Below are 61,465 nucleotides of genomic sequence, written 5' to 3' on the forward strand. Positions count from 1 at the left end.
AGCATCACAGGTTCCCACTGTGTTCAGGGTCAGTATCACAGGTTCCCACTGTGTTCAGGGTCAGCATCACAGGTTCCCACTGTGTTCAGGGTCAGTCTCACAGGTTCCCACTGTGTTCAGGGTCAGTATCACAGGTTCCCACTGTGTTCAGGGTCAGCATCACAGGTTCCCACTGTGTTCAGGGTCAGTATCACAGGTTCCCACTGTGTTCAGGGTCAGTATCACAGGTTCCCACTGTGTTCAGGGTCAGTATCACAGGTTCCCACTGTGTTCAGGGTCAGTATCACAGGTTCCCACTGTGTTCAGGGTCAGTATCACAGGTTCCCATTGTGTTCAGGGTCAGCATCACAGGTTCCCACTGTGTTCAGGGTCAGTATCACAGGTTCCCACTGTGTTCAGGGTCAGTATCACAGGTTCCCACTGTGTTCAGGGTCAGTATCACAGGTTTCCACTGTGTTCAGGGTCAGTATCACAGGTTCCCACTGTGTTCAGGGTCAGTATCACAGGTTCCCACTGTGTTCAGGGTCAGTATCACAGGTTTCCACTGTGTTCAGGGTCAGTATCACAGGTTCCCACTGTGTTCAGGGTCAGTATCACAGGTTCCCACTGTGTTCAGGGTCAGTATCACAGGTTCCCACTGTGTTCAGGGTCAGTATCACAGGTTCCCACTGTGTTCAGGGTCAGTATCACAGGTTCCCACTGTGTTCAGGGTCAGTATCACAAGTGTCCACTGTGTGTTCAGGGTCAGTATCACAGGTTTCCACTGTGTTCAGGGTCAGTATCACAGGTTCCCACTGTGTTCAGGGTCAGTATCACAGGTTCCCACTGTGTTCAGGGTCAGTATCACAAGTGTCCACTGTGTGTTCAGGGTCAGCATCACAGGTTCCCACTGTGTTCAGGGTCAGTCTCACAGGTTCCCACTGTGTTCAGGGTCAGTCTCACAGGTTCCCACTGTGTTCAGGGTCAGTATCACAGGTTCCCACTGTGTTCAGGGTCAGTCTCACAGGTTCCCACTGAGTTCAGGGACAGTATCACAGGTTCCCACTGTGTTCAGGGTCAGTATCACAGGTTCCCACTGTGTTCAGGGTCAGTATCACAGGTTCCCACTGTGTTCAGGGTCAGTCTCACAGGTTCCCACTGTGTTCAGGGTCAGTATCACAGGTTTCCACTGTGTTCAGGGTCAGTCTCACAGGTTCCCACTGTGTTCAGGGTCAGTATCACAGGTTCCCACTGTGTTCAGGGTCAGTATCACAGGTTCCCACTGTGTTCAGGGTCAGTATCACAGGTTCCCACTGTGTTCAGGGTCAGTATCACAGGTTTCCACTGTGTTCAGGGTCAGTATCACAGGTTTCCACTGTGTTCAGGGTCAGTATCACAGGTTTCCACTGTGTTCAGGGTCAGTCTCACAGGTTCCCACTGTGTTCAGGGTCAGTCTCACAGGTTCCCACTGTGTTCAGGGTCAGTATCACAGGTTCCCACTGTGTTCAGGGTCAGTATCACAGGTTTCCACTGTGTTCAGGGTCAGTCTCACAGGTTCCCACTGAGTTCAGGGACAGTATCACAGGTTCCCACTGTGTTCAGGGTCAGTATCACAGGTTCCCACTGTGTTCAGGGTCAGTATCACAGGTTCCCACTGTGTTCAGGGTCAGTCTCACAGGTTCCCACTGTGTTCAGGGTCAGTATCACAGGTTTCCACTGTGTTCAGGGTCAGTCTCACAGGTTCCCACTGTGTTCAGGGTCAGTATCACAGGTTCCCACTGTGTTCAGGGTCAGTATCACAGGTTCCCACTGTGTTCAGGGTCAGTATCACAGGTTCCCACTGTGTTCAGGGTCAGTATCACAGGTTTCCACTGTGTTCAGGGTCAGTATCACAGGTTTCCACTGTATTTTCAGGGTCAGTATCACAAGTGTCCACTGTGTGTTCAGGATCAGTATCACAGGTTTCCACTGTGTGTTCAGGGTCAGTATCACAAGTGTCCACTGTGTGTTCAGGGTCAGTATCACAGGTTTCCACTGTGTTCAGGGTCAGCATCACAGGTTCCCACTGTGTTCAGGGTCAGTATCACAGGTTCCCACTGTGTTCAGGGTCAGTCTCACAGGTTCCCACTGTGTTCAGGGTCAGCATCACAGGTTCCCACTGTGTTCAGGGTCAGTATCACAGGTTCCCACTGTGTTCAGGGTCAGCATCACAGGTTCCCACTGTGTTCAGGGTCAGTCTCACAGGTTCCCACTGTGTTCAGGGTCAGTCTCAAAGGTTCCCACTGTGTTCAGGGTCAGTATCACAGGTTCCCACTGTGTTCAGGGTCAGCATCACAGGTTCCCACTGTGTTCAGGGTCAGTATCACAGGTTCCCACTGTGTTCAGGGTCAGCATCACAGGTTCCCACTGTGTTCAGGGTCAGCATCACAGGTTCCCACTGTGTTCAGGGTCAGTATCACAGGTTCCCACTGTGTTCAGGGTCAGTCTCACAGGTTCCCACTGTGTTCAGGGTCAGCATCACAGGTTCCCACTGTGTTCAGGGTCAGTATCACAGGTTCCCACTGTGTTCAGGGTCAGCATCACAGGTTCCCACTGTGTTCAGGGTCAGTCTCACAGGTTCCCACTGTGTTCAGGGTCAGTCTCACAGGTTCCCACTGTGTTCAGGGTCAGTATCACAGGTTCCCACTGTGTTCAGGGTCAGCATCACAGGTTCCCACTGTGTTCAGGGTCAGTATCACAGGTTCCCACTGTGTTCAGGGTCAGCATCACAGGTTCCCACTGTGTTCAGGGTCAGTCTCACAGGTTCCCACTGTGTTCAGGGTCAGTATCACAGGTTCCCACTGTGTTCAGGGTCAGCATCACAGGTTCCCACTGTGTTCAGGGTCAGCATCACAGGTTCCCACTGTGTTCAGGGTCAGTATCACAGGTTCCCACTGTGTTCAGGGTCAGTATCACAGGTTCCCACTGTGTTCAGGGTCAGTATCACAGGTTCCCACTGTGTTCAGGGTCAGTATCACAGGTTCCCATTGTGTTCAGGGTCAGCATCACAGGTTCCCACTGTGTTCAGGGTCAGTATCACAGGTTCCCACTGTGTTCAGGGTCAGTATCACAGGTTCCCACTGTGTTCAGGGTCAGTATCACAGGTTTCCACTGTGTTCAGGGTCAGTATCACAGGTTCCCACTGTGTTCAGGGTCAGTATCACAGGTTCCCACTGTGTTCAGGGTCAGTATCACAGGTTTCCACTGTGTTCAGGGTCAGTATCACAGGTTCCCACTGTGTTCAGGGTCAGTATCACAGGTTCCCACTGTGTTCAGGGTCAGTATCACAGGTTCCCACTGTGTTCAGGGTCAGTATCACAGGTTCCCACTGTGTTCAGGGTCAGTATCACAGGTTCCCACTGTGTTCAGGGTCAGTATCACAAGTGTCCACTGTGTGTTCAGGGTCAGTATCACAGGTTTCCACTGTGTTCAGGGTCAGTATCACAGGTTTCCACTGTGTTCAGGGTCAGTATCACAGGTTCCCACTGTGTTCAGGGTCAGTATCACAAGTGTCCACTGTGTGTTCAGGGTCAGCATCACAGGTTCCCACTGTGTTCAGGGTCAGTCTCACAGGTTCCCACTGTGTTCAGGGTCAGTCTCACAGGTTCCCACTGTGTTCAGGGTCAGTATCACAGGTTCCCACTGTGTTCAGGGTCAGTCTCACAGGTTCCCACTGCGTTCAGGGACAGTATCACAGGTTCCCACTGTGTTCAGGGTCAGTATCACAGGTTCCCACTGTGTTCAGGGTCAGTATCACAGGTTCCCACTGTGTTCAGGGTCAGTCTCACAGGTTCCCACTGTGTTCAGGGTCAGTATCACAGGTTCCCACTGTGTTCAGGGTCAGTCTCACAGGTTCCCACTGTGTTCAGGGTCAGTATCACAGGTTCCCACTGTGTTCAGGGTCAGTATCACAGGTTCCCACTGTGTTCAGGGTCAGTATCACAGGTTCCCACTGTGTTCAGGGTCAGTATCACAGGTTTCCACTGTGTTCAGGGTCAGTATCACAGGTTTCCACTGTGTTCAGGGTCAGTATCACAGGTTTCCACTGTGTTCAGGGTCAGTCTCACAGGTTCCCACTGTGTTCAGGGTCAGTCTCACAGGTTCCCACTGTGTTCAGGGTCAGTATCACAGGTTCCCACTGTGTTCAGGGTCAGTATCACAGGTTTCCACTGTGTTCAGGGTCAGTATCACAGGTTCCCACTGTGTTCAGGGTCAGTCTCACAGGTTCCCACTGTGTTCAGGGTCAGTATCACAGGTTCCCACTGTGTTCAGGGTCAGTATCACAGGTTTCCACTGTGTTCAGGGTCAGTCTCACAGGCTCCCACTGTGTTCAGGGTCAGTCTCACAGGTTCCCACTGTGTTCAGGGTCAGTATCACAGGTTCCCACTGTGTTCAGGGTCAGTATCACAGGTTTCCACTGTGTTCAGGGTCAGTCTCACAGGTTCCCACTGTGTTCAGGGTCAGTCTCACAGGTTCCCACTGTGTTCAGGGTCAGTATCACAGGTTCCCACTGTGTTCAGGGTCAGTATCACAGGTTCCCACTGTGTTCAGGGTCAGTCTCACAGGTTCCCACTGTGTTCAGGGTCAATATCACAGGTTCCCACTGTGTTCAGGGTCAGTATCACAGGTTTCCACTGTGTTCAGGGTCAGTATCACAGGTTCCCACTGTGTTCAGGGTCAGTATCACAGGTTCCCACTGTGTTCAGGGTCAGTATCACAGGTTCCCACTGTGTTCAGGGTCAGTCTCACAGGTTCCCACTGTGTTCAGGGTCAGTCTCACAGGTTCCCACTGTGTTCAGGGTCAGTATCACAGGTTCCCACTGTGTTCAGGGTCAGTATCACAGGTTTCCACTGTGTGTTCAAGGTCAGTATCACAAGTGTCCACTGTGTGTTCAGGGTCAGTATCACAAGTGTCCACTGTGTGTTCAGGATCAGTATCACAGGTTTCCACTGTATGTTCAGGGTCAGTATCACAAGTGTCCACTGTGTGTTCAGGATCAGTATCACAGGTTTCCACTGTGTGTTCAGGGTCAGTATCACAAGTGTCCACTGTGTGTTCAGGGTCAGTATCACAGGTTTCCACTGTGTTCAGGGTCAGCATCACAGGTTCCCACTGTGTTCAGGGTCAGTATCACAGGTTCCCACTGTGTTCAGGGTCAGCATCACAGGTTCCCACTGTGTTCAGGGTCAGTATCACAGGTTCCCACTGTGTTCAGGGTCAGTCTCACAGGTTCCCACTGTGTTCAGGGTCAGCATCACAGGTTCCCACTGTGTTCAGGGTCAGTATCACAGGTTCCCACTGTGTTCAGGGTCAGCATCACAGGTTCCCACTGTGTTCAGGGTCAGTCTCACAGGTTCCCACTGTGTTCAGGGTCAGTCTCACAGGTTCCCACTGTGTTCAGGGTCAGTATCACAGGTTCCCACTGTGTTCAGGGTCAGCATCACAGGTTCCCACTGTGTTCAGGGTCAGTATCACAGGTTCCCACTGTGTTCAGGGTCAGCATCACAGGTTCCCACTGTGTTCAGGGTCAGTCTCACAGGTTCCCACTGTGTTCAGGGTCAGTATCACAGGTTCCCACTGTGTTCAGGGTCAGCATCACAGGTTCCCACTGTGTTCAGGGTCAGCATCACAGGTTCCCACTGTGTTCAGGGTCAGTATCACAGGTTCCCACTGTGTTCAGGGTCAGTATCACAGGTTTCCACTGTGTTCAGGGTCAGTATCACAGGTTCCCACTGTGTTCAGGGTCAGTATCACAGGTTCCCATTGTGTTCAGGGTCAGCATCACAGGTTCCCACTGTGTTCAGGGTCAGTATCACAGGTTCCCACTGTGTTCAGGGTCAGTATCACAGGTTCCCACTGTGTTCAGGGTCAGTATCACAGGTTTCCACTGTGTTCAGGGTCAGTATCACAGGTTCCCACTGTGTTCAGGGTCAGTCTCACAGGTTCCCACTGTGTTCAGGGTCAGTATCACAGGTTTCCACTGTGTTCAGGGTCAGTATCACAGGTTCCCACTGTGTTCAGGGTCAGTATCACAGGTTCCCACTGTGTTCAGGGTCAGTATCACAGGTTCCCACTGTGTTCAGGGTCAGTATCACAGGTTCCCACTGTGTTCAGGGTCAGTATCACAGGTTCCCACTGTGTTCAGGGTCAGTATCACAAGTGTCCACTGTGTGTTCAGGGTCAGTATCACAGGTTTCCACTGTGTTCAGGGTCAGTATCACAGGTTTCCACTGTGTTCAGGGTCAGTATCACAGGTTCCCACTGTGTTCAGGGTCAGTATCACAAGTGTCCACTGTGTGTTCAGGGTCAGCATCACAGGTTCCCACTGTGTTCAGGGTCAGTCTCACAGGTTCCCACTGTGTTCAGGGTCAGTCTCACAGGTTCCCACTGTGTTCAGGGTCAGTATCACAGGTTCCCACTGTGTTCAGGGTCAGTCTCACAGGTTCCCACTGAGTTCAGGGACAGTATCACAGGTTCCCACTGTGTTCAGGGTCAGTCTCACAGGTTCCCACTGTGTTCAGGGTCAGTATCACAGGTTCCCACTGTGTTCAGGGTCAGTCTCACAGGTTCCCACTGTGTTCAGGGTCAGTATCACAGGTTTCCACTGTGTTCAGGGTCAGTCTCACAGGTTCCCACTGTGTTCAGGGTCAGTATCACAGGTTCCCACTGTGTTCAGGGTCAGTATCACAGGTTCCCACTGTGTTCAGGGTCAGTATCACAGGTTCCCACTGTGTTCAGGGTCAGTATCACAGGTTTCCACTGTGTTCAGGGTCAGTATCACAGGTTTCCACTGTGTTCAGGGTCAGTATCACAGGTTTCCACTGTGTTCAGGGTCAGTATCACAGGTTTCCACTGTGTTCAGGGTCAGTCTCACAGGTTCCCACTGTGTTCAGGGTCAGTCTCACAGGTTCCCACTGTGTTCAGGGTCAGTATCACAGGTTCCCACTGTGTTCAGGGTCAGTATCACAGGTTTCCACTGTGTTCAGGGTCAGTATCACAGGTTCCCACTGTGTTCAGGGTCAGTCTCACAGGTTCCCACTGTGTTCAGGGTCAGTATCACAGGTTCCCACTGTGTTCAGGGTCAGTATCACAGGTTTCCACTGTGTTCAGGGTCAGTCTCACAGGTTCCCACTGTGTTCAGGGTCAGTCTCACAGGTTCCCACTGTGTTCAGGGTCAGTATCACAGGTTCCCACTGTGTTCAGGGTCAGTATCACAGGTTTCCACTGTGTTCAGGGTCAGTCTCACAGGTTCCCACTGTGTTCAGGGTCAGTCTCACAGGTTCCCACTGTGTTCAGGGTCAGTATCACAGGTTCCCACTGTGTTCAGGGTCAGTATCACAGGTTCCCACTGTGTTCAGGGTCAGTCTCACAGGTTCCCACTGTGTTCAGGGTCAATATCACAGGTTCCCACTGTGTTCAGGGTCAGTATCACAGGTTTCCACTGTGTTCAGGGTCAGTATCACAGGTTCCCAATGTGTTCAGGGTCAGTATCACAGGTTCCCACTGTGTTCAGGGTCAGTATCACAGGTTCCCACTGTGTTCAGGGTCAGTCTCACAGGTTCCCACTGTGTTCAGGGTCAGTCTCACAGGTTCCCACTGTGTTCAGGGTCAGTATCACAGGTTCCCACTGTGTTCAGGGTCAGTATCACAGGTTTCCACTGTGTTCAGGGTCAGTATCACAGGTTCCCACTGTGTTCAGGGTCAGTATCAGAGGTTCCCACTGTGTTCAGGGTCAGTATCACAGGTTTCCACTGTGTTCAGGGTCAGTATCACAGGTTCCCACTGTGTTCAGGGTCAGTATCACAGGTTCCCACTGTGTTCAGGGTCAGTATCACAGGTTCCCACTGTGTTCAGGGTCAGTATCACAGGTTCCCACTGTGTTCAGGGTCAGTATCACAGGTTTCCACTGTGTTCAGGGTCAGCATCACAGGTTTCCACTGTGTTCAGGGTCAGCATCACAGGTTTCCACTGTGTTCAGGGTCAGTATCACAGGTTCCCACTGTGTTCAGGGTCAGTATCACAGGTTCCCACTGTGTTCAGGGTCAGTATCACAGGTTCCCACTGTGTTCAGGGTCAGTATCACAGGTTCCCACTGTGTTCAGGGTCAGTATCACAGGTTCCCACTGTGTTCAGGGTCAGTATCACAGGTTTCCACTGTGTTCAGGGTCAGTATCACAGGTTCCCACTGTGTTCAGGGTCAGTATCACAGGTTCCCACTGTGTTCAGGGTCAGTATCACAGGTTCCCACTGTGTTCAGGGTCAGTATCTCAGGTTCCCACTGTGTTCAGGGTCAGTATCACAGGTTTCCACTGTGTTCAGGGTCAGTATCACAGGTTCCCACTGTGTTCAGGGTCAGTATCACAGGTTCCCACTGTGTTCAGGGTCAGCATCACAGGTTCCCACTGTGTTCAGGGTCAGCATCACAGGTTCCCACTGTGTTCAGGGTCAGCATCACAGGTTCCCACTGTGTTCAGGGTCAGTATCACAGGTTCCCACTGTGTTCAGGGTCAGTCTCACAGGTTCCCACTGTGTTCAGGGTCAGTCTCACAGGTTCCCACTGTGTTCAGGGTCAGTATCACAGGTTCCCACTGTGTTCAGGGTCAGCATCACAGGTTCCCACTGTGTTCAGGGTCAGTCTCACAGGTTCCCACTGTGTTCAGGGTCAGTCTCACAGGTTCCCACTGTGTTCAGGGTCAGTATCACAGGTTCCCACTGTGTTCAGGGTCAGCATCACAGATTCCCACTGTGTTCAGGGTCAGCATCACAGGTTCCCACTGTGTTCAGGGTCAGTATCACAGGTTCCCACTGTGTTCAGGGTCAGTCTCACAGGTTCCCACTGTGTTCAGGGTCAGCATCACAGGTTTCCACTGTGTTCAGGGTCAGTATCACAGGTTCCCACTGTGTTCAGGGTCAGTATCACAGGTTCCCACTGTGTTCAGGGTCAGTATCACAGGTTCCCACTGTGTTCAGGGTCAGTCTCACAGGTTCCCACTGTGTTCAGGGTCAGCATCACAGGTTTCCACTGTGTTCAGGGTCAGTATCACAGGTTCCCACTGTGTTCAGGGTCAGTATCACAGGTTCCCACTGTGTTCAGGGTCAGTATCACAGGTTCCCACTGTGTTCAGGGTCAGTATCACAGGTTCCCACTGTGTTCAGGGTCAGTATCACAGGTTCCCACTGTGTTCAGGGTCAGTATCACAGGTTCCCACTGTGTTCAGGGTCAGTATCACAGGTTCCCACTGTGTTCAGGGTCAGTATCACAGGTTCCCACTGTGTTCAGGGTCAGTATCACAGGTTCCCACTGTGTTCAGGGTCAGTATCACAGGTTCCCACTGTGTTCAGGGTCAGCATCACAGGTTCCCACTGTGTTCAGGGTCAGTATCACAGGTTCCCACTTTGTTCAGGGTCAGTATCACAGGTTCCCACTGTGTTCAGGGTCAGTATCACAGGTTCCCACTGTGTTCAGGGTCAGTATCACAGGTTCCCACTGTGTTCAGGGTCAGTATCACAGGTTCCCACTGTGTTCAGGGTCAGTATCACAGGTTCCCACTGTGTTCAGGGTCAGCATCACAGGTTCCCACTGTGTTCAGGGTCAGTATCACAGGTTCCCACTGTGTTCAGGGTCAGCATCACAGGTTTCCACTGTGTTCAGGGTCAGCATCACAGGTTTCCACTGTGTTCAGGGTCAGCATCACAGGTTTCCACTGTGTTCAGGGTCAGCTTCACAGGTTTCCACTGTGTTCAGGGTCAGCATCACAGGTTTCCACTGTGTTCAGGGTCAGTATCACAGGTTTCACAGTATCTCTCTCTCTCTCTCTCTCTTTGCCCAGGCTCTTTTTTTTACTTTTCTCCTACAATTTTCTGGAGTTATATCTCAATTGTGGTATTGGTCTCATGTCATGGTTATCAGTGGTTTCGTTATGCTGCGGTCATCATGACTTCACTCGAAAATTTCAATAACTTAATTTTTCATTGTGTTGCTTATGTTTTTGCTTCAGTATCTACTGAGAACTGAGGAATTATGATGAGGCGATTGTATTTATGATGGATTCCTCCGCCGGCAGACGCTGGGCTAGTCTGAGAACTCACAGCCGCAGACATGATCATCAGACTGGGACACCTGACCCCTGGATCCTTCCGTCTCCTCCAGGTTTGAGTGTTTCTATGGATCATTTTGAACCTTGGTTTATAGCTTATGCTCTGCACACACTGTTTATCTATAGTTGATTTGGAAAGAAATGTGTTGATATTTTAGCATAGGATTCCATTTTACTGTAGGCTAGTTGTGATGGCTAAACTACACAGGATAAAGTAGGCATTCATATTTCATAGTGAGCTATTGATTCAGGCCTTAAGTGATTATATAATACAACCATCATGACTGTTTTTCTGACTGAATGAACCAGCTCGTATTATTTGAAGCTTCTGCAGAATTGTTCGTTTTTAAATAAATTGTCATTTAGTTGCTTGCATGCCCTTCTCGTGGCTGTAAATAAAATAACTAATCGCCGAAGAGTTAATTCCTATCAGGACACAGAGATGTGTCACAGTGGTCTGATGAGAGGTATAAATATGAGCTGCCCCTCTGTGACACTGTTTCATGTCTACAGACTCTGTTCTCCGGCCTCATTCCACTGTGTGTAGAAAGAACACTGTTTCCTAAACTCAAATTCCCCGTTTCCCTCTTAAAATGTTTCTAGTGTGGCAGTGCAGGCCAGCTCATATTGGGTTCTGTACAGTTGATGCTCATGTTGGGTTGTGTACAGATGATGCTCATGTTGGGTTGTGTACAGATGATGCTCATATTGGGTTGTGTACAGATGATGCTCATGTTGGGTTGTGTACAGATGATGCCCATATTGGGTTCTGTACAGATGATGCCCATATTGGGTTGTGTACAGATGATGCTCATGTTGGGTTCTGTACAGTTGATGCCCATATTGGGTTGTGTACAGTTGATGCCCATATTGGGTTGTGTACAGTTGATGCCCATATTGGGTTGTGTACAGTTGATGCCCATATTGGGTTGTGTACAGTTGATGCCCATATTTATTGGCAGATGAGACCCACCGACCAAACCGTATCTGTCTGTCTGACTGGGTGTCTGACTGTGTGTGTGTCCGTGTGTCTGTGTGTGCGTTAATGTGTGTTTCTCCTCACAGAGACAGGTGTCAGGTGAAGTCCAGCTGCAGCCGCAGAACGGGTTAATCAACCAGATCGCCATGATGATGGCCACGGTGGGCATCAGTGTGTCCTTCTACAGCGCCCGGCAGATGGCGGATAGGGTCCGTCTCAAAGAGACAGCTCCCTGAACAGTCTGAGCCCTAACCAGGGTTGGAGAGTAACTGATTACATTTATTTTTATTTCACCTTTATTTAACCAGGTAGGCAAGTTGAGAACAAGTTCTCATTTACAATTGCGACCTGGCCAAGATAAAGCAAAGCAGTTCGACAACATACAAAAACACAGAGTTACACATTGAGTAAAACAACATACAATCAATGATGCAGTAGAAAAAATAAGACTATATACAATGTGAGCAAATGATGTGAGATAAGGGAGGTAAAGGCAAAAAATGCCATGGTGGCAAAGTAAATAAAGTATGGCAAGAAAAACACTGGAATGGTAGATTTGTAGTTTGAAGAAAGTTCAAAGTTAAAATATAAATAATATGGTGCAAAGGAGCAAAATAAATAAAATAAATAAATACAGGCCCCTGCCCAGTCATGGGAAAACCATAGATTCGGGCCAAATTTATTTATTTGAATTGACTGATTTCCTTGTATGAACTGTAACTCAGTAAAATCATTGAAATTGTTGCCTGTTGTGTTTATATTTTTGTTCAGTATAGTAGCTGCATAATTTGGATGATGTTGCATTCACAGAGTTGGTCGCTTCAGACAAAGTAGCCTAACCAATATTGTTCCAGGGCTGGATTTCCCAAAAGCATCGCAGCACTAAAATATTATTTGGTCCATTTAGTTTCCATTAAGATGATCAGCGCTACAATGCTTTATGGAAACCTAGACCAGAAAATGAGGCAAAAATGGGAGTTGATCTTTTCCCCCTTAAATGTAACAGCTATTCCTCTTTAAATAGAATCATCATCAACCTGGTTAACCAGTAATGGGTAACTAACGGCACACATAGGCCTTGTTCGATATGATCAAAACCGCAATGTATCATGGGTAAATTGTGACTGACTGGCCGATCTACAAATAATAATAATGAGTAGTTATTTATGATACAAGGTGATTTGTAGATCAGTAAGTCGGCAGTTATTTTGATGCTCTCGAACATGGCCATGGAGTGTGTCGGAAAATGGGCATGTCAACAGAGGTAGGAGGGATCAACAGAGGTAGGAGAATTCAACAGAGGTAGGAGGATCAAAAGAGGTAGGAGGGATCAACAGAGGTAGGTGTATGGAAAGCAATTCAGCTAATTGGGCAGATTTGTTGCCACTCATGACCATTCTGCGTGGCTGATTAGGATGCACAGAGTTGATTGTTGACAACTGTAGAATTTTAGCTAAGCCTAACCTAACCCTTTTCCTTACCGTCATTCTCCAAACCTGACACTTGAATTATGCTAACCCTAACTTAACCTCATTCTCCTAACCTGCTACGCTAGTTGTAAAAACTAAGCTGACCTAGCTATAGCCGGTCCAACCAATAATGGAGCGCTGATGTTACTTACACCCATCGCTGCTGATCCACCCACTTATTTTGCAAAGCCCACTTTCAGACACACTCCCAAGTATGCAGTTCACCCATACTTGGGGTTGGTTAATAACTCTTAATAATTAGGGAGCTTTTAAACGGCGTTTTTCTTTACAGTTCCGCGTGATATTCTAGTCAAGATGTCCGTAGGCTACGCTCACTGCGTAAAAGTGCGCTCCAGCCTCCGCAGCATGGCAGCAGCATTTCCGTTACAGCTTAATTTATGCCTACATCTTTGATGCGTTGATGAAGAGGATGAAGGAGTAGTTAACGAGATCAATAATCAACATATTTAAAATGCCAGTCTTCTCGTGGGCCTCTCCTGGCTATCCCCGGGATCTCCTGGTAGTTCTGATTGTGTTCGTGGGCATTGCATTGCCTAACGAAGCCTCTGTCCCTGAAAATCTATCACACGGAACAGAAGGCTCACATTTAACTAATATCACTAATACTAAAAAGGTATTTCCTGTGCTCGCTGTAAATTATGAACACGTACGAAAGCCTTTTGAGGTCGCGCTATGGATTCTCCTCGCCTTATTGATGAATCTCGGTGAGTGCTTTTGCTTTTGTCAGATGTTACAATGATCCACTGGGGATGTCCCCCACATTTCTCTGGGGTGATGATGATGATGATAAGAAGGTTCAATAGGGACGTTATTGTAATACAATACAACACATTCAGACAGGAAGTCTAATGTTATGAACATACTTAGTATCTCCATCTCTTCATTCAAAGACTCAATCATGGACACTTACTGACAGTTGTGGCTGCTTTGCGTGATGTATTGTTGTCTCTACCTTCTTGCCCTTTGTGATGTTGTCTGTGCCCAACAATGTTTGTACCCTGTTTTGTTCTGCTGCCCTGTTGTGTTGCTGCCATGTGTTGCTACCATGTTGTTGTCATGTGTTGCTACTGTGCTGTGTTGTCTCTTAGGTCTCTCTTTATGTAGTGTTGTCTGTCGTCGTGGTGTGTGTTTTTTGTCCTGTATTTTTAACTTATTTTTAATCCCAGCCCCAGTCCCCGCAGGAGGCATTTTGTCTTTTGGTAGGCCGTCATTGTTAATAAGAATGTGTTCTTAATTGACTTGCCTAGTTAAATAAAGGTACATAAAAGTTCCTGCAAAGAAGTTTGGACACAGGAGATAGACCCAGCCTATTACTAATTGCTACACTGATGGCAGAAGTGGGATGATTCCATAAACGTACTATGACCACAAAGTGCCCTGGTTCAATATGGCACAGGGTTAGATATACCCATTGTTCCAGTCCTACTTTGGAACATGAGACGCTGCATCTAATTCCCATGGACTTTATAAGCAATTGTCCCTCTCACCAGTCACCACTAGAAACAGAAGGACAAGTTCCATAAGACTAGTGTAATAGGAGACATGGGGAGAAGACACGGTATGACCTGTCAAACATTTGGGATGGACATTCTCAGAGTGATGAGAGCAGTTGTTATCATGACTTGCCAGAGTTAAGAGGGATGTAGGGGTCACTAGGGGTGTAGCTAGTTCTGCATGTCTTTCCTGTCACTGTACTTTCTCTTTGTACGTCCCAGGACAAAGTCATACACACTACACAAATATCACATATTATATTTAATATGCACATAACACAACCCAGACTGTCTGTCTGTGTCCCAAATGGAACAATATTCCCTATATAGTGCACTCACTATATGGGCCCTGGTCAAAAGTAGTCCACAAAAAGGGAATACAGTGCCATTTGGGACCTATTAAAGTAACTGTCCAGTGAAAATCTCACTTCAAAGTTAATATTCTGGAGCCTCCCAAGTGGCGCAACCGGTTTAAGGCACTGCATCGCTGGGTTTGAGGCTTCACTACAGACCCGGGTTTGATCCCAGGCTGTGTTACAGCCGGCCGTGACCAGGAGACTTGTGCACAATCGGCCCAGCATCGTCCGGGTTAGGGGAGGGTTTGGCCGGACAGCGACTCCTTGTTAGTCAGAGACCGCTGAAATAGCAGTTTTCCTGTTTGTGTCCTCTTACCCAGATATACACAGCTCAAAAAAATAAAGGGAACACTAAAATAACACATCCTAGATCTGAATGAATGAAATAATCTTATTAAATACTTTTTTCTTTACATAGTTGAATGTGCTGACAACAAAATCACACAAAAATAATCAATGGAAATCCAATTTATCAACCCATGGAGGTCTGGATTTGGAGTCACACTCAAAATTAAAGTGGAAAACCACACTACAGGCTGATCCAACTTTGATGTAATGTCCTTAAAACAAGTCAAAATGAGGCTCAGTAGTGTGTGTGGCCTCCACGTGCCTGTATGACCTCCCTACAACGCCTGGGCATGCTCCTGATGAGGTGGCGGATGGTCTCCTGAGGGATCTCCTCCCAGACCTGGACTAAAGCATCCGCCAACTCCTGGACAGTCTGTGGTGCAACGTGGCATTGGTGGATGGAGCGAGACATGATGTCCCAGATGTGCTCAATTGGATTCAGGTCTGGGGAACGGGCGGGCCAGTCTATAGCATCAATGCCTTCCTCTTGCAGGAACTGCTGACACACTCCAGCCACATGAGGTCTAGCATTGTCTTGCATTAGGAGGAACCCAGGGCCAACCGCACCAGCATATGGTCTCACAAGGGGTCTGAGGATCTCATCTCGGTACCTAATGGCAGTCAGGCTACCTCTGGCGAGCACATGGAGGGCTGTGCGGCCTCCCAAAGAAATGCCACCCCACACCATGACTGACCCACCGCCAAACCGGTCATGCTGGAGGATGTTGCAGGCAGCAGAACGTTCTCCACGGCGTCTCCAGACTCTGTCACGTCTGTCACATGTGCTCAGTGTGAACCTGCTTTTATCTGTGAAGAGCACAGGGCGCCAGTGGCGAATTTGCCAATCTTGGTGTTCTCTGGCAAATGCCAAACGTCCTGCACGGTGTTGGGCGGTAAGCACAACCCCCACCTGTGGACGTCGGGCCCGCATACCACCCTCATGGAGTCTGTTTCTGACCGTTTGAGCAGACACATGCACATTTGTGGCCTGCTGGAGGTAGCGGTCCTGCTGCTGGGTTGTTGCCCTCCTACGGCCTCCTCCACGTCTCCTGATGTACTGGCCTGTCTCCTGGTAGCGCCTCCATGCTCTGGACACTACGCTGACAGACACAGCAAACCTTCTTGCCACAGCTCGCATTGATGTGCCATCCTGGATGAGCTGCACTACCTGAGCCACTTGTGTGGGTTGTAGACTCCGTCTCATGCTACCACTAGAGTGAAAGCACCGCCAGCATTCAAAAGTGACCAAAACATCAGCCAGGAAGCATAGGAACTGAGAAGTGGTCTGTGGTCACCACCTGCAGAACCACTCCTTTATTGGGGGTGTCTTGCTAATTGCCTATAATTTCCACCTGTTGTCTATTCCATTTGCACAACAGCATGTGAAATTTATTGTCAATCAGTGTTGCTTCCTAAGTGGACAGTTTGATTTCACAGAAGTGTGATTGACTTGGAGTTACATTGTGTTGTTTAAGTGTTCCCTTTATTTTTTTGAGCAGTGTATTTCTTACTAAGTGTTTCAGTTATCTGCAGTTGCAGCAGCTGCATCGTTGACCTATGACTAACTACTGCAGTAGCGTCAGCATGTGTGCTAGCAGTCTTAAAAAGGCCTTTTTATATTTTTCAGGAGAGCTCAGACTTACATTGATGCACAAGTAACTGATTTTAGCATTTCATTTATCCAAAGAATGAAGTACTTTGTATGTGTATGCTGTGAACTTAAAATACCTATATGCACTTCGACAGGCACTGTCTTTTTTTATATAATTCAGTGCACATTTTTAAGACCATTGCAAAAGAGGCTATATCAACATAGGAAAATTGTCACACATTCTTGCCAGGATACGGCAATGTCATGGTAACAAACCTACTGCCCTAGACCCGTATTCGTAAAGCAAGCTCTAGGATCAGTTTTGCCTTTAATATCATAATGAATAAGATTACATGGACGGGGGGGACCTGATCGTAGATCAGCACTCCTGCTCCGAGACACTTCATGAATACAGCCCCTGTCGTATCGCAGACAGATATTTCTTAACATAAATAACACTAACTATCCCATCTTCCCCCAGGTTTTCATCTGATCCCACGTCTGTCCGGCGTGGTCCCAGAGAGCTGCCTGCTGATCGTGGTGGGGCTACTGGTAGGGGGGCTCATCAAGATGATCGGAGAGGAGCCTCCTGTACTGGATTCCCAGCTCTTCTTCCTGTGCCTCCTCCCTCCCATCATCCTCCATGCTGGCTACTTCTTACCCATCCGGCCCTTCACAGAGAATGTGGGCACCATCTTGGTGTTTGCGGTTATAGGTAAGCTAAGTATGGACTGCTCAATCAATCAAATGTATTTTTACATCGGCAGTTGTCACAAAGTGCTTATATAGAAACTCAACCTAATACCTCAAACACCAAGCAGTGCAGATGTAGAAGCACGGTGGCTAGGAAAAACTCCCTAGGAAGGCAGGAACCTAGGAAGAAACCTGGAGAGGAACCAGGCTCTGAGGGGTGGCCAGTCCTCTTCTGGCTGTGCCTGCGGTGATTATAAGAGTACATGGCCATTAAGGCCAGATTGTTCTTCAAGATGTTCAAATGTTCATAGATGACCAGCAGGGTCAACAAGGGTTGAACTTTATCCCATCCCTCCAGTGTAATTTGTATACAGACGTATTTGCAGCTGTTATGATTCATGTTATCATGACATGTATTTTTAAACTGCCAGAAACCAATTTCCTAGCCTGGTGAAGGAGTGGCATGATGGCACAAACAGACTGGTACCCAGGCTACCATTTTCCCATTGTGGGATAATAATACTTCTACTCTACTAGGTACCCTGTGAAAATTGTACCAAATAATTCAGCCTTCGCTGCTATTAAACCATGTAATGTCGCCTTATTGAAATAAACCATTCTCTCTCTCTTTTAGGTACCCTGTGGAATGCCTTCTTCGTGGGAGGATTGCTGCATGCCTTGTGCCAGATCGAGAGCGTGGGTCTGACCAGCGTGGACCTGTTGGCCTGCCTGCTCTTCGGCTCCATCGTCTCGGCTGTGGACCCGGTGGCCGTGCTGGCTGTGTTCGAGAAGGTCCACATCAATGAGCTGGTCCACATCCTGGTATTTGGGGAGTCGCTTCTCAATGATGCTGTCACTGTGGTGAGTGTTGAAAATAGGAAAAGGAAATCTTTAAAAAGACCCGCTCTTTCCACTACCACTTCAGTTTATCAAACTGTTGGCAGCGCAGATTAGGACAAATCGAACCAGACATACAGTGCATTCTGAAGGTAATCATACCCCTTGACTTTTTCCAAATGTTTTTGTTACAGCCTTATTCTAAAATTGATTAAATACATTTTTTCCCTCATCAATCTACACACAATACCCCATAATGACAAAGCAAAAACGTGTTTAGACATTTATGTAAATGTATAAAAATAAAAAAATAAACGTAGTTACATAAGTATTCAGATCCTTTTCTATGAGACTCAGAATTTAGCTCAGGTGCATCCTGTTTCCATTGATCATCCTTGAGATGTTTCTACAACTTGAATGGAGTCCAGCTGTGGTAAATTCAATTGATTGGACGTGATTTGGGAAGGTACACACCGGTCTAGGTAAGGTTCGACAATTGACAGTGCATGTCAGAGCAAAAACCAAGCCATGAGGTCGAAGGAATTGTCCGTAGAGCTCTGGAGACAGGATTGTGTTGAGGCACAGATCTGGGGAAGGGTACCAAAAACTGTCTGCAGCATTGAAGGTCCTCAAGAACACAATGGCCTCCATCATTCTTAAATGGAAGAAGTTTGTAACCCCCCAGACTCTTCCTAGAGCTGGCTGCCCGGCCAAACTGAGCAATCGGGGGAGAAGGGCATTGGTCAGGGAGGTGACCAAGAACCCAATTGTCACGCTGACAGAGCTCCAGAGTTCCTCTGTGGAGATGGGAGAACCTTCCAGAAGGACAACCATCTCTGCAGCACTCCACCAATCAGGCCTTTATGGTAGAGTGCCCAGACGGAAGCCACTCTTTAGTAAAAGGCACATGACAGCCGCTTGGAGTTTACCAAAAGTCACCTAAAGGACTCTGACCATGAGAAACAAGATTCTCTGGTCTAATGAAATCAAGATTGAACTCTTTGGCCTGAATGCCAAGCATCACGTCTGGAGGAAACCTGGCACCATCCCTACGGTGAAGCATGGTGGTGACAGCATCATGCTGTGGGGATGTTTTTCAGTGGCAGGGACTGGGACACTAGTCAGGATTGAGGGAAAGATGAACAGAGCAAAGTACAGAGAGATCTTTGAAGAATACCTGCTCCAGAGATCTCAGGACCTCAGACTGGGGCGATTGTTCACCTTCCAAGAGGACAACGTCCCTAAGCCGACAGCCAAGACAACGCAGGAGTGGCTTCGGGACAAGTATCTGAATGTCCTTGAGTGGCCCAGCCAAAGCCCGGTCTTGAACCCGATCAAACATCTCTGGGGCAACCTGAAAATAGCTATGCAACGACACTCCCCATCCAACCTGACAGAGCTTGAGAGGATCTGCAGAGAAGAATGGGAGAAACTCCCCAAATACAGGTGTGCCAAGCTTGTAGCTTCATACCCAAGAAGACTTGAGGCTCTAATCGCTGCCAAAGGTGCTTCAACAAAGTACTGAGTAAAAGGTCTGAATACTTATGTAAATATGATATTTTAAGTTTTATTTTTAATAAATGTAATACATTTGCAAAAATGTAATTTATTTTTTGTCATTATAGGGTACTGTGTTTAGATTGAGGGGGGATATAACCCATTTTAGATTAAGGCTGTAACGTAACAATGTGGGAAAAGTTAAGGAGTCTGAATACTTTCCCGAATGCACTGTATACGTATGGAGAGGCTGTCTTTAAGGTGATACTGTTAGTCAGGTTGCTGCCTCTGTTTCTGTGTAAAATGTTGGATTGTTTCAATCAACCCCATTCAACTCAAGTTAACATGATGGGATCTGTTTTTTTTCCCCATATTGCCATTCTGTGTAAAATTCAGTGTATATTTCCAGATGTGTGGCAAATACCACAAGCCACCCCCTTTAACAGGCATTTTCCATTAACCATGACAGTGCTCTCAGGGCAGGGAGATGGCTGTAGCTTACTCAACTACTCACTGTATACATAAAACTGACATTTTAATATACTGAACAAAAATATAAACGCAACATGTAAAAGTGTTTGTCACAAGTTTAATGAGCTGAAATAAAAGATCCCAGAAATGTTTTATACGCACAAAAAGCTTATTTTGCTGCACACTTTTATTTTTTTTAAGAAATTCTTATTTACAATGACAGCCTACTAGGAAACAGTAGATTAACTGCCTTGTTCAGGGGCAGAATGTCAGATTTTTACCTTGTCAGCTCAGGGATTCGATCCAGCAACCTTTCAGTTACTGGCCCAACGCTCTAACCACTAGGCTACATCCCTGTTCGTGAGTGTTTCTCCTTTGCCAAGATAATCCATCCACCTGACAGGTGTGGCATATCAAGAAGCTGATTAAGCAGCATGATCATTACACAGCTGCACCTTGTGCTGGGGACAATAAAAGGCCACTCTAAAATGTACAGTTTTATCACACAGCACAATGCCACAGACATCTCAAGTTTTGAGGGAGCGTGCAATTGGCATGCAGTCTTAGTAATGTCTACCAGAGCTGTTGCCAGAGCTGTTGCCACATAAGCCTCCTCCAATGTCTTTCTAGAGAATTTGGCAGTACGTCCAACCGGCCACACAACTGCGTGACCACATGTGGAAGTCCTGGGCTGGCATGGTTATGTCTGGCTTCTTCACCTGCGGGATCATCTTAGACCAGCAACCCAGACAGCTGATGAAACTGAGGATTATTTCTGTCAGTTATAAAGCCCTTTTGTGGGGGAAAACACATTCTGATTGGCTGGGCCTGGCTCCCAAGTGGGTGGGCCTATGCCTTCCCAGGCCCACCCTTGGCTGTGCCCCTGCCCAGTTATGTGAAAACCATAGATTAGGGCCCAATTAATTTATTTTAATTGACTGATTTCCTTATATGAACTGTAACTCAGTAAAATTGTTGCATGTTGCGTTTATATTTTTGTTCGGTATAGATGCCGAATGGTAGTTTCAGTGCTTTTGGCAGGTGTAGATATTACTCAGCCAAATGTCTCTGACTCTATGCCAACCCGGGCTACTGATTCAGCGTACAGCCTTATCACCCAAACCGAGACAGATGTTATTAAATGGAGCGGTGAACCAATAGGAGAGTATTTACTGCCTGGCAGTGATAATGGTCTCAGTGTTCCAAAGACTGAGGAGCTGAGAGGGGCTGATGCCAACTAGCCTGTGTCCCAAATGGCAGCCTGTTCCCTACATAGTACATACCGGTCAAAAGTAGTACACAATGTATAGAAAATAGGGTTCAATTTGTGACTCAGGACTCAACCCTAGTATCTGAAGCTTAGCAGAAGGTTACTATTTACATACTGTAGTGATCGGGCTGTAAACATTCCATGTCTAATAAGTCATTTTACCATTCAACCAATAGGCACCCCTACCCCCAAACATCTTCCCATGGTTATGTAGGTGAAGCAGAACAAAATCAACAACTATTGCTAAATCTAGTTGATAGAATTTCACAATTCTGTGTCCCAAATGGCAACCTATCCCCATCCTCTCAGGTCTGTAGTGACTCTAGCACTGAGACGCAGTGCCTTAGACCGCTGTTCCACTCAGGTCTGTAGTGACTCCTCTAGCTCTGTGATGCAGTGTCTTAGACCGCTATTCCACTCAGGTCTGTAGTGACTCCTCTAGCTCTGAGATGCAGTGTCTTAGACCGCTGTTCCACTCAGGTCTGTAGTGACTCCTCTAGCTCTGTGATGCAGTGTCTTAGACCGCTATTCCACTCAGGTCTGTAGTGACTCCTCTAGCTCTGAGATGCAGTGTCTTAGACCGCTGTTCCACTCAGGTCTGTAGTGACTCCTCTAGCTCTGAGATGCAGTGTCTTAGACCGCTGTTCCACTCAGGTCTGTAGTGACTCCTCTAGCTCTGTGATGCGGTGTCTTAGACCGCTGTTCCACTCAGGTCTGTAGTGACTCCTAGCTCTGAGATGCGGTGTCTTAGACCGCTGTTCCACTCAGGTCTGTAGTGACTCCTCTAGCTCTGTGATGCAGTGTCTTAGACCGCTGTTCCACTCAGGTCTGTAGTGACTCCTCTAGCTCTGTGATGCGGTGTCTTAGACCGCTGTTCCACTCAGGTCTATAGTGACTCCTCTAGCTCTGTGATGCGGTGCCTTAGACCGCTGTTCCACTCAGGTCTGTAGTGACTCCTCTAGCTCTGAGATGCAGTGCCTTAGACCGCTATTCCACTCGGGAGCCCAGATCTAACTACATATCAACATCATGGTAATCACTTACTGGAATGGTACATCTCTATTGATTAACTGAGTAAATCAACATGTAGCCTCGTTTTGGTATACCGTGCAACACTATGGTCTGCAGTGCAATCCATAATAAATACGTGTGTGTGTGTGCGCGTTTGTGTGCGCGTTTGTGTGCGTTTTGTCTGTGATCTGTGTGTGGTTTTGGTGTCACAGGTGGGCTAAGAGGTGCCTCCATCGTCGACTCTCGATGATATTCTCTACATCTGGGCTGGAGGAATACCAGGAGGAATACCAGGAGGAATACCAGGAGGAATACCAGGAGGAATACCAGGAGGAATACCAGGAGGAATACCAAGAGGAATACCAAGAGGAATACCAAGAGGAATACCAAGAGGAATACCAAGAGGAATACCAAGAGGAATCCCAAGAGGAATCCCAAGAGGAATCCCAAGAGGAATCCCAAGAGGGAGGCCAAGGAGTGGGAAGAGAACAACCTGAACCTCAACCTAGTGAGTGGGTCATTTTTCCCCTATTAATGAATGTTGTCAGTAGGTTGATATACTGTACATATGCCACTTTAGCTGTGTAAATCTAGTCCAGAACAGCGTGTATTCAGACGAGTTGGATAGTTGGATAGGTGACGTCACACGGAGAATGCAGGAAGTACATATCAATCATGTGACAGACATGGAGATTATGCCCCGCTGAGAAGAAAATGGAAAAACATCCTTTAATCATCATGGAGCTTGACCTCCAACAGCTCGACAGAATAGAAAGTATCCCTTGTTTATAATGAAATGCAATCCCTCTCTCTCTCACCCCCCCATTTCTCACCCCCCTTCTTTCTTTCTCTCTCTCTCAACCCCCCCTCCCCCTCCCCCTCTCTCTCTCACAGGGTTGGGAGTGATTAACCGCTACGTGGGTAGCCTGCTCTTTGCCTACTACCCAACAGGAGAGGAGGTGAGCTCCATCCATCTCTCATAGTTGGGCACACTTTATTAGGATTGTCCATGTGTAGATGCTCTACAGATGGTCACACTATCAACTGACTATCTGTTGATAAGCAACTGACTATCTGTCGATAAGCAACTGACTATCTGTCGATAAGCAACTGACTATCTGTCGATAAGCAACTGACTATCTGTCGATAAGCAACTGACTATCTGTCGATAAGCAACTGACTATCTGTCGATAAGCAACTGACTATCTGTCGATAAGCAACTGCTTGCTAGAGTTAGGGTAAGGGGTTAAGTTTAGGGTTGGGATAAGGGTAAAGGTTAGGGCTAGAGTTGGACTACCTAATAGTTTATTCATGACATTTCTTTACAACTGTATTACCTAGGAAATCATATCTTCCACAGTTACAGCACCTTCAGAAAATAATCACACCCCTTGACTTTTTCCACATTTTGTTGTGTTACAGTCTGAGATTTTGTATCACTGATCTACACACAATACCCAATAATGTCAAATTGGAATTTTGGTTTGATAAGTTTTTACAAATGAATGAACAATGTAAAGCTGAAATGTCTTGAGACAATAAGTATTCAATCCCTTTTCCAGTGCCTCACAAAGAAGGTCACCGATTGGTAGATAGGTAAAATAACATTTAAAAAAGCATACGCTGAATATCCCTTTGAGCATGGTGAACTTATTAATTAGGCTTTGGATGGTGTATCAATACACCCAGTCACTACAAAGATACAGGCAGCCTTCCTAACTCAGTTGCCGGAGAGGAAGGAAACCGCTCAGAGATTTCACCATGAGGCCAATGGTGACTTTAAAATAGTTTAAAGGTTGTGATATGAGAGAACTGAGAATGGATCAACAACATTGTAGTTACTCCACAATACTAACCTGAATTACAGAGTGAAAATAAGGAAGCCTGTACAGAATAAAAATATTCCAAAACATGCATCCTGTTTGCAACAAGGCATTAAAGTAAGAACGGCACTAAAATGTGGCAAAGAAATTCACTTTTTGTCTTGAATACAAAGCATTATGCTTGGGGCAAATCCAACCACTCTTCCTATTTTCAAGCATGGTGGTGGCTGCATCATGTTATGGGTATGCTTGTCATCGGCAAGGACTATGGATGAAATCCTGGTTCAGTCTGCTTTCCAACAGACACTGGGAGAGTAATTCACTTTTCAGCAGGACAATAACCTAAATCACAAGGCCAAATCTGCACCGGAGTTGCTAACCAAGACGACATTGAATGTTCCTGAGTGGCAAGACTTGAAAATGGCTGTCTAGCAATGATCAATAACCAACTTGACAGAGCTTGAAGAATTTTGTTAAAGAATAATGGGAAAATATTGTACAATCCAGGTGTGCAAAGCTCTTAGAGACTTACCCCAAAAGACTCACAGCTGTAATCACTGCCAAAGGTGTTTTATAACATGTCAATATATGGGGGTTGAATGCTTATCTAATCTAAATATATTAGTGTTTTATGTTTCATAAATGTTTTATAAATGTTAAGTTTTCTTCCACTTGACATTACTGAGTATTTTTTGTAGATCAATGCCAAAAACATTACTATTGAATCTATTTTAATCCCACTTTGTAACACAACAAAATGTGAAAAAAAATTCAAGGGGTGTGTCACGTCTAATCCCGCTCCCTCTCCGGCGCTCGTTGTCACCAGTTTACTCATCATTAAGCACACCTGCCACTATCGTTACACACACCTGCGCCTCATGAGACTCACCTGGAGTCCATCACCTTCCTGATTACCTCTCCTATATCTGTCAGTCCCTCTGGTTCTTTCCCAGCCTTTATTGATTCTGTTTCTGTGTTTAATGTCTGTATGCTACTCGTGTTTCTTGTTTTGTTCCATTTAATTATTAAATTCACTCCATGTACTTGCTTCCCGACTCACAGCGTACATGTTGCAGAATAACGCCTCACCAAAGGGACGCAAGAGGGATTTTTTTAATGCTTTTTTTTACTGTTGACGTAGGGGTCCAAGGGCGGCTGCCGAAGCAAGCTTCAGCTGGCTCGACAGGTTCTCAAACCTCGGGTGGCTCATCAGGCTTCCATTCTTCTGCTGGCTCGTCGGGCTCCGGCGCCTCTGCCAGCTGATGGGGTCAAATTGGGGTCATGATAGGGGCTGCACCAAATGTTTGATGTATCATAATAATTGATTATGCTTATGTTGTATTAATAGAAGGGGAGGGGCTATGGGACCCCTCCTCCTCTACATTTATAGGGTCCTAGACTACAGATGAACAAAATATATATTCATAAGGTTTTAGAATTGTTCCACAGTCTTTTCTAAGTCTCTGCCTCTTATAAAGAAATGGTCTGTGAGAAAGCACTTGAAAGATAAACATAGAGCCCTGCAGGGGAGTAGAAGAGAAAAGAGGCTAGTCAGACATTCCTCTACAAATCAACTTGGGGGAGTGGACATTTACTGCTGAGGTCTTAGAAAACACTGGAACTATTGTATCTCTTGCAAGTTTGTATAGCTGTGTATGCATGGGCTTGGTCTGAGGAGTAGCAGGTAATGACCTATGCAGTGACATCACCGGGGGTTGACTATAAGCATGATAAAAGCAACTTGGACTTTTCCTTTGGGGTAGAACTCATGAGACATCAGTTGTATGTGTGATGTTTGATCTTTGACTTCTGTCTACAGCTGTATTTTGATTAAAATTGTTATGATTTATAAGTGCACATTTTGAGTGTTCCTTATTTGTTAAGTAAATAAGACAGAGCACAGAAAAACGGAACCAACACAGCTCGACAGGTTCCCGCACCTCAGCCGGCTCTACAGGTTCCCGCGCCTCAGCCAGCTCTACAGGTTCCCTCGCCTCAGCCGGCTCTTCAGGTTCCCGCTCCTCAGCCGGCTCGACAGGTTCCCTCGCCGCAGCCGGCTCTACAGGTTCCCTCGCCTCAGCCGGCTCTACAGGTTCCCTCGCCTCAGCCGGCTCTACAGGTTCCCTCGCCTCAGCCGGCTCTACAGGTTCCCTCGCCTCAGCCGGCTCTTCAGGTTCCCTCGCCTCAGCCGGCTCTTCAGGTTCCCTCGCCTCAGCCGGCTCTTCAGGTTCCCTCGCCTCAGCCGGCTCTTCAGGTTCCCTCGCCTCAGCCGGCTCTACAGGTTCCCTCGCCTCAGCCGGCTCTACAGGTTCCCTCGCCTCAGCCGGCTCTACAGGTTCCCTCGCCTCAGCCGGCTCTACAGGTTCCCGCGCCTCAGCCGGCTCTACAGGTTCCCGCTCCTCAGCCGGCTCTACACGTTCCCGCTCCTCAGCCGGCTCTACAGGTGCCCGCTCCTCAGCCGGCTCTACAGGTTCCCGCGCCTCAGCCGGCTCTACAGGTTCCGCGCCTCAGCCGGCTCTACAGGTTCCCGCGCCTCAGCCGGCTCTACAGGTTCCCGCTCCTCAGCCGGCTCTACACGTTCCCGCTCCTCAGCCGGCTCTACAGGTTCCCGCGCCTCAGCCGGCTCTACAGGTTCCCGCGCCTCAGCCGGCTCTACAGGTTCCCGCGCCTCAGCAGAAGTGATTGCCCCACTCCTGGTCCTCGGGACCATCCCTCTGGTTGGGGTCCTGCGGCTGGAGCCGCGTGTCAGGGAGGGGGTACTGTCACGTCTAATCCCCCTCTCTGGCGCTCGTCGTCGCCAGTTTACTCATCATTGCACACACCTGCCACCATCGTTACGCACACCTGCGTGAGACTCACCTGGACTCCATCACCTTCCTGATTACCTCCCCTATATCTGTCAGTCCCTTTTTGGTCCTTTCCCCAGGCGTTATTGATTCTGTTTCTGTGTTTAATGTCTGTATGCTACTCGTGTTTCTTGTTTAGTTTAATTTATTATTAAATTCACTCCCTGTATTTGCTTCCCGACTCCCAGCGTACATGTTACAGGGTGTGAATGCACTGTACATGAGGCCTAATGAGATCTGTCTTCAGGAAGGCAGTTCTAGAATCTATCCACTTGCCTGTGAATGTGGACGAATCAATAAAAGAGAACCACCGTCACATCTTTGATTCTAATTGATGTAGATAACTTAGAATGCATCGATTGCAGACAGATTACGGAACACTACAAACACGGAAATTATATACATTGATTGAGTTCTGGAATTTGTCAGAGACCAATGCATTCTAGGAACAGCTGTAAAGTCACAACTGTCCTATGTGATTACAGCCTCTGTCGCAGAATGAATGAATGTCACAGCACATTGGTTATTCATTAGTTAAAGTGTGAAGCGTTTTTACTTTACTATAGGGTCCACAAAGAAGATGTATTAAATATGAATCACCATTATTTCATGCTTTTTTTAATCAAGTTTTTTTTTATTTGGCTTTTCAGTAATTTACAGGCAAAGGGAAAAATCAAACGACCAACTCTCTACCCCCCTCCCCCACCACCACCTTCAATCCCATGCTCTATCAGAACCTCACACCCTCCCCCATACCACCTTCAATCCCATGCTCTAACAGAACCTCACACCCTCCCCCCATACCACCCACAATCCCATGCTCTAACAGAACCTCACACCCTCCCCCATACCACCCACAATCCCATGCTCTAACAGAACCTCACACCCTCCCCATACCACCCACAATCCCATGCTCTAACAGAACCTCACACCCTCCCCCCATACCACCCTCAATCCCATGCTCTAACAGAACCTCACACCCTCCCCCCATACCACCCTCAATCCCATGCTCTAACAGAACCTCACACGCTCCCCAATACCACCCTCAATCCCATGCTCTAACAGAACCCCCCCACCACCCTCAATCCCATGCTCTAACAGAACCCCCCAATACCACCCTCAATCCCATGCTCTAACAGAACCCCCCCACCACCCTCAATCCCATGCTCTAACAGAACCCCCCCACCACCCTCAATCCCATGCTCTAACAGAACCCCCCCCCCACCACCCTCAATCCCATGCTCTAACAGAACCCCCCCACCACCCTCAATCCCATGCTCTAACAGAACCTCACATCTAACCAGACATAGCATTACATCATTATATTCAATATGCCTGAAAGAGAGTGACCTGGCTCTACGTATTTTACTGCTGTGTGACCTACTGACACCGTCTCATGTTAGAGTGAAGTAAAGAAGCCCAAGAATTACCACACAGGAACTTTATTTAAACACACTGAGGAAGATGAACATGGGGATGGTTGTGTAATGGACAGAAGCAGAGACATAATGAATATGCTATACAGGACATAAATACACTGGCCTGAATAGATATTTGTAGAGTAGGATAGAATGGGAGATGTGATAGAACAATGACCTATTAACCATGTGTTCCATCGTAACACCAGATGAATGACTTGCATGGCAACAACACAGTAAGAATAATGGCAAGGACTGTATATTATAGAAATAGTAGGCGCTATTGCACAGCAACACACAAGAGCAAGGACTGAATTTAAATATATAGGAAACAGGAAGTAGTAAACAGTGACTAACCATAGCAGACAATATCAGTAGTAACATAATAACAACAGGAATAAGAACTACATAGAATACTGCTACTCATACTGCAATGATAACAACAGCGACAACTGACTTTGTAATCACGCATCCCAGGTGTCCACGCATCATGCCCTGCTAATACTTAGAAGCTTCAGAGAGCGTGCAACGGACCTGACTGGCCAGTGCTGGGCTAGCTAGGAGCATCTGACCAATCACAGGATGCATGTGTCGTGGAAATGCTTACACAGGAACACTCTAAGTCAATCTTAAACGAATCATTGTTTATTGTCAGCGTGCTGGAGAGGTTCCAACCAACTCAATGCACCATAGTACACATGTCAATCAGAAGCTCTCTCTGGGCAGTGCCAGCAGCTGTCTTATGTATGGCTATAAACAGCCAAATTATATTTGCATGATCTGGCATAATTCATTAATCATTACTGTTTTGTTACGTTCATGTGACCGACCAATACTGGTTCATAACATGTGACAGACCAATACTGGTTCATAACATGTGACCGACCAACACCTCACGAGGCTTCTCCTCTCTAAGCTGAGACCTTGAAACTGAGATATCTTTCGTTCCTTCTCAAAACAACGTCTGGGCGTACTGCCAAATTGCAGATAATGATAAGTGAGGTTTCGTACAGTCAGCCACTTGCATGAATGCAGAAATTGGTTATTAGAACAGCATATGAATACAACACAGAAATTAGTTATAAGAAAAGCACAAACATAAAAATTCCCTTACACATGATCAGTGCATGGGCAGAGTATGGTGTGCATGGGGACAGTCTGATTGGCTGAAGCCACGAGCTGTAGGTGATCTTATCACTCATGTGAGGGGGAGCTAAACTACCTGTCGCCAGCCAGACATAAACAACAACAAGCAGGCTGGAAATGAGTCCCACAATGCCCTCTGCAGGGGGATTCTGTAACAAAGCCAATGGCATAAAAAAGCTGTAAGGCCTAGCTTTGGTTTGGTGTTGTAGGTAACCCTTCATTCCAGGTCCTGTGGTGACGCTTTCTCGGGGATGGTGTCATACAAGGATAGCCAAGCATCTCTCTGAAGACCTGTGTAGTCGTCATCCTGTATGTCATTATACTCATCAGGGTCTAGGGGCATATCATCAATGGTTTCATAGATACAGGCGCTGGTCGTCTCACTCACATCTGAGTTTGAGGAATCGTAATTGGCATAATAGATGGTTTGTGTGGCTGCTCTGACATCACAACCTCCTCTCACACCACTTCCCTCTCTGACACCCCTTCCTCCTCTGACACCACTTTCTCCTCTGACATCACTTTCTACTCTGACATCCCTTCCTCCTCTGACACCTGTTCCTCCTCTGACACCCCTTCCTCCTCTGACACCACTTTCTCTTCCGACATCACTTTCTACTCTGACATCCCTTCCTCCTCTGACACCACTTTCTCCTCTGACATCACTTTCTCCTCTGACATCACATTCTACTCTGACATCCCTTCCTCCTCTGACACCACTTCCTCCTCGGACATCACTTTCTCCTCTGACACAACTGCATGGTCTGACACCCCTTCCTCCTATGACACCACTTCCTGCTGTGCGTCTCCTCTTCAGTGTACAGTAGATGAGGACTGAAGCTTTAGCAGCCAGGACAACCCCAACCACCCCCAGTACAGAAGCCAAGACAGACCCTGGAAAAAACACACCTGTGTTGAGGTCCAAGGCAGTAGAGTTCTGAGTTCCCATGTTGTTCTCAGCCCTACAGTAGTACTGGATCTTGTCTCCCAGACTGACACTGGGGATGATGTACTTGTCTCTTCCTGCTCCTGTCTGTAAGACGGTCACTTCAGTCCCATTCCTCATGTACCAAGTGTAAGACTTCACTGGTGGGATGGCATCACTGCTGCAGGTCAGAGTCACTAGACTGCCCTCCTCTATTTCACTGCTAACGGACACTGAAGTGTTCTTAGGGCCATATCTCACAACCAGTGTAGCAGCAAGGGATGGAAAATCCTCAAAGCCTCTTACAACACAGAAGTAGCTGCCTGCATCCTGACTGCTGACTGCATCAAGGATCATGGTCTTGGACTTGCCAGTGGCAGTGGCAGAGGCGTTGTTCTTGTACAAAAGTAAGTCACTGAAGTTTGGACAGGAGGTCATGCAGGAGATAATGACTAGATCTCCCTCCTTTGCAACAGGAGGAGTAACTTCTACTTGTAAGTTTGTGACAGACAGTTTGACCCCAAATGGATCACTCTACTTTGGAACCCCCTGTGTTTTTAATGTGAATTTGTAATAACCAGAGTCACTCTCTCTCAGGTCTGTGATTCGCAGGGTGCAATCTTTTTCCTTCTTACCACGGTACTCTACGCAGTCATTGTAGTCCAAGTATTTGACACCAGATTTTGACCAGATTTTGTCTGTGATGGTTTGATTACTGGGGTATGTGTAATTGCAACGGAGTTCAATGTTCGTCCCGGCGAAGGCGCAGATGGTCTTGTGTTGGTGTGTCACATCCCAACAGTTACCAAGGAGACAGAGTGCAGGGGAGTGGAGCTTCTCACTGTCTTTTACAGCACAGATATAACTGCCTGCATCCTGACTGCTGACTGGGTCTAGGTACAGGTTGACATCCAGGGTCTTTGCGTTGGTAAGCTGTTGTCCGTTCTTGTACCAGATGTAGTTGGGTTTGAGATTGTCACTCAGAGTGCAGGTGGTGCTACAGGTCAGTGTTACCTTCTGTCCTTTGTTCACAGTGGTTGTATCCTTTGTCACCTTAAGAGCTGTGACAGTAACAGTGATTCCAGTTTTGATGAACTTCCATCCGGAGTTCTCTGACGGCACCATAACGCGATAGACAGCGGTGTCACTCTTTCTTAGATCTTTGACTTGGAGAGTTTTCGTGATAGAGAAGGAGGCGTTGGGCTTTATAAACCGTCCTGAAATATCAAACAGCCACTTAAAACGTCCGGAATAGGCTTTGTCATCTGTCAAGTCCTCGGGAATGGTCTTGTCCTTCCATTTCTTCTTGTTGTCATTGTTAAACCAGAATAAATGTCTAATATCTGACAACAAATTGTCATCATCATTTGAGAAACTGCAGCTCATGTTCACTGACGATCCCACTAAAGCACAAACGTTCTTCTCATCACAACTCATTGCATCTACAGCCAACAGACTGGATATAAAGAGGAGTAGTCCTGCAAACATATCTCTTGCCAATGTGATGGGCATCAGTTAGAATGTGAAAGAAAGCTCACTGGCAGTGCAGTCGAACAAAGTGTTGAGAATGGGTCTTAATACCTAAAGGAGGACGAGCCTAAGTTCCTGATACAGATCTGAACAACTTTTGAAGTGTTTATCAAGATAAGGATCTTACAGGGTGGACATTGAGGCCACAATGAGTTATGTTGCATGCATTTAGGCCCACATTAACATCCATGTATATGTACAGATATGCATATGGGTAGCCTATACACATACCCAAGGACTTATAGAGTATAAGTAAACTCATAAAAGTATAAAGTACTATATGATGACTACATGGAGGAAATGACTAAATATGACCAACTTGAAGGCCTAGTTTACAGTCTGTTGACTATGGAATCACGTTGATTATTCAGTGATTATTCTTTCTAGGGGGTTGAGGTGAATATGTTCAGGTCCTATACAAACATTAGTGAAGCTATAACTATTTTTATTCAAAAAGCTATATTCAACTGCTCCTTTGCCAGAGAGTGACCCTAACAGAGCTGAAGACCTAATCTATAACGTCTAACACAATGCTGCTGTTGTTAGTTCCTGTTGAGTAATTTCACAACATGTGTTGTTCTCACAACTTTGATAAAGATCGAGTCATCTCACTTGTCTTTTCGTGTGTGTGCGTGTGCTCGTGCACATTTTTCCTTATTTTTTTTTTTTTACTTCTTTACATTCTATACATTTCCCTAGGCTTCTTGGTTCTCACACAGAGGACCAAAGCACTGCGTGATCAGGCGTCCTTAGAAGTGTGAACATATTTTCCATAGCAGGAAGTGTACACATTTTGATGTCAGCATCTTCTTCAGTTGCTACTTTAACTTGCTACTAAAATCAGTTTTGTAATATGAATCTAGTGTGCCAAGATCTGAAAGTAGTTGCATGGAATGAAGTTAACCTATAAGACTGTAGTACCTGTGCAGAGCCTAGCGCTAATGCCTAGCATTAACGCCTAGCGGTAATGCTAACGGCTCAATGCACATATACTGCTCCACACCAGAGATTGAGGTTCAATCCCTGAGTGTAGGACGTTGGTAGAAACAATTGTAATCACACAGTTCCCTCTCCCCTATGACTATTCTCCAGCAATATACATTTTAATCTAATCTAACATCCAACAGCCACTAAGCTGGGCCTAACCTGAAAACCAACTTCATGTACTGTAGAATGGAAATCATTGTCTGATTCTTGCAGTTAAAGATGGGATTATACTTTTATTTTACAGGCTCAGGAGCAACACTGTTGACTTGACACAGGGTTCTCTGATATCATCAATGTCTACAGCCATATTTGGGCTCCCGAGTGGCGCAGTGGTCTAAGGCACTGCATCTCAGTACTATAGGTGTCACTACAGACTCTGGTTTGATTCCAGGCTGTAACACAACTGTCTGTGATTGAGAGTCTCATAGGGCGGAACACAATTGGCCCAGTGTTGTCCGGCTTAGGCTTTGGTTGTCATTGTAAATTAGAATTGGTTCTTAACTGACTTGCCTCGTTAAAGAATACATACTGCAGAAAGAGTGAAGGAAAATATATTATTTTATGTGTGCTATTTTCTTAATTTCTCTGTGCTTTCCACTCGTGGCTCAGTTGGTAGAGCATGACACTTGCAATTTCCATTTATCATCCTTGAGATGTTTCTACAACTTGGTTGGAGTCCACTTGTGGTAAATTCAATTGATTGGACATGATTTGGAAAGGCACACACCTGTCTATGTAAGGTCCCACAGTTGACAGTGCATGTCAGAGCAAATATCAATCAATTTTCTGTAGATCTCCGAGACAGGGTTGAGTCGAGGCACAGATCTGGGGAAGGGTAACAAAACATTTCTGCAGTATTGAAGGTTCCCAAGAATACAATGGCCTCCATCATTTTTAAATGGAAGGAGTTTGGAACTATCAACACTCTTCCTAGAGCTGGCCACCCAGCCAAACTGAGCAATTGGGGGATGAGGGCCTTGGTCAGGGTGGTGACCATGAACCTGATGGTCACTCTGACAGAGCTCCAGAGTTCCTCTATGGAGATGGGAGAACCTTTCAGAAGGACAACCATCTCTGCAGCACTCTACCAATCAGGCCTTTATGGTAGAGTGCCCAGACGGAAGCCACTCTTTAGTAAAAGGCACATGACAGCCGCTTGGAGTTTACCAAAAGTCACCTAAAGGACTCTGACCATGGGAAACAAGATTCTCAGGTGTGATGAAACCAAGCTTGAACTCTTTGGCCTGAATGCCAAGCATCACGTCTGGAGGAAACCAGGCACCATCCCTACGGTGAAGCATGGTGGTGGCAGCATCATGCTGTGGGGATGTTTTTCAGCGGCAGGGACTGGGAGACTAGTCAGGATTGAGGGAAAGATGGACGGAGGAAAGTACAGAGAGATCCTTGATGAAACTTGCTCCAGAGTGCCCAGGCCAACACAATCCAAAAAAATTTGCAAGCATGGAGTTTTTTATTTAACTAGGCAAGTCGGTTAGGAATACATTTATATTTACAATGACGACCTACAGGGGAACAGTGTTTTGTTCAGGGGCTGAACAACAAACGTTTTTATCTTCTCAGCTCTGGGATTTGATCCAGCAACCTTTCGGTTACTGGCTCAACGCCTCAAAATGCAGGCAGTAATGATACAAAATTCGAGAATTGTATTATTATTTTACCTCAAAGATTGTCATAATTACTGGCAGTTTACAGGTAGCCTACCTAGTTGGGACTGGCAACAAAACCGACCGAGATTATTTTATGTTACTCTAACAAAACCACCTACTCAGCACCTACAGTAGGGATATTGCTGCTTCCTCAGCATGCTGTGATAACGCCACCTAAATTGTTTATTTATGTGTTCATGCAGGGCTCATCTGACTCTATGGTTATACACAATTTTAAATAAAAACAGCAGATTTTGTTTGCGCTTTCACTTCTGCGAAGTAGAGGACGCGCCTGCGCATTCCTTCTTCCACGTAGCTGCGCCACAATCTCTGGCTGCGCGTAAAGCCAAAACATAGCTGAAATATTTGCTGTAAAGCTGCGTTCTTGTTGAATATTTTGAGCATGGCCAGATATTTGAGACCTCCAAATACATCGCTTTTCATTAGGAACATTTCCGATGAATCCAGGTGAGTACACATTTTGAACATATCCCCCTAGTCGAGTCAACTAAAGAATTTGACGCCCCGAGCTAGCTAACATTAGCCCAATGCTAATCGGCTAGCCACGCGCTTCGGCCTGACTTGACCTTACCGGGGTAGCTTAGACCCGAGGTGGCTAGACTCAAATCTTAGTCCATAAAAATCAAAAGAAAGCTAATATCATTAGATCAGATTGAAACATACGTTTGTAACTATATCAATCTGGCAATACTTCGAATTAGTTAGTTGCCCTGCCTAATGAGCTAATGTCGTTAGCTTGCTGTAGCTTCCGGTCCACACTTCGGTGGGGAAAAAAACTCCGCTTTTGCTTTATGGAATTCTAATATAAATGGCTTAAACATATGACTGTTAGAATGACATGTTCCCCCTATCTAGGTAACAGCCAGGTATTTTATTTGCAAAAACAACACTACATACACAGGCCTACACATAGTAACACAGTAGGCCAAAGGCAGGCAGACAGATGGCGATACTGAGGTTTAATCTTAACGTCCAAAGGGGAATGCAACGTTATGCAGCCAACTAACTATACACTCATATCCCCCGTGGACCGGTTTGTACTTTAAACATTCTCAATTCAGGCAGAAAAGTCGTCGATAATCGATTTAATAGCGACAGGGCTGAAAATATGCATACTTTAATGAAACGCCATTTCCCACTACCATGCTGATGCTAGTCCCGGATGTTGCGTATCCCGTTCTACCAATCATGTTGCAGCAGTCTGTTTTCCCACAACTGGTATGATAGTTTCAAAATAAATTGTGTTTCCAGAAATCCTTTAATATAATATCATGTACCATATCACCCAGTCATCATCATCACACTATCACCATTTCCTCACCAAGACCATTATACTGTCTCCTCAAATAATGCACAATCCAGTTTATTGTCTGTTTACATATTCAAAATATTTATTTGATTTAACAAATATGGTATGTCAATCTTATCAGATTTATGTATCAGGAAATGGAAGGCGGCACATTTATTTTGTAGAGCCCTTTTTACACCAGGAATTGTCAGTGTTTTACAGATATCCAGCCCAAAACCTATAATGAATACAGGGTGCGAACACTTCAAGACTGTAAGGACAGGTGGTCTTTAATGTTTTAGGCAGTCAAGGGATGTGGTGGTAAGAGGCATGGTAGTCAGAGATCAGTCCAGGGCAAGCCAGCTAGCCTGCAGCATGGGATAGGCAGATCAACCAGGTGTATTGGTGACATGCAGAGCCAGGAATCATCAGGCCAGGGTTTCCTCAGGCATAGTGAGAGAGAAATGGGGTTATTAGTGGCAGCATTCAGATCCATAAAAAAGGGTATATTCATTTACTATTAATTACACTTTTCAGATTGCACAAGTTTATGAACATATCACTTAATAAACCTGTAAACAAAACAGTCATTACACATGAATTAATGTGGGGTAAAAATCTATGTGTTCTACTCTAAATCTCATTTAAACTTGATAATTTCACTTCATAAATGTTTCATCATATTAAAACTGAATATTGTTCTGTAAATGAGTTCATGCTAACAAATCCAATACATGTCATTGAAACTATCAGAACGGTGGGGGAGAGACTGCTGCAAGTCTATTGCCGCACTGGTGCGTCAAGTAACATAATAAAAAGAAATCCATCGATATCCGTCAGTTTAAGTTAGATGTTTTTGTTGTTGTTGCACGAGCTGCATATCAATAGGCGGCCTTCCGCATCTGCGGTGGTAGACAGCCGAGCTACAGTGACGTTTGTCAGACCGTGAGACATCCCGAAAATCGGTCTTCTCACGAAGACGTCTGAACGGTTTGGCTCTGCGGCCCCCACAATTGTCACAGGTCTGAAGTCTGTTTGTCAACTTCTGTTGGTAGCGTTTGGGCTACTAAATGTGACTCCACTGTGGAAAAGGGAGATTCTCACAAACACGTCTCCGTTTTGCTCTACGACCCCCACAAGTGTCACGGGACTCGTCTGAAGGTAACCAGTACTGGTTTAAAAAAAAAAAAAATACATGCAAGTATGGATGTAGTTTTGTACCTACCCAAAAAGGGTTAAACATGGGAAGGGGAATACATATACATACAAACAGTACCAGTCAAAAGCTTGGACACACCTAATCATTCCAGGGTTTTTATTTTCAGTATTTTCTACATTTGTAGAATAATAGTGAAGACATCAAAATCATGAAAATACACACACAGAATCATGTAGTAACCAAAAAAGTGTTAAACAAATCAAAATATATTTTAGATTTGAGATTCTTCAAAGTAGCCACCCTTTGCCGTGATGATAGCTTTGCACACTCTTGGCATTCTCTCAACCAGCTTCACGAGGTAGTTACCTGGAATGCATTTCAATGAACCTACCTTGTTAAAAGTTAATTTGTGGAATGTCTTTCCTTAATGCGTTTTAGCCAATCAGTTGTGTTGTGACAAGGTAGGGGTGGTATACAGAAGATAGCCCTATTTGGTTAAAGACCAAGTCCATATTATGGTAAGAACAGCTTAAACAAGCAAAGAAAAAAGACAATCCATCATTTCTTAAGACATAAAGGTCAGTCAGTCCGGAAAATGTCAAGAACTTTGAAAGTTTCTTCAAGTGCCGTCACAAAAACCATCAAGCGCTATGATGAAACTGGCTCTCATGAGGACCGGCACAGGAAAGGAGGACCCAGAGTTACCTCTGCTGCAGGAAATAAGTTCATTGGCGTTACCAGCCTCAGAAATTTCAGCCCAAATAAATGCTTCACAGAGTTAAACTAACAGGCACATCTCAACAGCAACTGTTCGGAGGAGACTGCATGATTCAGGCCTTCATGGTTGAATTGCTGCAAAGAAACCACTACTAAAGGACACCAATAAGAAGAGACTTTCTTGGGCCAAGAAACACAAGCAATAGACATTAGACTGGTGGAAATCTGTCCTTTGGTCTGAGTCCAAATGTGAGATTTTTGGTTCCAACTGCTGTGTCTTTGTGAGACACAGAGTAGGTGAACAGATGATCTCCGCATGTGTGGTTCCCACCGTAAAGCATGGAGGAGGAGGTGTGATGGTGTGGGAGTGCTTTGCTGGTGACACTGTCTGTGATTTATTTAGAATTCAAGACACACTTAACCAGTATGGCTACCACAGCATTCTGCAGTGATATCCCATCTGGTTTGCGCTTAGTGGGACTATCATTTGTTTTTCAACTGGACAATGATCCAACACACCTCCAGGCTGTGTATAGGCTATTCGACCAAGTAGAAGGGTGATGGAGTGCTGCGTCAGATGACCTGTCCTCCACAATCGCCCGACCTCACCCTAATTGAGTTGGACCGCAGAGTGAAGGAAAATCGGCCTACAAGGGCTCAGCATATGCGGGAACTCCTTCAAGACTGTTGGAAAAGTTTTCCAGGTGAAGCTGGTTGAGAGAATGCCAAGAGTGCAAAGCTGTCATCAAGGCAAAGTGTGGCTACTTTGAAGAATATAAAATATATTTTTATTTAACACTTTTTTTTGGGGGGGGTACTACATGATTCCATATGTGTATTTTCATAATTTTGATGTCTTCACTATTATTCTACAATGTAGGAAATAGTAAAAATAAATAAAAACCCTGGAATGAGTAGGTGTGTCCAAACTATTGACTGGTACTATGTATGTTAATTAAAAAATAAATAAATCCTGAGCTCTCTTATCTCCTAGATATAGCAAAGACATTTTTTGTTGCCATTTATGAATGTGTTATTCAATGCGTTATTCAATGCGTATGTATGTGCAATAGTAGTAAAGGCCAAATTCATTATTTTATCCTAAAATTCACGGGGGATACGAGTGTATAGCTGGCTGCATAATATTCCCATTGGCCGGTAAGCTGAAACGACTAAATATCGCGATCTGCCGGCCTTTGAGCTACTAACACAGGGGATTTGAACCATTCTTGGAACTAAGATACATTTCAGAGTGTGCATGAACTTCAAAAAAGTTTCAATTGTGTTTTTAATGCAAAGAAGTGGTATCTTCATATTGCCCAACAGAAGCCACCGGTCTCAGCGGTCTGTCCGTGGCTCCCATGGTGGTGCCACTTTATTATGGAACTTAAGACTTTTCCTCCAGGTCATTGAAGTGAAATTTCTATCTATTTACGGTATTCAGGCCTGAGGATTTGCGGCGTGAGTTTGGTCGCTATGGGCCTGTAGTAGATGTCTACATTCCACTTGACTTCTATTCACGCCGACCGAGAGGATTTGCATATATTCAATATCCTTTCCCTTCTACAGTGAGAGTTATGAAATCTGTGTTTCTCTTTTGTTTTAATTTTGAATGTGGTGTAAACTTAACATGCTTTCTCAGACAGTGTCTTCAAGCATTGAGTTTTGGTTGTATAATTGATTTGCTGTGACTGTTTCTGTATGTACACGCTGAAGAACTTTTTAATATCTAACTTACATTTCTCTGTTGCCCCAGAAAATGTAAAGGTATCCAGTTGTTGTGGAAAGTCCGGTGTAGAGTAGATCTAAAGACAAGCAGCAAAAGACCGCCAGGATGCAAGAAACAGAGAGAGGGAGAAAGGTTGAAAAAGAAAGAGAATTTAAAGCTTGAAGAGACAAAGGAAAAAGGGGACGGAGTCAAGGCTTGGATATGTCATCAAAAGAAAGAGGCAAAGGGAAGAGGTTAAAGGGCAAAGACGAGCAGGAAACCAAGTTCTTCTGGGAGGCGGTTAAAGAGCTTAAAGATCAAGATGTAAGTCAAAGTCGATCGTGTTTAAGGTAACAAACCTGAATTATTTTGTATCCTCCAAAAAAAAAAAAATGAATCGACAAATATTACAGGAAAAGCAATCAATACATAGCCAATATGCTAAATTTGATTCTTAATTGAACTAAGAAATTATAATTGTACTCTTATCAATATATTTTGCCTTCGACAATATCATTTGAAACTGAAGCAGTATTGGTTACTTGGTAAAAGCCATAAAATTAGCGACACATTATTGAAACATGTTTGCCTCATCTTTAATCTTCAGAAGAACCCAACATGCACTTAACAATATTGTGTTCCAGAATCTACGTTTAGTTTTATACTGTCAGCCAATATGGCTTCCCTTTTGATTAAGTGGCAGAAGATGCATTGTATTACAACAGTTGTGCTGAAAAGAATTTAACCACATAAGACCACAAGGTAAGAACCTTAACAGCTCAGCAAGTTTGAAGATGTGCGCGACGCAGAAGATGCTCTTCACAACCTGGACAGGAAGTGGGTGTGTGGCCGACAGATTGAAATCCAGTTCGCGCAGGGAGATCGAAAGAGTAAGACAGTTACCCCAATTTATTGTTTGCTGAAGTAACTATGTACCATATCGAGCAATTTACTGATGTTACTTTCAGCTGTAAGTTCAAATACATGTATTTTCTACCTGACGTGGTGCAACTGTAGTACTTTATAGTAGAGCTAAAGCACTAGGTACGGTACGTCTGCTACTTGGGTTTTTCTCTTTACCCAAGCACCCTTTTTATTTTGACGTCACAGCACCCAATCAGATGCAAGGGAAAGAGGGGGGATCTTCGCGCAGCTCTTCGCGGCATGATGATCGGGATTATGATCGGGACAGCCGTCGTAGGCGCTCTCGCAGCCGCAGCTACCAAAGACGCAGGTCACGCAGCCCATCCTACGAGCGCCGGCCCAGACGCTCTGAGAGCCCCCGAGAGTAAGGCCCTTTCTAGTGTTTTCCAACTAGCATGCTTCAAATAACTCCATGGGGGGGGGGGTTCAAGCTGCGAAGCTAATACAAAATGTCAGTTCTGCTGAGTACATTCTGCTTGACAATATAGTTTTGTTACCCAGCTCCCGTGGAAGGATGTACGGTGGTAGAGGAAGAAGCAGGAGCCCGGAAAACGACAGGTGGGTCCTTCACAGCTCAACCACTGACAATGATTGCATCCCAAATGGCACCTCTATTCCCTATGTAGTACATTACTTTTGACCAGGACCTATTGGGGTTTTAGTCAAAAGTAGTGCACTATATAGGGAATATGGACCCATTTGGGAGGTACACAAAGCCATGTTCTGGGCACTTTCAATTTATTTATCAATTATTAGTTGGCTGTGATCTTCTGTCACTTTTGCTGTCTTCATCAGTGGAAGCGGGATTCTAATAATCCAATGGTTTGTTCTTTACGCAGGCACAGACCACCCCCACGTGACCACAGACGTCCCCCTCCTGGGCACTCCCCCCACAGCCAGTCCCGCTCCCCTTCTCACTCCAGATCCAGGCCCAGGGCCCAGAGGGAGTCCAGAGGAAAGTCTCGTTCCCACTCCAAATCCCTGAGCCCACAAGATGGCGACTTCCACCAAGCCCCCGGTGGCTATGAACCTCGGGACGAGGCATCGTCCCGTATGCGTTCCCTGTCCCGCTCACGTTCCCGTTCCCTCTCACGGTCCCGCTCTCGCTCCAGGTCCTGGACTGGACGCAAGTCAGGGGGACACTAAACATGTTTGTTGGATCTTTTTGACAGTAGTTGTGTCTTGCTGGATAATTGAATGTTCATGGAACAGTTGTTGGTTGGTTTGTTTGCTAAAATGATATTCCTTAGTTTTTTCCCCCGTTTTTTTCTTTGAGGAAAGACAAACATGGTATCCTTCTGTTTTTAAATCCATCAATCCCAGAAATGTCCTGCCGTTTACACCCTCTGTTTCTAGTCATATCTTATGTAAAAGGGTTGTCTTTCATAAGACCCAGGGCTATAAGTACTGTACAAGCCAAGATCAAGGCCAGGATTGCATCCCATCAGTGGTAGATTTGTGTAATAACACATTACATTTTAAAGGTAATTTCCGATTTGAGTCAACATATGCAGCGTTTACTATGAATGCAGTCTCGGCAAACGAGGAAACATTGCTTTTTTTAAAAAGTTGCATAGCCGAAAAGGGCTGATCAGATTGAATCCTGGCCCTTGTCACTAAAATTATTACCTTGACTATCTAGTCGGGTACATTGGACACCGTTCCACACAGTTGGGATGATTTGTAGTGTAAGTTACGTGGCTTGTATAAGAGCCACTAGCCACAGTTCATTTTCTAGTGCTGTTTTTTTTTTGTGTGTGAAGATTTGTTCAGCGATACAGGCCCATGTTGCAGTCCTGTTTTGATTTAATACATTCTGATAGCCCTAATTTCCATGCCTTCCAGGAATTCTAAATCGTTTCAGTAGTGTCGTCCTGTCAACTGAAGGTTTCTAAGTTTGCTTTAGTCGCTATGGTTTTGACACAGCCTGTTGTATTTTGTATTGTTTTCTGACATAAAAACATGACCTTGATCCTTCTCTCTGTGTTAGTGCTTCATACTCAACGGTTCCTATGGTGGCTTGTACTATTCTATAATCTGTTTCCTTCGACAGCAACTCAAGAAGTGTAGTCTTCCTTCCTTCTAAATATCAGTTATACTCCACTGTATATGCAACTGTATCTTGAGTAATAAATGTGTAAAAATTAATGGTAGCTATCTAGTTTGGGTGGCATTCTATCAGACATTGTTTGCTTGCGTTTTTGCATGTGGGGATGTTTTAGAATTCAATACAGTGTGCAATCACCAGTCTTACTGAGACATCAACTAAAAGCAGAGGATATCTGTACCTAGCAATATATTTCATTCAGTAGTATCACTATACACAAAATACCTTGAATTCTAATACCATACACATGATTTGTGAGGAAATTATTTTAATCTTGATAAAGGTCACACAAGCTTAATTCAAAAATCTATATCAATAGGTTGAATGGATAAAATGAGAAAGAATAGGATTTGAATTTGGTATGAACCATAAACTTTAAACTGAGCTGAACAGTTGGAACAACAGCAAAGTAACCAAAACATCAAAAGAATATATATCAATCAAATATTCCACTCAATAGCTTACATGTTCCATTTGATTCCAATTTTAACTTGTAAGTTTTGGTACCTAAAATACTACATTTCGCAATGGAATGTGTAAGGTAACCATATCAACTCTGGGTGTTAAGTCATAACGCTAATTTTAACATTCTCAGCTTTTGGATTTAAAGATACTCGATACGACTTACATTTAGTCCTGCATTTTTTTCCAATACAAAAGAAAATATATTTTCATCCTGTCTGTGCATAGTTTTCCCAGATCATTGCTCATACTTTTCATGATCACGATTGCTGTGTATGAAAGGCCCAAGAAGGGGGTGCACAGAATGCATTGTTTCCACAGAAATTGATGACAGTTCTCAAGAAATAACAATTAAATTGGTGAAAATATTACATAATACACTCTGGTACAGACAGCAACAAAAACAGTTGAAACTAAGTAGTAGAATACCACTTTACAGCAAAATAGTTCCTCCAACTTTGAGATCAGATGCTTGATATGTGCATTATTCCATTACTTCATAGAACAACAAGCAGTAACAATATAGCCTGGGTGTCGGTCTGTTTCTGCTCCCTTGTCAACTAATGCCAAACAATGGAGTAGGCAAGAGCACAAACTGATACGGGACCAGGTTAGTAACAATGAGGCAGGGCAACCAAGAGGGACTGCAGACTTGATACAACAAGGCTGCTGCTTCCTTCTACTGCTCTGACATGCTGCTTCTTTCTACTGCTCTGACTGCTGCTTCATTCTGCTGCTTCATTCTACTGCTCTGACTGCTGCTTCATTCTACTGCTCTGCATGCTGCTTCATTCTACTGCTCTAACTGCTGCTTCATAAACACTGCTGTTTCTTAAAGGATGCTGCTTCCTTCTACTGCTCTGACTGCTGCTTCCTTCTACTGCTCTGACTGCCGCTTCATTCTACTGCTTTGACTGCTGCTTCCTTCTACTGCTCTTACTGCTGCTTCATTCTACTGCTCTGGCTGCTGCTTCATTCTGCTGCCCTGACTGCTGCTTCATTCTACTGCTCTGATGCTGCTTCCTTCTACTGCTCTGACTGCTGCTTCATTCTACTGCTCTGATTGCTGCTTCATTCTGCTGCTTCATTCTGCTGCCCTGCCTGCTGCTTCCTTCTACTGCTCTGATGCTGCTTCCTTCTACTGCTCTGACTGCTGCTTCCTTCTACTGCCCTGACTCCCCAAAAACACAAGTATAACTGAGCCTGCTGTGCTGTACACACGTTTTACTATAACCATGAAGGGGGGGGGGGGGGTCCAGATAACAGTACTCCTAATCTTTGTTCTACAGTATGTCCAATTTTGCTCAGTTTTCATCAACTTCTAAGCAAATGATGTGGTGTTTATACAGCATTGATATATGAAAGGTTGTACTGTATGTGTCACACCCACTTGTTCTACAATTCATCAATGTAGTTATATTGGCAATTGACCAGATTATTCAAATGAGATATACTTTGAGACATCTTGCCAACAAAGCTATCCAGTTTTCTTCCAATGTGCTCAGTTGTTACCCCTAAAGCCAACTCCTCCTTTGGTCGTCTCTCCTTCCAGTTCTCAGCTGCCAATGACTGGAACGAACTACAAAAATCTCTAAAACTGGAAACACTTATCTCCCTCACTAGCTTTAAGCACCAGCTGTCAGAGCAGCTCACAGATCTCTGCACCTGTACATAGCCCATCTTTAATTGAGCCCAAACTACTACCTTTTCCCCTACTGTATTTATTTATTTTATTTATTTTGCTCCTTTGCACCATATTATTTATATTTTAACTTTTAACTTTCTTCAAACTACAAATCTACCATTCCAGTGTTTTTCTTGCCATACTTTATTTACTTTGCCACCATGGCATTTTTTTTGCCTTTACCTCCATTATCTCACATCATTTGCTCACATTGTATATAGTCTTATTTTTTCTACTGCATCATTGATTGTATGTTGTTTTACTCCATGTGTAACTCTGTGTTTTTGTATGTTGTCGAACTGCTTTGCTTTATCTTGGCCAGGTCGCAATTGTAAATGAGAACTTGTTCTCAACTTGCCTACCTGGTTAAATAAAGGTGAAATAAAAAAAATAAAAAAAAGTTGTGAGTCAACTGATTGTAATCTCTCATGGTGAATTTCAATAAAAATGTCAAATAACCAGATTTTCACAGGTTGCTGTGAAAATTACAAACATTGGTTTAACTTCCCACAAGCTCCTACTCCTGACAATCAAAGAGGAGAAAACCTTCATCTGACTGGGTCGTATTCACTAGGAACCAAACAGAAGCAAAGGGGCAGAAACGGAGAGGGACTACCTGAACTTACTAAGAAATAAGAAGATTGTTTCCATGTGTTTAGGTCAGATACAACAACACCATCATCACAGTTCTGGTTATATGGGAGAAAATGACTATTGTTCTTGGTCTCTGCTGGTGTCTTCTACCTGAGGCTTCTGCATAGTACAGAGAGATCTCTCTTTCTTCTTCTTGCGAACAATTGACATGATTATTTAAATGAGATATACTTTGAGACATCTTGCCAACAAAGCTATCCAGTTTTCTTCCAATGTGCTCAGTTGTGAATCAACTGATTGTAATGTTCTTGCGAGCAGAATCAGGATGAATCTCAGTAACTGTTCCACTGTTCCTTGATGCTGCATGTCCATGGTGGTCATGGACTGGTACCTTGCCCCTGCTCTGCTGCGTGTTGACATGGTCCTCCTACCATGCTGACTTTACTTTGTCACCTGGTAAAAGATTTAAAATGTAAATAAAAACATGCTTGGATACAAACGCATCACTGACTAACTAACCAGTTCAGAGATGTTAAAGATACTAGCCTATGGCTCTGAACCAAGTAGAGAGTGACCCTCTGTTATGACACATGCCATTGCTTTGTTCTGTACTGATGTTATTATGGTGTTTGTGTTTTTCTGTGTTGAACATCAGTCAACCTCCGCAAACACTAGCCTACTTTGTACCTGGAAAGTGAATCAATGAGAGGCTGAAGTTAATAATAGCAAGTCAATCATTTCATGATGAACTAACGTTAGTGCAGTTTATTGACTTTAGCTATGCGACCCAGACCAATGATTTCCAGACCGATGGTTATTTGTCACTAGTTGCTATAGCCATAAAGGCAAAATTGACTATGGTAAAAATTCATGAGCATTTTTTGGTCATCATTTTAGGTTAGGCATAAGGTTAGTAGTGTGTTTAAGGTTTCGGTCAAGGTTAAAATGTGTATTTTAAGAAGATACATTTTAGAAATACACGGGATTTAGCGATGAATTATGACTTTGTGGCTGTGGTAACTAGTGAGGAAAAAGTGACGACCCAGACTAACGCAGAGGATGAAGAGAGGCCCATCTCAGCGGAAAATCTGTCTCTCTCCAGCAGGTGGCGTTTTTTCCTTGTTTCGCCTACCAAGCAAGGAGTTTTTGTATGGTGGTCAATGAGAATGTCGAATTTGATCAACGAAAAATGTAGGGCTTATTTGATAAGTTTTTGTATTTGTATTTAATAGGGATCCCCATTAGCTGCTGCCTGCCGCAGCTACTTTTCCTGGGGTCCAAACACATTAAGGCATAAAACAATCCAGTTTACACATTACACATGAAACAAAATATAAAACAGCACATATAACATTAGTATACCACTACATATCTACAATACAACATTTATAATACCACCATACAACAATATTACAATGTACGTGTATGTAGAGTGCGTGTACTAGCGTTTGTGTGCATCACAGTTTCCCGCTCTTCCATAAAGTGTATTTTTATTTAAAAACACAAGATTGGACTGCTGTCATCGGTTACCTGATGTGGAATAGAGTTCCATGTAGTCATGGCTCTATGTAGTACTGTGCGCCTCCCATAATCTGTTCTGGCCTTGGGGACTGTGAAGAGACCTCTGGTGGTATGTCTTGTGGGGGTATGCATGGGTGTCTGAGCTGTGTGCTAGTAGTTTAAACAGACATTTCGGTGCATGCAGGTTGTCAACACTTCTTACAAAAACAAGTAGTGATTAAGTCAATCTCTCCTCCACTGAGCCATGAGAGATTGACATGGATATTACTAGACTGCTTTGTGGACAACGACTCCCATTGTTAGGGCGGAGAGACATGTATCTTGTCAGTGTATCCATAATCTTTGGGTAACATTAGCTAATGCTAGCATAGCTCATATAAATGTTATTAAAACCTGTTAAGGATAGGGGGCAGTATTTTCACGTTCGGATGAAAAACGTGCCCAAATTAAACTGCCTCCTACTCAGACTCAGAAGGTAGGATATGCATATTATTAGTAGATTTGGATAGAAAACACTCTGAAGATTCTAAAACTGTTTGAATGATGTCTGTGAGTATAACAGAACTCATATGGCAGGCAAAAACCTGAGAAAAATCCAACCAGGAAGTGGGAAATCTGAGAATTGTAGTACTTCTTTTGAATCCCTATCGAAACTACAGTGTCTGTGGGGTCACGTTGCACTTCCTAAGGCTTCCATTGGCTGTCAACAGCCTTTAGAAAGTTGTTTCATCCTTTTCCTGTTACTGGGCAGAGAATAGTAGCTCAGTCAATGAGTGGACTGCCTATGGACAAAGGGCTTGGTTATGCGCGAGCCCGCGAGCACGCCGTTCTTTCTTTTCCTTCTGGAATGAATACGCTATTGTCCGGTTGGAATATTATCGCATTTTTACGTTAAAAATACCCTAAAGATTGACTGTAAACAACGTTTGACATGTTTCTACGAACGGTAATGGAACATTTTGACTTTTTGTGTCTCGATTTACGCTCGCGCATTATGCCTTTGGATAGTGATCTGAACGCACGAACAAAACGGAGGTATTTGGACATAAATATGGAGTATTTCGAACAAAACAAACATTTCTTGTGGAAGTAGGAGTCCTGGGAGTGCATTCCACCGAAGATCAGCAAAGGTAAGGAATGATTTATAACACTAATTCAGAGTTTTGTTGATGCCAGAACTTGGCAGGTAGCTGTATAGCTTGCATTGATGGTTGAGCTATGTACTCAGAATATTGAACAATGTGCTTTCTCCGTTATTTTGAAATCTGACGCAGCGGTTGCATCAAGGAGTAGTGTATCTACAATTCTTTAAATAATTGTTATATATTTTGCCAACGTTTATGATGAGTATTTCTGTAAATTAATGTGATCATTCACCCAAAGTTTTGGTGGGAATACATTTTCTGAACATCACGCGCCAATGTAAAATGCTGTTTTTGGATATAAATATGAACTTGATCGAACAAAACATACATGTATTGTGTAACATGATGTCCTATGAGTGTCATCTGATGAAGATCGTAAAAGGTTAGTGCTTCATTTTAGCTGTATTTTGGGTTTTTGTGACATCTCCTTGCTTGGAAAATGGCTGTGTGGTTATTGTTTGTCTATGTACTGTCCTAACATAATCTAATGTTTTGCTTTCGCTGTAAAGCCTTTTTGAAATCGGACAATGTGGTGTATCTTTAAAATGGTGTAAAATAGTCGTATGTTTGAGAAATTTAAATTATTAGCGGAACGTCCGTCCTCAACAGGTTTTTAAATTACTAATTAGCATTAGCTAGCTAGCTACATGGCTTTGGTAGAACACTAGGAGCGGGCAGCTAAATTAGCAAGCTACATCGCCTATTATTACCTAGGTAACGTTGAACTAAGCATTTCGGTTGTTAAAAGAAAACAAGTTTAATTTTATAAAGTAAAGATATTACTTAAATCGGTCAGCTAGCTAGCTGTGTTAACTAAAAAGGAAGCAAAATTCCCCTTCCCTCTTCCCTCCGTCTGAACTCCGTCCAGTAAGTGGCGGTAAAGGCAATTCAAGGTGTGACATCCGCCTTAAAAACTAACGTTAGACGGAAGAAGACGCCATTTGAACGTTGTTGTTTAGCAAGCAAGTGATTTAACAGACACCGACAATAAATTACAACACGAGAAAGCGCAAGACGGACAGCCAAATCTTCATTTACTCGTTACTATTAGCAACTATCTTACATTTTGACCGACCCCCTCTCCCCCATTAAAAACCCGTTGTTTTCTGAACTAAGTTATCTACCATGGCGTGCGCAGCTACTTTGAAGCGTTCAATGGAGTTTGAGGCCCTTCACAGCCCTCAATCTCCAAAACGGCGAAGGTGTAGCAATCTGCCAGGGACTCCGGTCGCCCCGTCTCCAAAGCGATGCAACCAGCTGTCTGCTACAGGTGACAGTACGATGTCACCCCAATCAACTTGTGGAGGACAACACAGGCTCACCCCAGGTTAGTCTGTTGTCCTAATTGAGCTGGATGGATGACCATTGTAGCCAGCGTCTATAATAAAAGAGGCTATCTAATAATAATTAGCCTGTTTTTTAAAGGCTGTAGCTAGTAGGCCTATATTGAAACAAGACAAGATCATTATGATGTAAAAGGCATACAAATATAATATGTAGTTATTAGGAAACGCCACCCACTAGTCTCAACTCACATGTTTGCCAGAATGAACCCAGCCCTGATTGTAACATGTTTATCCTAGCTAACTTTAGCTAGCTATGTAAGTTAGTTTCTAGTTGATGACAACACCTAGGTAGGAAACAGTTGTGGGTGTGAAAAGTACCCAGTGGTCATACTTGAGTAAAAGTAACGATCTCTTTAAATAGAAAATGACTCAAGTAAAAGTGAAAGTCACCTTGTAAAATTTCTACTTGAGTATATGCCTAAAAATGTTTTTTACATATCAAAAATCGAATCAAATTGTATTTTGTCACATGCGCCTAATACAACAGGTGTAGGTAGACCTTACCGTGAAATGCTTACTACAAGCCCTTAACCAACAATGCAGTTTAAGAAATATTTACCAAAAAAAAGTACCACTAACAATGAGGTTAGGGTAAGAGTCAATGTGCGGGGGTACAGGTTAGTCAAGGTAATTTGTACATGTAGGTAGGGGGTAAAGTAACTACGCATGGATAATCAACAGGGAGTAGCAGCAGTGTAAAAACAAAGGGGGTGTCAATGCAAATTGTCCTGGTGGCCTTTTGATTAATTGTTAACAGACACTGCCTAGTAGATACAGTTGAAGTTTACATACACCTTAGCCAAATACATTGAAACTCAGTTTTTCACAATCCCTGACATTTAATCCTAGTAAAAATTCCCTGTTTTAGGTCAGTTAGGATCACCACTTTATTTTAAGACTGTGAAACATTAGAATTATAGGAGAGAGAATGATTTATTTCAGCTTTTATTTCTTTCATCACATTCCCAGTGGGTCAGAAGTTTACATACACTCAATTAGTATTTGGTAGCATTGCCTTTAAATTGTTTAACTTGAGTCAAACGTTTCGGGTAGCCTTCCACAAGCTTCCCACAATAAGTTGGGTGAATTTTGGCCCATTTCTCCTGACAGCTGGTGTAACTGAGTCAGGTTTGTTGGTCTCCTTGGTCGCACACACTTTTTCAGTTTTGCCCACAAATTTTCTATGGGATTGAGGTCAGGGCTTTGTGATGTAAACTCCAATACCTTGACTTTGTTGTCCTTAAGCCATTTTTCCACAACTTTGGAAGTATGCTTGAGGTCATTGTCCATTTGGAAGACCCATTTGTGACCAAGCTTTAACTTCCTGACTGATGTCTTGAGATGTTGCTTCAATATATCCACATAATTTCCCTCCCTCATGATGCCATCTATTTTGTGAAGTGCACCAGTCCCTCCTGCAGCAAAGCACCCCCACAACATGATGCTGCCACCCCCGTGCTTCATGGTTGGGATGGTATTCTTCGGCTTGCAAGCCTCCCCCTTTTTCCTCCAAACATAATGATGGTCATTATGGCCAAACAGTTCTATTTTTGTTTCATCAGACCGGAGGACATTTCTCCAAAAAGTACGATCTTTGTCCCCATGTGGAGTTGCAAACCGTAGTCTGGCTTTTTTATGGTGATTTTGGAGCAGTGGCTCCTTCCTTGCTGAGCGGCCTTTCAGGTTATGTCGATATAGTACTTGTTTTACTGTGGATATAGATACTTTTGTACCTGTTTCCTCCAGCATCTTAACAAGGTCCTTTGCTGTTGTTCTGGGATTGATTTGCACTTTTCGCACCAAAGTATGTTCCTCTCTAGGAGACAGAACGCATCTCCTTCCTGAGTGGCATGACGGCTGCGTGGTCCCATGGTGTTTATACTTGCGTACTATTGTTTGTACAGATGAACGTGGTACCTAAAGGCGTTTGGAAATTGCTCCCCAGGATGAACCAGACTTGTGTAGGTCTACAATTTTTTCTGAGGTCTTGGCTGATTTCTTTTGATTTTCCCATGATGTCAAGCAAAGAGGCACTGAGTTTGAAGGTAGGCCTTGAAATACATCAACAAATACACTTCCAATTGACTCAAATGATGTCATTTAGCCTATCAGAAGCTTCTAAAGCCATGACATAATTTTCTGGAATTTTCCAAGCTGTTTAAAGGCACAGTCAACTTAGTGTATGTAAACTTCTGACCCACTGGAATTGTGACACAGTGAATTATAAGTGAAATAATCTGTCTGTAAACAATTGTTGGAACAATTGTTGTTATGCACAAAGTAGATGTCCTAACCGACTAGCCAACACTATAGTTAGTTAATAAGAAATTTGTGGAGTGGTTGAAAAACGAGTTTTAGTGACTCCAACCTAAGTGTATGTAAACTTCCGACTTCAACTGTAGGTCCTGGATGGCAGGGAGCTTGGCCCCAGTGATGTACTGGGCCGTACGCGCTACCTTCTGTAGCGCCTTACGGTCAGATGCCGAGCAGTTGCCATACCAGGCGGTGATGCAACCTGTCAGGATGCTCTCATTGCTGGGCTGTGTAACTTTTTCAGGATCTGGGGTCCTAGGCCAAATACCTACATGTTTAAAACGGACCACCATAGTCCCTGTGCCCAAGAAAGCAAAGGTAACCTGCCTAAATGACTACTGCCCCGTAGCACTCACGTCTGTAGCCATGAAGTGCTTTGAAAGGCTGGTCATGGCTCACATCAACACCATCATCCCAGAAACCCTAGACCCACTCCAATTTATATACCGCCCAAACAGATCCACAGAGGATGCAATCTCTATTGCACTCTTCACTGCCCTTTCCCACCTGGACAAAAGGAACACCTATGTGAGAATGCTATTCATTGACTACAGTTCAGCGTTAAACACCATAGTACCCTCAAAGCTCATCACTAAGCTAAGGACCCTGGGACTTAACAACTCCCTCTGCAACTGGATCCTGGACTTCTGATGGGCCGCCCCCAGGTGGTAAGGGTAGGTAATAACACATCCGCCACGCAGATCCTCAACACAGAGGCCCCTCAGGGGTGCGTGCTCAGTCTCCTCCTGTACTCCCTATTCACTTATGACTCCTCGGCCAGGCATATCTCCAACACCATCATTAAATTTGCAGATGACAACAGTGGTAGGCCTGATCACCAACAACGATACATTCTATAGGGAGGAGGTCTGAGACCTGGCTGTGTGGTGCCAGGACAACCACCTCTCTCTCAATGTGATCAAGATAGAGGAGATGACTGGACTACAGGAAAAAGAGGACTGAGCTCACTCCCATTCTCATCGATGAAGCTAGTGGAGTAGGTTGAAAGCTTCAAGTTCCTTGGTGTCCACATCACCAACAATCTAACATGGTCAAAGCACACCAAGACAGTCGTTAAAACCTATTTCCCCCTCAAGAGACTGAAAATATTTGGCATGGGTCCTCAGATCCTCAAAAGGTTCTACAGCTGCACCATCGAGAGCATCCTGACTGGTTGCATCACTGCCTGGTATGGCAACTGCTCGGCCTCCGACCGCAAGGCACTACAGAGGGTAGTACGAACGGTCCAGTTTTTTTGTCCTCACTATTATTGTACAATGTAGAACATAGTACAAATAAAGAAAAACCCAGAAATGAGTAGGTGTGTCAACTTTTGACTGGTACTGTACATATATGGTCACTGTAGGGACGATGACGACATCGTCAATGCACTTATTGATGAAGCCGGTGACTGAGGTGGTGTACTCCTCAATGCCATTGGATGAATCCCGGAACATATTCCAATCTGTGCTAGCTAAACAGTACTACCTCATCTGGCCACTTCCGTATTGAGCGAATCACTGGTGTTTTCTGCTTTAGTTTTAGCTTGTAAGCAGAAAATACAGAAGTACTTCACACCACTGCTAGGAAGTCATTTATACATCCATCCACCTACCAAATTGAAAATATGATGGGTTGATTAGGTGCATGCATGTGTGACCATGTTTTATCACACAACCAAGAGACATGTGGGAGGCCTGAGTTGTTGGAATGAGGAAACACTCATTCCAGGATACGCCAATCATGTTAAGATGACGTTTGCTGTTTCTCATCTCCACAGAGCAGATTGTCCAGAATCTTAGGCAAGAATACAGCCGCTATCAGAGGAGGCGGCAGCTTGAGGGGGCCTTCAACCAGAGCCAGTCCCAGAGTCTAAGTGATGGTCCAGGCCAAAGCCCTGGCTTCATGGCACCAAGCGCCCAACCAGGTGTGTTTTCATGCACTCCCACCAAGCTGAAGGAGATGCTGTCAGCATCTGATGGCAAATAAATGATTGTAAGGATGAATAACATACACACTGTGCTGTCTCTCTCTGTAGGGATGAATAACACACACACTGTGCTGTCTCTGTAGGGATGAATAACACACACACTGTGCTGTCTCTCTCTGTAGGGATGAATAACACACACACTGTGCTGTCTCACTGTAGGGATGAATAACACACACTGTGCTGTCTCACTGTAGGGATGAATAACACACACTGTGCTGTCTCACTGTAGGGATGAATAACACACACTGTGCTGTCTCACTGTAGGGATGAATAACATACACACTGTGCTGTCTCTCACTGTAGGGATGAATAACATACACACTGTGCTGTCTCTCACTGTAGGGATGAATAACACACACACTGTGCTGTCTCTCACTGTAGGGATGAATAACACACACACTGTGCTGTCTCTCACTGTAGGGATGAATAACACACACACTGTGCTGTCTCTCACTGTAGGGATGAATAACACACACACTGTGCTGTCTCTCACTGTAGGGATGAATAACACACACACTGTGCTGTCTCTCACTGTAGGGATGAATAACACACACACTGTGCTGTCTCTCACTGTAGGGATGAATAACACACACTGTGCTGTCTCTCACTGTAGGGATGAATAACACACAATGTGTTGTCTCTCTCTGTAGGGATGAATAACACACACTGTGCTGTCTCTCTAGGGATGAATAACACACACTGTGCTGTCTCTCTAGGGATGAATAACATACACACTGTGCTGTCTCTCACTGTAGGGATGAATAACACACACACTGTGCTGTCTCTCACTGTAGGGATGAATAACACACACACTGTGCTGTCTCTCACTGTAGGGATGAATAACACACACACTGTGCTGTCTCTCACTGTAGGGATGAATAACACACACTGTGCTGTCTCTCACTGTAGGGATGAATAACACACACTGTGCTGTCTCTCACTGTAGGGATGAATAACACACACACTGTGCTGTCTCTCACTGTAGGGATGAATAACACACACACTGTGCTGTCTCTCTGTAGGGATGAATAACACACACTGTGCTGTCTCTCTAGGGATGAATAACACACACACACTGTGCTGTCTCTCTAGGGATGAATAACACACACACTGTGCTGTCTCTCACTGTAGGGATGAATAACACACACTGTGCTGTCTCACTGTAGGGATGAATAACATACACACTGTGTTGTCTCTCACTGTAGGGATGAATAACACACACACTGCTGTCTCACTGTAGGGATGAATAACACACACACTGTGCTGTCTCACAGTAGGGATGAATAACACACACACTGTGCTGTCTCTCACTGTAGGGATGAATAACACACACACTGTGCTGTCTCTCACTGTAGGGATGAATAACACACACACTGTGCTGTCTCTCACTGTGGGGATGAATAACACACACACTGTGCTGTCTCTGTAGGGATGAATAACACACACACTGTGCTGTCTCTGTAGGGATGAATAACACACACACTGCTGTCTCTCACTGTAGGGATGAATAACACACACACTGTGCTGTCTCTCTGTAGGGATGAATAACACACACACTGTGCTCTCTCTCTGTAGGGATGAATAACACACACTGTGCTGTCTGTAGGGATGAATAACACACACTGTGCTGTCTGTAGGGATGAATAACACACACTGTGCTGTCTCTCACTGTAGGGATGAATAACACACACACTGTAGGGATGAATAACACACACACTGTGCTGTCTCTCACTGTAGGGATGAATAACATACACTGTGCTGTCTTGTTTTTGGTGTGGGGAATAAGAGCCACAAGAGTTAATTTCTTAAGAAAAGAGGACTCACGATTACCTGCTTCTGCATGTGTTTATTCTAGATGTTTCAACATCCTGACCTAGTAAGGTGGTAATTTTTAACCATCCAAAGGGCACCCTATTCCTGATGTAGTGCCCAGGTCAAAAGTAGTCCACAATAAAAGGAATAGGGTGCCATTTGGGATTTTGCATGTGCAGTTGTCGGGCCAAAGATCATTCCTTGTCATGTTATGGTTTCTCCAGGGTCTTCTGTGAAGAGGGACCAGCCCTGTTTCACACTGCACCAGGTTGGCTCTCTGTGTGAACGGATTCTCAAGGACCACGACGAGAACATCCGTGAAGAGTATGAGCAAATCCTAAACACTAAACTGGCAGGTATACTGAGTGACTTCCTCTTTACAGATATGAGCCAGGATTCATGAAGCATCTGAGTAGGAGTGCTGATCTAGGATCAGTTTCACCTTTTAGACCATAATTAATCAGATTACATAAGGGGCAGGGGGGGACCTGAATCCAGATCGGCTCTCCTACTCTTAAAGGCTTTAGGAATACGGGCCCAGATTGACATCTCATGGTCAGACAGCTCAGTTTAATACTTTTGATTCCATAGATAATTTGATGTTTTTGGTTCCTTCCCAGAACAATATGAATCGTTTGTGAAGTTCACACATGACCAGATCATGAGACAATATGGCGCCAGACCCTCCAGCTGTGAGTTCCAACGTTATCCTAACACGCTAACTTTTATCCTCATGTTTCTGCAGGGCCTGTTTTTAATCAACATTTTCTTATTTTTCAGATGTCTCATGAACTATCTTAAATAGGAAGTTACCTGCTCTCACGTCTAGACTGCTGCACGCCTGTCTCCATGTTTTTCTTCACTACTTCAGTGCTATGATTTTCTTTGACTTTTAACACTCAATGTTCTGAGTTGTACTTGTGGGTGTGCTCTTTTTGGGAGATGGATGGTTGACTTTCCTTTTTCAGTGCTGTAGAAAGCTGGGCTGATGTGACTTCTATTTAACCTCCCAAACTCACTGCTGCAGCATGAATCCTCACTTTTCACCAACCATACTTGAAAATGTGGTTCTCTTTTTAATTTTTAGAAATTAAAGTTATTTGCCATTTTGTGCTTTATCTAAACTGTATTTGATGTTATACAGGAGTACTTCAGTGTACTACAGACAGTCAATTGTAGTTTTGCTTTTCTTGAACCATATTTTTTGTACATGGCTGATTCCCTTGTCTTGTATATTTCAATTGATCTACCCTTTCCAGAAACTGATGTCAACCCCATGAGAATCTGTTTGGAATTTGCAGGGTTCTTGTTCAGACATTTTACCTGATTATGCTGCAATTGAGATTCCAGCAAAGCATGTGTCGTTATACTAAGCTCTTTATAAAATATGCAGGCTATTACTCCCAAGAATACCATGAATGGAAGGGCTCATTTGTTGACTGGTTAAAATAATTTTTACAGGGATAGACTATGGTTGAGGCTTTGTTTCATTTGAGAATGAAATGTGGGAAACTGCACTATCCTCTCTTGGTTTGGAATAAAACACCCCTCAAGAAAAAAGATTGCGGTCAGAGTAAAGTATAACTGCAGTTATTCTGAAATTACTGTGTCCAAAATACCCACAGTTGACTGCAGTTTCAAAACGGCAGTTCTTTAAAAAAAAAAATTGTAAGGGGGCTGTATAGACTTGATTCTGTTATCTATAATACTTGGGCCCTTGAGAGATTTGTAAGGGAACCACACTCATTGTAGTGGCCTTCTCAAAGTTTTGAATCTGTAGCTGGTCCCCTGTACTCTCTTTTTTTGTATATTCATTTTATTGAATGTTCTGCATATGATTTATAAACTCTTAATGTACTACTTGATGTCCCTATTAAATGAGTAGTTTTGGGGTATTACTTAGACGATCCTATAATACTGGTGTGTTATGTAAAGCCTGTGATTAGGACCGGAGGGGTTATGTAGTCCTTCTACATCGTGCTACTGAATACAGTGAATGTATGTCTTTAACGGATGGCTTTGGGTTGAAACAACACTGATTTTCATCATTCAAGCATGAGCTAATGTTCATCTATACAAGCTATATACATAGGGTGCAAGCTTACCATTAGGAAGTGCCATTAAATGCATCATGAGATATGATCATTTCTTTAGACAGACAAAGACTTGATTCTCTAATTGTGTGGTTGTGGATTGAGTTCTACAAGATCTTACTATGAACTTTTAATCAAAAATACCCAATCCATTTTTTTTTTATTGTCCTATATGTAACAATGTGTTCTTTTGAGCTCAGTTTTGCTGTACACAATTATAACACAATTATGTTGAATAAAGCCTTGATTTGAAGGGAATCATTTTGAATGTAGTTCCTGTGAGTTAGAGGACATTAAGTAAGCCGAATACGAGTCGGCACAAGTGTTACATTTGTAGCAAATGAAAATAGTGTACCAGGGGACAGCATTGATGTAGCATTTTGAACAGAATAAACAACATTTTTCATAACTATGGAGAATATCAGTCCATGAAACACTTTAAAGAGTTCTAGTATCGAAAGGGTCCAATGTATTCAATGTACTGTCGAAGTACACAGTTATGATTGCTAGAAGGTACTCAAGAACAACTGGTATGGGAGAGAGAATTCCATTTCCTCTGGCTTCACAATTAAACCAACAACAAACCTGGTAGAACAACCTGGTCTCATAGCATTTTGCATTATTCTTTATCTAAATCCGAGATACTCCATTTAGTATGATATGTTACGTTTTGTATGGTATGTATTAATGTGGATGTCCATCCATTTCGTATGATATGCTATGAATTCCAATTTGTTGTGGCTAACATTAGCTGTGTTAGGGTTAAGGTTAGGAGTTAGAGTAAGGATTAGCTAACATGCTAAGTAGTTAAAGGGTTAGGGCAAGTGTTAGCTAGCATGCTAAGTAGTTGCAAAATAGCTAAAAAGTAGACGCTCGTGTTATATGACCAACCACCCATCTTTCGTTTTTGCCTTAAGTAACCATACCAAATGTAACGTCGTATGTCGATTAAGGCAGCCCTCTGCCCCTCTCTGATTCAGAGGGGTTGGGTTAAATGTAGAAGACACATTTCAGTTGAATGCATTCAGTTGTACAACTGACTAGGTATCCCCCTTTCCCTAATTTCAATGTCCCAAATTGACAAAGTGTGAATACTTATGTAAATGCTTACGTAAATGAGATTTTTCATTAAATTTGCCAAATGTTTTCACTTTGTCATTATGGGTGTATCGTGTGTAGATGGGTGAGACAAAAAATCCATTAACTCCTTTTTGAATTCAGGCTGCAACACAACAAAATGTTGAATAAGTCAAGGAGTATGAATACTTTCTGAAGGCACTGTAGCTCCAGTCTCCACCAATCACAATGACTTAAATGTAAATGTAATGTTTGACCAGTTTCTGTTTTAGCCAACTCCAATGCCGCTATATGAGAATGACAATAGTAAAGAAAGCTCAAACAGCCAGTGACATCCTGACAGACTTCATGGACAGCAACTACAAATAGTCATTAGACTTTAGTAACAAATAGAGCAAGCATTAAGGAATTATGAATTAGACGCTACATGTTTCATAACTCAACAAGGGTGTCCCAATCTCATTAAAACTCAACAAGGGTGTCCCAACTTCATTGAAACTCAACAAGGGCCTGGATTAGCTGGTTCAACTAGTACTCCTTGGCTGGTTCAACTAGTACTCCTACGGCACAGGCCACAGTAAACAAAACCAAGGATGCGTTTAAAATGGCACCCTATTCCTTTTATGACCAGGGCCCATCGGTCAAAAGTACTGCACTATATAGGGAATGTGGTGCCATTTGGGATGCAAACCTAACCTTCTAACAAGCCATAGCTATTGATTTCCTGTAAATTGAATAAAAAGCATGCAATAGCTGGGGGGGGGATCAACTTAATTAGATTCACAGGGAGTCATCCATGTATAAAATCGGACATGACCGATTGATCTCTAGTACGGCGAAAAAGCACTGATCGAAAAATATAGTGTACCATGGTGGAAGCACTCTAGACTCTCATATAATTTAACATGGCATGCATTCACTTTGACTTGTATTTGTATATGTGAAGAGCAACTGAATCTAGGCCCCCGAATCCCTTGAATCAGGAAGTGAACACGGAATGACAGTGAGATTGCAACAAGAAGTATTTCAAGCCAGAGGCCTCATTTATAAAATGTGCTTTGTTTTTACACTCACATTTTAGCATACAATCAGTTCTTACAATGAGAGGAAACAACATTTATAAAAGTTAAAATCCCAATGTTGGCGTGGAGTAGTACAGGTGTAGTAGGTTGATTGGGCTCAAGGTCATGGCAGAGGGCATAGAGACCAATAGTGATGACAGAAGGGTCAGTATTAACAAAACTACAGGCAAAACTATAGGCAATTATTGGACAGGGTTTATTGAGTTCAACGATATAGCTGCTTAATGACTCGGAATATCCCTTTCATTGGAAGTGCCAAATAGCCAGCTGCTTGTGAACAGATTTAGCAATAATCTGACATTGCATATCAGAACAAGGTAAGAGAAATTATATTTGGACTAATATGGACAATTTTGTAACAGTTTAGATAAGATAATTAGACGACAGACAATCCATTCCTGCGTGTGTTTTGGACAGGATTGTAACCCGCAGCTTTGAAATCTCCATGGCTATGCCTTCATTTACACAAGCAGCCAAATTCTGATGTTTTTGCCAAATTATTGGGAAAAGACGTGATTTGATTGGTCAAAAGACCAATAATTTTTTTGGGGAAAAATCTAAATTGGTCTGTGTAAATGCAGCTATTGTGCCAGTTTTGTGGCGTTAAAACTGTGTTTAAGAACAGTGCTAAGGAACAATCTACCGTTATGTATAAGGAAAACATGTATTGCATAATATATGGTACTAATAATTGATACAGAGTATTATTTAATCTGTTGTAGGTTTCAAAGGTTCATTCCAAAAGGCCAAAGTTTATTGATTGACGGTGTGTGGTTATCAATGATGAATAACTTATGGCCCATGGATAAATAAAAGAAAATGAGCTTTCCTATTCAGTCCGTCCCACTATGAAACATCAAGAAATTCACACATTCTGCAATTGGTTACCAACAGTAGTTTATTGAGATTTGAGTTTGATCCAACTCATTCTCCAAATTGAGTAATTCTGCAACACAATTCTGACGCATGAATACAGTGACTTGATGAATAATGGGAATGAATAGTTTCCTAATTGTTTTGTACTTATTCCCAAAGTAGACACCACTTAGTAACCACTGGCAGGCATATCAATCCACTTCAGATATATTTGACCTAATAGATTTTTACTTTAACTGCTGGCTCCCCGTTGAGATGCACTCAGAGCCACTGGGGCCAAAAAGGGGGTAAGCCAGTGCTCTGGCTCAGTGTCTGTGTATCGGACAGACCACATCATATTCCACTACAGGCATCACAGGGTAGAGCGCCACCGAGGGTCACAGGGTTTTGAGGTCCTCTGAGAGCAGCCACAAATAGACAAACGATTGAATATTTTGGCGGTCCCCTATTACCCGATGACCTGCAGGGCTCCCCACCACCGGCAGTCCGTTCATACTGCTGCAAGGTAAATGACAACTAATAGTAGAATTGATTTCTCTTGGCAGGCTATATAGTTCTCACCAACCCAGGCCAACGGCCTGCTTTTTGTTTCATTTTCATTTAATCAGCTGTGGAGTTCTGGGCTGGGTATCCTATGGTTTACTAAGAAGATAAAGAGATTGACAATGAGCACAGGATTGTATCAAACGTCCAAATATTTTGTTCTAAAATGTCTGTTTATGTACATATTATTTCCCCAATGAAAGGTAAGTTTACTTATGTGATTTTTAGATTGAGTTTTAACTTCTTTTTCCCACCAGAGGCCTCCTGATTTAAACTCACAAAGACCACTGCATTCTGATTCATATCATTTGCATATTGTGGGGGATGATAATTTTTTCTGTAACTGGTCAATTATTATTTCATTTGATATTGTATTATCTAATGATCATTCAATTAGGACTAATGGTTATCATTAGTCCTTGATTAGCAAGTGATATTATAATGATTATTAAAGAGACATATCAGCAGTTGAAACAATAAAGTTAGGAGTAAAAGAAGCTTATATTTTG

General features: G+C 44.2%; 4 protein-coding genes and 1 long non-coding RNA gene across 5 annotated transcripts; 4 read left to right on the top strand and 1 right to left on the bottom strand.

Annotated features, from left to right (window-relative positions):
- The first annotated feature begins 12,451 nt into the window (after nucleotides 1–12,451).
- LOC115174078 (Na(+)/H(+) exchanger beta-like) lies at nucleotides 12,452–22,479 on the top strand. The gene is made up of 4 exons (XM_029732739.1): nucleotides 12,452–13,289; nucleotides 16,855–17,088; nucleotides 17,701–17,927; nucleotides 22,365–22,479. Exons 1-4 carry the CDS (start codon nucleotides 13,037–13,039, stop codon nucleotides 22,371–22,373), a joined length of 723 nt encoding a protein of 240 aa, XP_029588599.1. The 5' UTR covers nucleotides 12,452–13,036; the 3' UTR covers nucleotides 22,374–22,479.
- Nucleotides 22,480–22,613: 134 nt separating this feature from the next.
- On the top strand, nucleotides 22,614–25,832 carry LOC115174079 (uncharacterized). Its single transcript, XR_003871721.1, has 3 exons — nucleotides 22,614–22,660; nucleotides 23,047–23,111; nucleotides 25,117–25,832. It is a non-coding gene; the product is annotated as an uncharacterized LOC115174079 (long non-coding RNA).
- Nucleotides 25,833–29,501: 3,669 nt separating this feature from the next.
- On the bottom strand, nucleotides 29,502–30,845 carry LOC115174077 (intercellular adhesion molecule 5-like). The gene has a single exon (XM_029732738.1). It carries the CDS (start codon nucleotides 30,746–30,748, stop codon nucleotides 29,603–29,605), a length of 1,146 nt encoding a protein of 381 aa, XP_029588598.1. The 5' UTR covers nucleotides 30,749–30,845; the 3' UTR covers nucleotides 29,502–29,602.
- Nucleotides 30,846–34,769: 3,924 nt separating this feature from the next.
- Nucleotides 34,770–42,456, top strand: LOC115174080 (serine/arginine-rich splicing factor 10). The gene is made up of 6 exons (XM_029732740.1): nucleotides 34,770–34,962; nucleotides 39,124–39,228; nucleotides 40,174–40,277; nucleotides 40,498–40,675; nucleotides 40,813–40,869; nucleotides 41,151–42,456. Exons 1-6 carry the CDS (start codon nucleotides 34,898–34,900, stop codon nucleotides 41,455–41,457), a joined length of 816 nt encoding a protein of 271 aa, XP_029588600.1. The 5' UTR covers nucleotides 34,770–34,897; the 3' UTR covers nucleotides 41,458–42,456.
- Nucleotides 42,457–48,734: 6,278 nt separating this feature from the next.
- On the top strand, nucleotides 48,735–57,643 carry LOC115174081 (uncharacterized protein C1orf108 homolog A). The gene is made up of 5 exons (XM_029732741.1): nucleotides 48,735–49,151; nucleotides 53,264–53,410; nucleotides 55,510–55,641; nucleotides 55,906–55,977; nucleotides 56,066–57,643. The coding sequence occupies exons 1-5, from the start codon at nucleotides 48,950–48,952 to the stop codon at nucleotides 56,074–56,076; spliced, it is 564 nt and encodes a 187-aa protein (XP_029588601.1). The 5' UTR covers nucleotides 48,735–48,949; the 3' UTR covers nucleotides 56,077–57,643.
- The last annotated feature ends 3,822 nt before the right edge of the window (nucleotides 57,644–61,465 follow it).

The sequence above is a fragment of the Salmo trutta genome, chromosome 34, assembly GCF_901001165.1.
Source record: "Salmo trutta chromosome 34, fSalTru1.1, whole genome shotgun sequence".
Classification (NCBI taxonomy): Eukaryota; Metazoa; Chordata; class Actinopteri; order Salmoniformes; family Salmonidae; genus Salmo; species Salmo trutta.

Bases quoted from the DNA above. Each gene is read 5' to 3' on its own strand.
- LOC115174078 (XM_029732739.1), top strand. From the start codon at position 13,037: ATGCCAGTCTTCTCGTGGGCCTCTCCTGGCTATCCCCGGGATCTCCTG. The intron at 13,290-16,854 runs GTGAGTGCTTTT...ATCTTCCCCCAG, and splicing joins CGCCTTATTGATGAATCTCG to GTTTTCATCTGATCCCACGT. The intron at 17,089-17,700 runs GTAAGCTAAGTA...TCTCTCTTTTAG, and splicing joins CTTGGTGTTTGCGGTTATAG to GTACCCTGTGGAATGCCTTC.
- LOC115174077 (XM_029732738.1), bottom strand. From the start codon at position 30,748: ATGACCTCCTGTCCAAACTTCAGTGACTTACTTTTGTACAAGAACAAC.
- LOC115174080 (XM_029732740.1), top strand. From the start codon at position 34,898: ATGGCCAGATATTTGAGACCTCCAAATACATCGCTTTTCATTAGGAAC. The intron at 34,963-39,123 runs GTGAGTACACAT...TACGGTATTCAG, and splicing joins AACATTTCCGATGAATCCAG to GCCTGAGGATTTGCGGCGTG. The intron at 40,870-41,150 runs GTGGGTCCTTCA...TTCTTTACGCAG, and splicing joins AGGAGCCCGGAAAACGACAG to GCACAGACCACCCCCACGTG.
- LOC115174081 (XM_029732741.1), top strand. From the start codon at position 48,950: ATGGCGTGCGCAGCTACTTTGAAGCGTTCAATGGAGTTTGAGGCCCTT. The intron at 49,152-53,263 runs GTTAGTCTGTTG...TCATCTCCACAG, and splicing joins ACAACACAGGCTCACCCCAG to AGCAGATTGTCCAGAATCTT. The intron at 55,642-55,905 runs GTATACTGAGTG...GTTCCTTCCCAG, and splicing joins CCTAAACACTAAACTGGCAG to AACAATATGAATCGTTTGTG.